The sequence below is a fragment of the Pieris rapae genome, chromosome 6 (assembly GCF_905147795.1).
Source record: "Pieris rapae chromosome 6, ilPieRapa1.1, whole genome shotgun sequence".
NCBI classification, from domain to species: Eukaryota; Metazoa; Arthropoda; class Insecta; order Lepidoptera; family Pieridae; genus Pieris; species Pieris rapae.
The window spans coordinates 8,714,510-8,786,598 of record NC_059514.1 but is presented as its reverse complement, the minus strand read 5'-3'; the positions used below and the strand labels follow the sequence as shown (position 1 = coordinate 8,786,598).

The 72,089-nt window shown below is 33.1% G+C and overlaps 1 protein-coding gene across 1 annotated transcript; it reads right to left on the bottom strand.

The window, feature by feature from the left end:
* Nucleotides 1-34,020: 34,020 nt before the first annotated feature.
* On the bottom strand, nt 34,021-68,251 carry LOC110992959 (B-cell lymphoma/leukemia 11A). The gene is made up of 5 exons (XM_022258984.2): nt 67,887-68,251; nt 47,181-47,357; nt 46,406-46,603; nt 45,757-45,945; nt 34,021-37,068 (listed from the first exon to the last, which is right to left on the bottom strand). Exons 1-5 carry the CDS (start codon nt 67,921-67,923, stop codon nt 35,072-35,074), a joined length of 2,598 nt encoding a protein of 865 aa, XP_022114676.2. The 5' UTR covers nt 67,924-68,251; the 3' UTR covers nt 34,021-35,071.
* Between the last annotated feature and the right edge of the window lie 3,838 nt (nt 68,252-72,089).

Sequence of the window (72,089 nt, the reverse complement as noted above, 5' to 3'; positions counted from 1 at the left end):
ATAGAAACAAAAGCGCAGTTTAATTGATATTCCGAAAATTCTCAACCAAATAGTTTGTACTCGGAATGTGAACAAAACAATTTCTAGCTAGAATTATGAGACGCAATGACCACGCGACGACAAAATTTGTTCAGACAGGGGGCACCCACCCCCACGTGGTATGCCCCCTTGGGTATGTGCAAATTAGGAACAGGAACAATGGTATAAAAATAAAAGAATTTGCCTTTTTAGTTACATTGTAGGTTTTATGGTGCTTTATTACAATGTCTTCAGAGACAATAGAGCTACATTCTCATAAAATAAACAGTTGTAATGGCGGTCTTGATTAAGTGACTCTGTTATCATAAATTTCTCTTTTATTCTTATTGCAGGTCAGTTTATATTATTATCTCGACTGTAACTATTTAAGATATTAACTTAATACAAAGGTATATTCGAGAGCTGGAGTAAAACAAAAGACGATACAAAATCTGCTTATTTCATTGGTCAATCTGTTGTTCAATCCCAAACATGCGATACGATTTCTGTTGACCAATCACAACTAAACGTAATGCGCCATGTTTCACAATTCACTGGACAATATCAGCTCTTAGTTACTTTGAGTAGTTGAATTTTCTATAAAAAAGAAGATACACAACGCATTTCAGACTGAGAAAATAATTAAAATTGCTTAAAAGTAAAAAAATTATTGTGCATGGTTTTCTTTTATTTAAATGCATGCAAATTTCTTGTATTTCGTTCACGTTTAGAGTTCGGACCCATTCTTTAAAAACATATATTAATGTGTAATACATAACTACTAATAAGAATAATCTAAAAATAATACATACGAAATTCAGAAAAAAAATTGTTAGACTATACACATACGTACACAACTTTTTAGTACATTAAATTATGGTCAAATTTCTCAAATAGTTGTCCAATTAACTGTCCCTTGTTTATTTCATTTTGAATGTTAAATAAAACAAAACATTAAATGCTTGCTCAGACAATACTATAAGCACTGTCCAGTATAGTGAATACATAACGTAGACACCCCTCTCCCCAAACCGCACTGGTAAGGACAGAGCATGAATATGCGCTTTAACCCTTCACGTCCATGCGGCAATTATTCAAACAGAATAGTTTAACAGAAAGGATTGTGAGCACGACAAACTTATTTAAAACATTCTAACTCAATATCCACGCCATACGATACGCCACTTTAATAGTTTAGCATAAAGTCGTTATTTGCATGTACACAATGCGAGTACTTGAGGCAAATAAATGCGGTGTTAAAAGGGTACAAAATTTTGCATTTAGAATATTTATACATTTGTGTTGTGAACACGGACAGTGCGAATGAGTATATAGGTGTGTATGGTGATTTAGTACGGTGCGGTATAGGCAAAGATTTTACCGGAATTAGCTAGCTACCGCCATTTTGTTTGCGGATGCTGTCAGGTATGGGGTTGAGAGGAGCGATTAAGAATATTTATTATAGCATGTTGAAATAATATAATTATATCTGTGCTTGAATTGCGATAGGTTTTTTTTAAATGATACTCAAGCGGTTCTTCTCTATCCAAACACCAAAATATTTTATCGTTTTTTTACATTTACGTTTATGTATTTCAAAGATAGTATTTTATTTTAATTTATTTGTATATTGAGTAGCATTTAAGTAAACATTTATTTAACCTAGGATACATTATTTGTATTTTCAATTCGGTTAATTCTACTAAATACATATGTATTTGTTAATGTTATGTAATCTGTACTTAGTTCAAATTCAAATAAAAACCGGACCAGCACAATTGATGCTGTAGGTAGGGATCACGACACATACGGGTTAATGTCAAATGTCAAATGACCAGAGATTATAGGGATGCTGTGTGATCTCTATGGGTCAAACGAGGTTAAATAGAGATATCATTTTTATTGAAGTACCAAAAGGTTAACCGTATGTAATGGTTTTCACATTTTACGGAGTTAGTGGTAACTTTGCCAAAATATTAATATTTTTATAAAAACTAAAATATTAAACAATACAGTTTTAAATGTAAGTACTTATAGAAACTTGTTAGAAAAAAATAACTTTTTTATAGATAGTACGAATAACGTAAAATAAAAGACGAATTAAGGGCGAATTTAATTGTGATTAATCAAACGTATGTCTGTGACTGAACTGAGAAGCTGTTAACCAATCACAAACAAAGGAGTGAGGCCATAGTTTTATCGTGTGTTTTTGGTGCGTATTCCGTTTCATAAGGATTGTTCAATAAAAAAAAAATATTATTTAATTTATTGAAAGATCAGATCAGTGTGGGACGGGGAATCCCCCGCGACAGCGCTTTCGTGGGAAACCCCAAATTCTACATAGAGCTGACCTAGAGCTAGTGGAGAAATCCGTGAAAAAGACATTTTTGTGATACCGATTTATTGGTGTCATGCCAAAATGGTGACACCCAGTGCAGACCGCCCTCTCCGCCCCCCCTTTGCTATGAAACTGCCATCACTTAAGAAAACATTCTCATTTCAGCATGTTAGGTATTTAACCATTTTACAATTATCTATTTTTATATTTTATTAAATTTATAGTCAATTTTAAATCCCTGATTGCCTATAAAATAAAACCGGCCGACTAATTAAAAGTGCAGCCAACAATCTCGGGTCATACTTGTAAGCACTACATAAAAATGGCCGATATTTACGTCTAACCGTTGCAAGAGACGGACTTGATTAACCCTTTGATAATAAAAGCGTTATTAATATTTGAATAAAATGGAAACTAAAAATAAAACTTTTTATTTTAGCTATATTTAGGCTTTTCCGGATATTTTATTTTGATTGTGCCTTCTGTATGATGATGTAATGTATAATGCCTTTAATTATTAAGTATTAACTAATAGTTCATTATTATCTCGAACGACAGGAAAAATGAAATTACAATATTTTATATTACAATTTCTCTCACAAAACTTATTATATCTTGATTTGTTTTTATTTTTGGTTTGTTGATCGACTGTCGTTGAATGGAGAGAAATTTGATATGATGAAAATTATCTGAATTTTATAGGAAAAACACTTTTTATATGGCAACCAAGGTCTATAACAATTTACCAAAAACATTAAAGATAGGTATTCTAGAGTTTTTGGAAATAAGTCTTATTATAATTTATTTATTAATTTTAAAACGTAATATAATATTTTAATAATTTGATGATTAAATAATATAAAAATTAACTATCAATAATTTAATTGTAACTTCTATTTAAAATTATAACTTGGAAGAAAAATTTGCACGCCATTATATGTGTTAATGCCACATGGCAGAATATAGGTACGAACTTCAGATTATATCATATTTTTGAAAACCAATTATTATTAGTCAGTTTAAAAAAAAACAAATTTATTCTAAGATTCAACGATTAATTGCTCAACCCAAAAATATACACTTCAATATTATTAAACACAACTTACACAAAAAAAAAACAAAACAAGACGTATTAAATTTAAAAATGAAACCGAATTAACACAATAATGTGCCATATCCAGTGAAACAAACGTATAGCAAAATTATAGCAACACGAGCCGAACAAAACCAGTAGAAGTTCGGCCCAGTCCCTCCCACCACCCTAGTTCCGAATTAATTGCAATCAAAAGGAAGGACACGAGACCAACCCCAACTTGTGCCATGTTGAAATTTTGTATGTGTGCGTACTGTGTCTAGCTCATTCTAGTTCTGTAGTCCGATCGAATGCTATCAGAATTATCTGTACTTTTTCTTGGACTTAATATTATGACATATTGTGTGGTCTCTGAAGTTATGGAAATAGTTTACAATTGTCTTTGAAAAGTCAATTTAAGCTATCACAATATATTTTGTATACAACTAGGGGCAAACAGACAGGAGGGTCATCTGATGTTAAGTAATACCGCCGCCCATGGATACACTCAATGCCAGAGGGCTCGCGAGTTCGTCGCCTGCCTTTTAAGAATTGGTACGCTCTTTTCTTGAAGGATAGGGTCTTTCCTGATAGCTTCGAATGGATTCGGAATTACTTCAGTGGGCAGCTGGTTCTAGTGCCCACTGAAGTATTTCCAAACCAATTATATAATATTTATATTATATATAAACCAAACAAACAATTATATATATTATATTATATATAAACCCTTCCTAACTTCACAGACTACAACATAGTGGTGGTGCGGGGAAAAACATCACAGAAATCTTAAAAACGCTAAGTAATATTACGCTCGCTTTTATATTTTGAATATTAATCAGCAAAATAACTACATAATATTTCTGAGATAATATTATATTTTGAGAGTTGATAACATTTTATCTTTATTTTTACGGCATCCAAATGTTTCAATTTATTGAATTCTTGAGAGAATTGTCAAATAAATATTTATAACGAAATATACTTTTGACACAGTCATTCAGATTCAGATACCTCCGTTCTGAGTGTGGCCTAGTTCCTAGGTACATTTTGATAGATAAAAAGGTTTAAAGCAAATTAAACTAAATAACTTTTATTTTTTTCCTAAGTGAAATTATTTTAAAAGTTTTGCCTACACAAATCAGAAATCAAGTAAAACCCAATGATGTGAGTGAAGCCCGCTTTACACCCCTAGTAACTGGTCTTCCTATTAAATATTTACGACGTTAGTGAGTGTACAAATGATTAAAAAAAATATTTAATTTGATTACACCACTATTCACGAACTCAGTATTTTTCGAATTTCCAGTAAAATATTAAAATCAATAAACACATTTCTATCGATAAGATTCCTACCGCTCATATACGATTCTCTGAAACTACATTAATATTTCACAATCGGCAAGTTCCGGTCCTTTCTAAACAGCCCATGGTCTTCCAAAGTTATTCTAACTTCGGAGTTGGGAAGGTTACGCCGGGGAGCGTGCAAAGATTACTTCGAGGGGTGCCTTATCTCGAACTTACGAATTTTGATAACACTAAAACGTATTGTTTAATACTCTGTAGTAGATAGATGTTATGTGCGAACTGTTTTTCTATGCGTGAATAATTCTATTGTTGCTCAATAGGGGGTAATTTCTTACCAACCTAGGCGCCAACTTCCCGCGATGCGCGTAACTTGACTTTTGACAGTTGACGCAATTGTTACATAGACATTAGACATGTCAAAATAACGAAAATATGTTTTAAATTATTAGAATATATGAATTTACGATTGATTAATTTGTACGGTATTATTCTCCCAAGAACTTTTAAATAAAAAAAAATTGAATTTAATAAATTTTATCTCTAATCTTAATTAACTCAATTATAAATATTACTATAGTGTATATTACAACACGATATTTAAAGCGTAGCGGAAGCGTTGATACAACTTACCAGTGACTTTAACGGGGTGACGCTAAATTGTAATTAATAAAACGACAAAAACAACATGTTGTTTTAAAAACGTTCGCGAATTTCTGTAATTCCTTAAATTTGTGTAATAAAACTTTTAAGCAAAAATACATCACTCTATTAAATTATTGTCTAAGTAATGCATAAGCTAACATTTAAAACTAAATACTAAGTAATTAACGATTGAATTTATTTAAGCAAAACAGAGGTATCTAAGGTATCTAACAACAGCCGCCCATAATAAAATAACACTTAATGTTTATAAAAATATGCGTCAAAGATAAAAGAGTATAAAGGCATTCAACGACTTTGACTACCTATAGTGTACTCGGAAATAAAGTTAAACTGTTTAACTGAACTGAAACTAATCATCTAATAATCCCAACGTGATGATCACGTGACTCAGGCCTGTCATCGGGCATGCAACTACCAAACTTCATTCTTCTTATGTCCCGTAATCAATAAAATACGTCTGTTACATGGATGACGCTCATTACGCCAAAGTTACCGCTGATGACCACTTGCAGACCTACAAGAATCATTTCATGGTGCAAAATTAAAACCAGGCTATTTGTAGATAAATTGTATCTTGTCATGACGAAAGTTAGTACGACTCTTAATGGCTAAATTAAAGCTTATAGATCCTCATAAAGCCTGGTTACCCTAGCACTTATGTATACGTATCAAGTCGGGAAGGCAACGAGATTTTGACCAATTTACAGCGTGCCAAGTGGAAAGATAAGCTAATACGGCTTAGGGGCTGTGTATTGGAAAACTAATTTTGCATAAATAGAACCGCACACATTGCCACTCGACGCCTGATTAACATAATCGAAGGTGATACGCCTAAATTATATTTAATGTTTATGTTAACACGTGGTAATATGAGAATAATATTGGTGCTTGACTAATATTGGTGCTACTGGATTCTAAAATTTGACTTTTTAATACTAATTAAACTTACTTGAAGTTGTAATCTTAATAATTTCAGATACTTTACATTTAAATACATTTATATGTCAATCATCTTTTTCTAGATACCTATGCCCGATTTTGGCAAAAGCTAAATCTTACTTGTAGGAATTTTTAAATGTTACACACGGTTAAATATATGTATGTAGCCTCTGTGTACATCAAGAAAAGTTTACGAAGACAAATAGCGAATAGTTTTAAGAAGTTTTATATCTATTATAAATATCTATTATATATATCTATTATAGATATCTATTATAGATATCTTACACTGCACTGCACTAGACAATATATATTCAAGTTACATAAATACAACGTATACCTTCGAATCTTTGGTGTATGTGGTTGATGACGTGTTCGAAAGTTGGTTGGAACCATTATGGATGTGAGGCCAATCTCCCGGTAGAACAATAATAAAACAAATGACTGCAGAATTGAGAACAATGTTCAAGTAAAAACAAAAACGTCCAGCATCCCATGAAACCAAGTTCAGTCTCCATTGTCATTCCAAATTCAAACTTTCGATATACCTATATAACGGACTAATGACTTAAAGGCACGCGCCTGGCCGAAGGGGTGACCAGTAAGGGACGAAAATTTCCTAAAGGGTTACCCTTAAACCGGGGACGACCGATAATTAATGCCTTAAACGACTGTTCGGACGCGGTGGCCGATTCGAAAATCAACCTTATTTACAATATTATAAAGCCGAATATCTGGTCAAACGTTCGGTCCAATTTTATAGTCAGGGGTGGCAAATAATAAGAGGTTTAGGTACATACGAAGTTGGGAGAGAGTTGTTGATGAATGACACTCCACGGACCCATTGCCCTTCGGATGTTTTAAGTGGGTTGGGATAAGAAATGTCGGATATCTAGTGAAATATTCGCTGGGTGTGTGTTTGTCTATGCAAAGTAATTAATATGTTGGAGTGTGTTTTGTTTTCTGTTTGAATAGACGGTATTGATTTGTAAAGTTAGACGAAGAGAATTGAAATGATGGCTTGATCTGAAATACAAATGGTAACCTCCATAGATTTATCTAAAACGGTTCTTCAGCTTAAGGATTGCAGGAAATTATTAAATACGTATAGAACGCGTTAATTGCCCGTTGAATAAAGACAAAATTAAACAAATTATTGTATCCACACTAAAAACTGTTGGGGCGAGAAGGGCATCTTCATTTGCTGACAGCATTTCATTTCATATTTGCTTGTCCGTATTAGTTTCATTAATATTTTAAAAGATAGATTTAAAGACACTTTCAAAGTATGTTTGCAGGTAGACATGATATATATGAAATAATGCGTGTAAAGTAGACGGAAAGATTGTGTTATCTTCTAAATAAATGTTTAGAAATTAATGATTTATTTCTAAATATAATTTATAATAAAATATATCACTTATCACACAATAGTGTTATGTTATTAGTACTTTTAAGATATGAAGACCGTATATATTTTAAAGCTACGCGTGGTAGGGTACACCATGAACACATAGTAAACATTCTCTAAATCAACATTTCTAAACTTGAATAAGAATCTACTTGCGTCATAACTTGTTTTTTTATTATTATACTATGAGCTAAAAAAAGCTTAAAAAAATAATACAATACAGTTTCTATATTTACAATAGCATTCGTAATTGTTACGAGCCGTAGGCCTAACTGGGAAATGTATACCATAATATATTTTCCGTTTACGGTTTTTTTTTCATTTATTTGATAATGTAAGTATGATTACAATCGTTCTCAAATATGCAGTGTTCTGCATTATCTTCTTACGGCTAATATGACTTAGGGTCCATCAATAAAAGAGCGTTCAAATTCTTAAAATGCCGATACATGCTTCTGGGTGTGAGTGTCCATGGGCGGCGGTATCACTTTATATCCTGTGATCCTGCTCGTTTGCTTCTGATACATAAAAAATGAGCACACGACAATTTTACATTGAAAGGTTCTTGGCTACACATCTGCCCAAAAAATTTAGCTATCCTACTTGTTTACATTTTTCCTCAAGACCTGTGGTGGCAATCATTAAAAATACGAAACGATGACTCAATCCGTTCAATTGATATCCCAACGGCATCTCTAGTCCAAACACAGATATACTACACGTCACGCCCTCGCCCTATCTACGATTTTATGATCACTGTGTGGCCGCTACAGTTACTGTTAACCACATACATGCAGTAATATGGTCGATTAAAGTTGTATAAATTTATTCAGGGCATTTCTTTTCATTACTATACCCTATGAAATTCATTATCATAATCATTGAGCTGTAAGATGGAAAAATGTTCAAATACATTTTTAAATGTAATTAGCACCATTGCAGTATGTCCTCGTAGGTTCAATCCCCGCACAGCCGGGGATTGAACCTACGAGGACATATGGACTTTATTTTTATGAGCGCATTTAATTCGCTCGAACGGTGAACTAAAACATCGTGAGGAAACCCGCTTGTCCTAGAATCAAAAAATAGTCGCCAGGCGCACAGGAGACGGATCACCTACTGCATCCTACACCTACTACTATTAGATTAAGAAATGTTTATTAAACAGATACAGAAATCTGAGGCGCAGAGCTAAAAAGGTTGAACCGCGACTGATGGTTTTTTAAACTATCATCTTAAACTATATTCGTTCTAATTAATAATGTATTTCAAGTTTTCTTACAAAATGTTTATATTATAAGCCTTATATATGGCTACTAATTTATTTATTAAAGTTTATTTTTTTATTTATTCCACTACAACTTAACCACGTCATACATAGTACTAAATCTACGGTAAGTATATCTCACAAACTCTTTAATATAAAATGTATTATTATTAAGGGAAAATATAATAAATGCTACAAAAAACAATTGTAATAAAAATAAATATAAGTTTAAATAATATACCATATACATTTTTTTTTGAATTAGGTTCGAGACAGGCAGTTTATAACCGAATTCTTTAAAACCGTAACTACTAATGTGGCTACTTGTACAAGTAAACAAATAAAAATATACACAAAAAAACATACATATAGATCTTTATTTTCGATAATTCTAAAACATATTAAAGAAACATGTAAAGTCCAAAACATCGTGACTCAAAGTTTTCTATACCACGTATTACATACATAAAAGATGATTAATAGCGAATACATAATCTTCAACAATGACTGGCATAATAGCATATGCCAGGGGTCTCCATCATCCCCGCTAATTATCACACTATGACAATACCCAACTCTTCTAATTGCTTGTTAGTTTTTGATGGCTTATTTTGAAGGGATCATGTACTCGCGTTTCCTATTCCCAGTAGGTACATAGAGTACGGAGTATTGTTCGTGTTTTACAGATTAGCATTGACAGCTATAGTTTAAAATTATTTTCACAAACTTCAAATCCCTCGACTTACTTCACTTAAAGTTCTATGTGCCCTAAGTAGGGTTAGGGGTTTCCAGCGTAGAAAACCTACCTCATCTCACAAAACCTCTTAATTTAAGTCCACGTCAAATCGGCTTCCTGTGCCTCTGCAATGATGCCTTCTTAACAGGTATCTTTTGGTAGACCATGATTCCTTTAGCCTTGAGGATTACAGTCGACGGCTAGCTTGGCAATATGACTTGGATCGCTTCCAAGCATATGTTCCATATCTTTTTTTTTCATGTTACAGCAGTAGGACGAGCAGGAGGCTCAACTGATGTTAAGTGACACCGCCGCCTATGGACACTCTCACTACCAGAAGGCTCGCAAGCGCGCTGCCGGCCTTTTAAGAACATTATAAAATAAACTTATATATTCATAACGAACATGAATTGGTATGATAAATTCATGGCATGAATTTATCATACCAATTAAATATACAAAAGAAAAGCAACAAATGAATAGTACTTACGCGTTACAAGTACATAAAAGTTATAAATTCATGCTGGAACATTATAAAATTACAATGACCTAAGATTTTGCCCTTTGCCGTGCAACCCTTTATTGCTACGCTGTAGACCGTAGCTTCGCTACCTATGAAAGGCCTTGTTGAACTTTAAACGAGAAATTCCTTGGACATTAGTGATTAAACAACTTTTCATAGGAAAATTAATAAATCCGTGCTTATAGTTTGTCTAAAACAAAACAAAACTTCTTAAACAAATCGTGTTTTCTAATTTTGCATACATTTATGGAGGGACAATGTGACAGTTTAGTACAAAATTGATATTAAGAATATAATGAATTAATATTACAATTTTTTTTCCAATAATATTTCTAACACACAAATATACAGTAATTATAATATTCTTAACCTGTGGCAGAGTACCTTCAACGCTGGCAGCATTACTTCGCTGTACTGTGATACTTATTTGTTAAACGAGAAAAGCACTAGCTCTGAGGTCATAGCTATTACCAGGCGCCAACTGAAATCTTTTATTAGCGCCTGTGAAACCCACGGCCTAAGAGTCTCTACTCCAAAGAGAACAAAGTCAAATAACTTATTTCAAACAAAACTAACGATCATACATAACTATCTAGACATAAATTAAGTAAATTATCACCATTCATAATTGCCAACGAAACTTGTTACAACTCGGTACGTAAATAAACACAAAACGCCACCCAAAGGCGCAGTAACATTAGAATTTTCACATTTGCTAATTCCAATCACGAAACCAAGTTTAGAGAGAGTGAGATGGGACATCAACCGTTGTACATAAGAAAGGGATGGGTACCTACATGCCTCTGACATAATGATATATTAATTTCTGTCGCGAGCTTCCATTGTTTTGGGAGGTATTTTACGATGTGAGGCATGGTCATTATGTTTTCATAGTTCTATAAAGGATTGCTTTTGAATGGCGGCTTTGTGCGTTTAATGATCGAGTTATATGATGAATTCGGCGTTTATTTACTTCGGTTTTTGTTTGGATTATGTCGTTTAAGACGTTTTGTTTATATATGAAGAACTATTTAGACAAGGCTTTTAATTGATGACTTGTATGAATGATTTGATGAAATATAAACTGTCTCTTTATTAAAATAGAATTTAATTTTTTAAAAAGCTTAAATATATTTAAAAGGCGAGAAGACCCGTTGAAAAATGCAACTGAATATAATAATTTTGGTAGATATCGCTTTATTATAATTAGTATTTTCTTTTACTTTGAAGACTTATGGCAATACATTATTCTTATTAAATTGCGATAGTTTGGAAACTAGGTGTAATATTTTTAAAAATTTATAACATGGCTCGACGTTGTAAGTAATTTTCACCAATAATAATTTGCCGATTAAATATGCACAAGACACCTGCACAATTCAACAAATTATCTTTATTTTGAAGGGATAATATTCGTTAGATACAGATATAGAGATAAAGCACATCGCTATATCTCTATCTCTGTATTTATTATTATTATTTAAGTAGATATACTAATGGGAAAAGATAAAAATAAATTGTCTTTTATTAACATAACTTTTACACATTTAAAGAAAAACGCCTCAGAGCGAGGTAACGCCGCATGCGTCAAGAGTGAGGTAACGCCCCATGCATCATTTTTTTTCATACGTGCAGCCGCCTCCATCGAATTATGTATAATAAGTTGTCACGTCAAAAGGTTACATATTAAGTTTTAATACTTACTAAAACAAATTGTATATCAATAGCCACCGAATGGATTCTTAAACAGGTAACTAAAGGTATATATAATATTTATAGATGTGATTTTATAATCAATTAAATAGCTTACCTATAATAACATTTTGCCAAAACATCTTGCTAAATTATCTTAACGACGTGCGGCTTTGACACGGATATGCTTATTCTTGATTCTCAATACGATACAGCTTTAACGATAATTTAATTATACTTCAAGGGAGGAACTATTATTAACTGACATATATTCATTGCAATATATACTATATTTAAATGCTTGAATATCAATTAATGATGATTTGGGCGCCAAGAAAAACAAATTCTCAAACTAATATTTTTATTAAACTCTGTGTCTTAGAGAGTACGACATACGTAATAAAAACAATTATTTAGATTATATACACATATTAATTAAACAACATTCACATTGAAATGAAAAGTGAAAACACACTGACTGAAACAAACAAAATAGCGTGGAGCACTGGCACAAATTAATAATAGTCTATACACTACAGGATCGGCTGCTGCGAACTATAGGGGCCGCCGTATTGCCTTTTGCTGCTATGACGAGCGCCTTACACTTTATCCCTACTCCGCGGCCGACCGTCACGCGACAAAACACACAGACGAAAAAGGTTGAGACGATGTAATAAAAGTGAAACTTTCGTCGTCGTCGTCATCGTTTCACTTTAAAATAAGTATATTCTCAATTAGAAAATATCAGTCGGTAGATTTTAATGCGTCGAAATTTATCGATATATATTATAAGTTCATTTTCGTTTCTCACGTCTAACCTCACCTATCATGATGGACTGTAGGTACGCTGCCAGCCAACAAAAAAATCAACAAATTCGCAATTGTCAAACACTACAATGCGATATGGCAACTACATCATTATATAATAATGTAGTTAAGCCCTGATTATTTACTAACATCAAAAATTACAGTTTTATATAGTTGTTGCTCTTTCAAAGAACTATCGGAAAGCATACATCAGAGATACAGCAGTAATTTGCTAATGCCAACTGTGAAAGCCGGGAAAAGAGGGCAGGGTACGCTTTGCGGCACTCTTCACATCAGAGGCTAATTTGCGAGAGACCGGCACAAAGAGAAATACGCTAATTAAAAAGTGACTCGACAAAGTGACAAGGCTCCGCTCCGTATTGATACAACTCGTTTGTAACTAGCTAACACATTGATGCTTTTAAATTGTACATCTAATAGTTAAATGGCTGTTGGTGTTATAATGTTCTGTAATTAACGGTTGTGATGTATTGGTTAGGTTATTTGAGATCCAACCCAGACAATTTTTGCTTTCCGTAGTAATATGTTTTGTGTGTACAAGTGAAGTCGACAACGATTTACATTATTAGATTTTTTTGTATGAAAGACATGTGACAAAATAATGTCTGTTGGATCCGATAGAATTATAATCGTTAATTTTTTAAATATATTAAGTGAGCGCCCATGGGGGCGGTATCACTTTTCAGTGAACACTCTCTCAATGCCAGAGGGCTCGTGCGTGCCTTTTGGAAAAAAGTGCGTGCGTACAAAGTAAACATGTCAGAAGTGTAACTTTGTAAATTAATTATTATTAAGGTAAAAGCCCCAATAGATCATTCCTGGTGACCATCATCACCACTCCCCACGCATTTATATCTCATCATACTGTATTCGTGTTAATGATACTATAAATTTAAAAAAAATCTGCGTTTACTGCACAAGACGTTATGTGACAGAACTGCCGAATAAACGAATACATCAACCAATAGCGTGTATTCTTTCTCGATCTCCCTTCTCACTCTCTCTCAATCGGTCTCAAACGCCCTCTCCCTTTTCTTAGACAAAAACGCTGCATATCTTTGTGACGTTTCATCCGTAAAATACCCTTATGCGCCTAAAGAAGTTTCAGTTAAAAATAGACTAACAAAATAATTTAAACCATAATGACCATTGAAATACTGTATTATTTAAAGATAATAAATAGAGATACTTACGTTTCAAATGTTTCTTTTACTAAGAATCTCGTGTCACTAAGAGCCCCTGTGAAGTTTCAAGATCTTGCTATCCGCTTATAAGTATGAAAGGGGTAGGAAAACGGTGGATTTATGAATGGTAAAATAATTGTTTGGGCGTCCGCCTGCACTAAGACTCTTTTGGAAAATCTCTTTAGTTCGCTAGACGAATGAATTGACAAAAACCTGTATACTCAAATTTCAGTTAATTTTGTGTATTTCCTTTAATTACGTTCTTTATTACATTTAGGTATAAATATAAATAAAAAGATAATAGTATAATCTGCAAGTAACTGTAAGTTGATCCCTATCTGTCATAAAATCAATTGAATAGTTACTAAATTCTAATAATAATAATAATAATAATACGATGTATTTTTTTTTTATTTGTTTTTGCTAATCAAGTATTCCTTAAACATGCTTTTATGGAGAGTGAAATTTTCACACATGTTTATTTTTAGTTATTTGTTTTCACTACATGTTTGCAATACATGCATATTTTCCATGAATTTTTTTGATGTTGGACCAGTGGTTTCGGCGTACTATCATCCTGAAGATTTAAACCCTGGCTGTGCACATAGGAAGTAGGTAAGTATATTACTTACCTACTTCCTATGTGCAACACTTGCTTGTACGGTAGACGGACCCAAATCGGCGTTTATTACATACGACTGATAAAATTATTTATAATGATAAAATTTACAATATCCACTAAATTGCAGAAATCTAATGGTTTTTGTTTTTTTATAATTTTTAATAATGCCAAAGCCTGAGTAATTTTTATCTTTATAGAACACGGGGCAAACGGTTACAAGGCCCCGGTGTTAACTAATACCACCGACCATTGTCAGACGGCTCGCGAGTGCGGTGCCGGGGTTTCAAGACTTTGACCGCTCTTTTCTTGAAGGACCCTGTCGCGCAATTGTGGTACGACGAACGTCAAAAAAGTCGCTATTGATACAGAGATTATTAGATTATACGTTATGTTGTAAAAAATAAGTTAAAGTAGTTAAATAGATTTTACGGAATTTGTTCCTTGCATTATCATAAGAAAAAGCAAATGTTACACATGTATTCAATTGCACATTAGGACCGGAGCTTATTATAACAAGGTATTGAAGATGCAGAAGGAAATGACGTGGAGGCAGTAATGAGCCTCCGATGTGTTGAATGCGTTGTATCAACAAAAGGCTTGCTTCATGATTTTCAAAGGAAAATGCGGGCCTAATACAACGCTGTGGAAACTTGATCGTAATGATGTTCCCTTGTTAGTCTGTTCGTATTGTAGTTCTAAGTCATTGTTGGGTTTTTAGTAAGTAAAATTGCGAGCTTTTATTAGGGGAATGTAAAGGAATTATGAAGGTAATTAAATGTACTTCTAGTACCTGAGTTCAACGTAAACATAGTATAATGTCGGTTATTCTGTAATAGACGGCTGTCTTATACCTACGTGTCAAAAAAACTTGTAATACAACTAACTGGAATCTGGTTAGACATGACGTTCTTCACAGTCATATTTATTTATTTAGTAATCCTACAGCTAACATAAATTATAAATAATTACAAACAAATACACTGAAAATATAGCCAAAGATGGAATACATGATACATTTTACTAGAAAAATATTTGGATTTTTTTTCTTTTACACAACGTTTGTATCTGCTGCAACCATAACATCAGGTTCCATATGGCATCTTAATTAATAAAGAATAATAAAATGAAATAAATATAATTAATACACCCCGGGTGTATCGTGTAAAGGGGCAAACGTAAAAGTAGTCGCGAAGTGACGCCCATGAACAATACAAAAATGTTCGTGTCCTTAGTAATTTTAAAATACTTAAAAAAAGGATTTTAAATAGTAACGTATGAGGTATGTTTAAAAGTATAAAAGTTTAAATATGATGTTGTATTTCAGAATCACGTATTGTGGCGAATGGGGAAAGCATCAAGAATTAAAAGCCTTTTAATGACAGCCCGCCTGGAGCCATCGGCTTTGGATGACGTCAACCACTACGGCAGAGTCAAGATTAAGAAATAAAATTATTTTTTGGTTACAGGAGAGGAGAACAAAATATATTTGCAATATTTTTAAAAGTTTTTAATATTTATAAAGTTTATTTTGTTGCATTAAAACAGGTGATTAGTAATAATAATTTTATTACGAAATTTAATTATGTAATTAGTATATCAATTATTTCGCATGTCGCACTGTCTTTTGTTTTAAATAATTTACCAAAAAAAATAAGCTAAACATTTTCTGTGTGTCGATTTGTAAGACATTTTGTCGCATCTTCTTGGTTCCGTCTCGCATAATACCATCCCCCTGAGTGCTGCAAGCTTCTTAAACTGTAGCTGTTTTATCGGCACACGCCATAGCTGGCAATCGATTGTACACGATTATTCTTTAGAGCCATTGTAATATTTTGTATGAAACGGTCGAGTTCACTTTATATTTGCTCTGAAAAGATCGAATGGAGGCTTTTAGTATAGAAAAATAGAAATCATTACAATTGTATAGAAATAATTATTAAACTGCACTTCTGTATAGGTTCAGTAGAAAAATCTTTCGTGATAGTGAAAAATATTTCACTATTTTAATAAAAATCGGTTGATTTTTGTCTCCACAATTTTTTTTTTGAGCCCGTAGAATATTTTAAAAGAACTTTACACATACAGATCAATATGAATGTAGAAATACTATGTATGTATATCCATGAAAGATTTTTACAATACCTTCATAATATACGCTCTAATCTAAGAGGTCGTAGGTTCGATCCCTGGCTGTATACCAATATACTTTCTATCTATGCGCATTTAACATTCTCTAGAAAGGTGATTGAAGATTTCTAAGGAAACTGGTTTGCCTTAGACATAAAAAGTTGACAGCATGTGCCAGGCACAGGAGGCTGATCACCTATTAGCCTATTAGATTGATAAATGATCATAATACAGATACAGAAATCAGAGGCTTAGATCTAAGAAGGTTGTAACCATTTATTTCTATTCAGTTTAATACTCAATTAAACTTTGTACTAATCGAATACCTATGTCCCCCAAGTCAGGCAGAGGGCAATAGCGAAACAGCTTGTTGAAAACCAAGCTTATCACCGATTTTGTAACTACAGCAGAACCATAAATTTCATCATTAGGTTTCCAGACAGAATGCAAAGTTCGTTTTTCCTTGAAATCTGACATTCAACGACAATACGCTTATTAAGACATTTCTTCTACTGCTTGGAACCAGCTGCAAATCAATTTTTCCGAACTGTTACGATTTAGAGATATTAAAAAGAAGAGCGTAATACTTTTAGACCTCCAACGTACTAGCAAACCTCCCGGTTTTAAAGACCTATCCCACAGAAAACCCTATGTAAGAAAACAATACTATTTAATTAACATATTGATCATAGAGTTCAGAGTATCAGGAAGATCACACACGGCATCCCACGATCTAGTAAACTAGGGAAGCCCATATAGAAATATTTCATCTGTATTTGCTACCATAGATTAAGACAGATATTGATCTAATATTAATTGGCATGACACCCCACGTGACACAAAAGCAAAGTCACATTTACAATCGGGAAAAAGTGGCAATTCCACGACCACTCGGTGTTGCTTCGCTAATTAAGGTACCACAATATCAATGCAAAACTGATTTGGGATTCCGTATTGCCATAGTGAAACGTTCTATCCAGACCTATCTTATATCAGGAAACTATTTGATAGCCAGTTATGTATAAACTATACTTATTAACTGTTTTTTAACTTTAATATATTAATAAAAAATCAACTGCACCTAATTAACTAAAAATGCATATTATAAATACAGTCGCAATGCATTAATTAAGTCAGTAATGTTGGTTGATTGCTTAACCTCTTTTTTCGTATACACTTACTGTAACTTAAGCCGTCTGTCTCTTTCTTGTGAAAGGAGAAGAAAGAGACAATAACTTAGTTTAATAAGAGCAATTATAACTTTTAAATGTTGTTTGATCAGAGAGCAAATTATTTTTTTTTTATTATTAATAACCTTTTTAGTTGCTGGCCACCAGAAAAAGTATATACAGAACCGTTCGAAATTCAAACGCAATAACAACGATTGCTTTTTTTGTTAGCACTACTATCAAAGGCTTCTAATTGGTAATTTACACTGCACGTATAAGGTTGCACTCACAAAATCATTCAGTGTTGCCATTTTTAAATTTCTATAGCAGACACACGTACGAATGAGTGACTTTTTCATTATTTCATTAAAACAAGGCGTGATTTTTCACATGCTTCTCAATAGTCGAGGAGGCTTCGACGCGGTTTTAATTATAATTTTCTCTACCAATTTGACGGGAACAATGGATTGTCTATTTTTTATTGGAGGGCCGTTGAAACTGCACTAATAGATAGGCAGACAAGTTTAATTAATAGATCTAGTGGACTTTATAGATTTGAGGAAATAATTTCGTAAAAATATTTAATAATTTTACGATTTGTTTATTTAAATTCTGAAGGGATTAAAAGGGTGTTTTGATTCTTAGTATAGCTTAATAAGGATCCATAATCGATAGATTTAAATTATTTGAATTGTTAATAAAACGTAAATCACCTTAATCGCGTTATAATAATATTATTCTGGTAAAACCAATTTTTGATAAATTAAAAAATAAGGAATACGAATTTAGTTAAGTTATTTAGAATTGAAACAGATGAAAAAATACGCAAACCTAATTATGAACTTGACAAATCATTGTAAATTTCACACTACAGATATATAATTTGAGAAATCTCCGCGTTATATAGACATCGCGTTATATACACGGGTTATAGGCGTACGTAATTTTTGGAGGTCATGATTACTGTATTAGCATTTTTGCCTGTTGTCATTGATCACATTGAATGTCATAGTTACTTAATCTTGAGTAACTTAAAAACGTCTTCTATAATTAAGACTACTTGGATCACTTATTGGATCTAACCTTTTTTTATTCGCGCGTAAAAACTTTTTTAATAATATAAATTAATTTGCAAGAATATGGTACAAAAATGTTTTGGTGATACAATATCGTATGTTCAATATTGTATAGTCACAAAAGTTGGTAAACTATCTATACAACAGACAATGAATGATTGAACGACGAAAATATGTATAAAACTGTTCATAAATCAAGCACATTTAGCATTAGACTAGTGTACCTACATAAGAAGAAACAACCCTTTGCCATCTCATGAATTTGTATGTAACTGCATCAAAGGAATTGAATCTGTAATAGATTAGTGATTGGCCTCAGCTGGACTCAGCAGAGCAGATGGAGCTTATTAATTTGCGTATTGCGGGTAACAAGCCTAGGAAACTAGCGAACGACCAACGAGATCCTCTATTACGTATACATTTTCTAATATTTATTAGTTACGATGACTTTATACTTCAACAGGCATATTTTTTACACGTTTTGTGTTTGTGAAATAACTTGTTTATCAAAAAAGGAAAAATAACATTTTGAAAATAGAAATAAGGTACATTTTAATTGTGTTATATATGGGAACAACATGGGGTAGAGTGGCCATAGAACGGCCAGAATGGAGAAGATTGGAGGAGGCCTTTGTCACCAGGCAAACGGACATGCAAAAGTGGTAGAAAAAACACATTCTAAGAAAAAAAAGAATAATAATTATATTTATTATAATAATAATGTTATGTCCGATAAAAAGGCTATTATATGTGTGTTTGGCCGTAACTGGCCCTGGCTCAGCGTTATGCTGTGGAGCATACGTATATCAACGCTGGTCAGAATGACCACAACAATAACTTGGCGCATCAGATGCAAAAAAACAATAGAATGTTTTTTAAAATAATTAAAAAGCTATTTGATATGTTATAAACATGTTATAATATGTACGGTTTTAATTACTTTATTTGGTTTATATTTATTATCAAATATGAGTGTAAAGAGCGAAGAGATTGCATTCTATCCGTCGCCAGAAATGGATTGTTTTCGTATGGTTTGGTTATTGGGATGCAGATAAGAGATGGATCGACTGTCACGGTCGGATCTGAGATTGTGGATTAATTATTGGGTTCGGGCGTAAGACACAGGTAAACCTAAAGGATCCACTACTAGGTTAATTCTTTCTTTCAATTTATCTTAGAGCAAAATAATAATAACGATATATTTTCATAATAAACCGGTCATGATACCAATGATCGATGTTATACATTTATTATTTTCCATAATTTGTCAAGTAACCCTCATGGCTGTTGACAAAACTGAATTACCGACAATTTGACAATATTACATCAATATTTTTTGTGCGTGCCCACCGCCGGTCAAAAGAATGATCTAGTTTTAACCCTAACATGAATGCGTACAATGGAACGTGTTATTCCGGTTTTTGGGATTATTGGGCTCACGTTAATTTCATTATTGTCAAACGTTTATAAAAGACTTGATATGTTTGTAATGAATTTGGACATTTTTTATTTGGAACATAATTTAAAAGTTTTATCAACACTAAAGTAATAAAAATCAGTGGCGCTAAAACCTTGTTAGTTTTGTGCCTCAGATTTCTGTATCTGTTTTATGATCATTAGTCAATCTAATAGACAAGTAAGACAAGATTCCTTTGCCGCACACACACCGTCAACTTTTTGGGTCTATGTCAATCCTCACGATGTTTTTCTTCTCCGTTGCTAATGTAAAGAGTTTTCATAAAAAGAAAGTCGACGACCTCTCTTCCACTCTTCAAAATTTAATTGTAGGTATTATTTCTTTGTCCATCCATCATGTTTTTTAGAGTATGTAGGTACCTAATTGTAACTGTACTATATGCATCACATATGATAAATAATATCCAAATCAAGGTTTATTAATGCCTGCAATTTATACGCTCCACGACAGCACTGTAAAAGCACTACGAGAGTTAAAAACAATAAGCAAAACATTAAAATCTTGAAAACAACGGCCTTTTTGTTTTTTATAAAAAGCATACTGGGAGCACTCAACTATCGACACACGGAACGATATTAAAAATTCAAAATTAGAATACGGTAAAACAATGGCCGACATTCGTTCACTTTGCAGACACAGTCCGTCTAGAACAATGGTGACCCATTGTTAGCACGTCCATTTTGAATGAACAATATGGCGGGCGTTCTGAATTCGAAACAAACACGAAGCTTTGAAACAATACTCTAATCTTTGAAAGGGTTAAATGCACACTATTGGTCAAGGCTCCCTTCGAAATTTGAAATGTCCGATTGAATTAAAATGGCGGATTGCATAAATTGCAGTTCGTTGCACTTTTATAGCTTATATTGAAGGGTGGCCGGTACTCATAAAGTAACTGATTACGAAGAATGATTATAAAAAGGGAAAAGTACTGAATAAATTTAACGATATTATTGGGGCTAAGTAGATACATAGCGGAAAACTCATTAAATTTTCCAAATAAATGTGTTTTAATTACATTATCAGGTGAGCACACGCGACCCTTCTCAAGGGGAGACATTCAAATAATAGAGTTTGGAGAAAAGTAGATATCCCAGTCACCGTGTCTTCATTCACTGAATTTATTATAATTATTAAAGTAAATGTTACCTACTTCGACGACGCTGTTTTTTTAAACACATATTTTTAAATTTCTCTATGGTTTATTAAGACTAAAAAGAGTTTGTAAGCCGTATAAAAATAAACAAATTCTATAAAAATAAATTCAACTGAATTTAGCGCTCTGTAATGATAAAAACGTTAAAATCTTGGGTCAGATTTAGAGGTCTAGATACCTCGGGACAACAAAGTTTTTCCAGTTGAATTCGTGAATCAATATAAACAATCATGACAAAAGAAAAGTGCTATACTAGTCAGTGTTCTAAACATTTTGGTTTTCCGAAGTCTCTAATTTGGAGGCCCCGGGACTATAGCCCCGGTTGCCGTTAAGTATTAAGTAGATATTGGCCTAGTGCTTTAAGAGTCTCAACCCTTAGATCGTTACTTGAAATCCCAGCAGTGCGTAAAGTAATTTTTCCTTCTCATTGCTCATATAACACGTCATGTTCTATACTGTCGATTGGAAGAGATCTTACAATAGACAAGTATGCCTACTTGTCTTAAAAAACCCCTCTACTTAGCTATTTATTAAATGGTTTTACGGTTATGTGATATTTAAACCCATTTTTTATTTTTTCACATTTCTTATATTTTTACGTTTATGGGGAAAAGATGCCTGTATCTTGCTTTTTGATAAATTTTTAAAAGGCTGCCTTTATTTATTTTTTAATAATGGTAATATCACCACTTCAAGAATTGGTACGCTTTTCTTGAAGGTCCCGAACATCGAATTAGCACGAAAATATATAATATAGTGATATACGCTAAATACATTTAAAAAAAATAACCCTTATTTGCCGCATGACGAACGTCGAGGTGATGCAACAGTTACGGAATAAAGTATTCACTTTATTCTACCTAAAATTATGAAAAATATTAAAAAAAACAACTATGGCTGAGAAGTATCATATTGCTGATTTGTGCTTTTTTAAGCTTTTGGATAATGTATTACTAATCGATTGAAATAGCTATTAAGCTTGTACTTTAACTTTTACGTGAATATAATATTAATAACGACTGTTTTTGTCTTAAATTTCATGGTTACATTATATCCTTACATTAGGGCTAAGTGATAGCGTCACATTTGTTGGATTAATTCATCATCCGAATCGGCCAGACTGATGGCCCGTAACCCCCACCCCACCCTCTAATCTAACAACCCCCCCCAAGGGGCTACTTTTGGCCCATTTTATACATAATATTTGACAAAAGGAAATAATTGTTATTGTAAGCATTTTAAGTCTTTATGTATTTGTATAAATTGTTTTTTACTAATACCTATTATAATGCGAAAAGTATTGTTTGTTTTTTAAAACTACAGGAATGATATACTATCTATGTATGATAAGTTATCTATGTTTATAAGAAGATATCAATAACTATAAAAAACCCTAAACATATGTCTATCAAAAAATATTTTGCAGTGAAAAGGCTGTTTAAAAACCTTAAGGCTATATCATCGTGCTACGATGGAATGAATGCGGGTAGAACCGTAGAAGCTAGTTCTTAATAATTTTAATTGTATATTTATAATTACATATTATTGTACATAGCAATCAAACACATTAATTTTCTTAAATAAACTCTAAGCCAGGAATTGTCATTCGTAACATTTTGGATCGCAAAGTATAATATTTAAAAGAATGTACAGTTCAACAATTCACAAACTAATTAGTTATTACAAGAAACGTATGAAACGAAATTCTGAAATCACAAGTCAGAATATAATTACCAACTTTGAATATCAATTTTATCCAAACTTCACATTTATGCTCGTGTGGAGTTATTTGTGCCAAAAACTTCGCTTCTAAAACATAAAACTTATTCAAAGGGCGAATCAACGCTTAGTTGCGCTAGCGCCCATTGCCCTTTGCCACCCCCACCCTTCCCCCTCAGGACACCGAGTGTAAGGATAAATGGGAGGGCTGGCTCTTCTGGTTAAGTGTAGATTTTCCGAATGCGGTGTTGATGATGGTTGCCTAGTGATTGACGAAAAAGTATCGATACTTCAATTTTATTTATTTTTTATTTATTACAGTGTAAAATCATAGAAAGAAATATTACGTAGTATTGGTAAACAAATCAATCAAAGTATATTCGATGTTTTAGGGAATCGACGGTATAACATACACATTAAATGCATTAAAACAGATCTCAGTAGGTTTCTAAAATATACATTTTGGCACTACAGTAATTATTTTAGATTTTTTAAGACAAATACGGGCATTATCGTTGTCAATAATTTAATATTTTGAGTGTTAAGTTAGAATTAGATGTATATTAAAATTAAAAAAACTATGTATCAAATGAAGTTATTTATACCTGGGAGTAAAAATTACGAATGTAGTAACGCAAAAGATAATGTGTGACATTGACTAAATCCAGTTGATAATACAGTTGTCATCTATATTTCTTTGATATACTTGATTATTAATTAAGTATACATATGAGAGGAATATTTTATAGACTATATTTATATACACACAAATCTACCAAAACCTTTTGCTATCCTATAATCCTCCCTAAGTATTCCCTTAAAGATTATAATACCCCCAAACGCTTCACAAGTAGGTCGCTCACCGGCGAATGGGAGCTTATTAACGCATATGTTGTTGTATTAACAGCAAAAAGATACTTCCAGCAGTGGTGATAATTGTTCGGAACGTAGGTACAGTCTCATAATCGCTCACAGCTCGAATGCGCTTTCCGTTTCCAACCTAATCCGATTAAAGCTAAATACCAATGAAGTTCTAGTGAAGCATACCCTAAAACCCTCGTACAGAACCTTACCCGTTAACCGTAAGGGTAGAGGTAAGGAAACAGGTAATTGCAATATTATGCCTTACTATAACGAATAGAAGTTACAAATAATACTTATCGAGCGCTGACAAACAGTGTTGAGACATTTAAGTAATTTAAAATTTCATCGATAAATCGGCTCAGCACTAGCCTCACAATTTCCCTAGACCGTTGGACAGCGAGGTTGTAAATACTCGTGTAAAATTGTCCACGTTCCACCCCGGGAGCCTTTTGTTACATATTTCTTTGTTATTTACCTCGCAACCTTCCTGAATTGCCCATTTATACCGGTCTAACACTTGTATATTATAGAGTACATAATTGTTTGAAAGGAAATGTTAATTATATTTGAATGATATTTGTTATATAGCAGATTTAATTTAAGTACCTATACTTTATTAGTAAAACATTTATTGAATTGCTTAATATCGAAATGGGATATATCTGAGTATGTTTTTTGATATTTTTAGGAAAGTTAATGTGCTGTGTTTATCAGAGGCAGTTTTTGTTTCAAGAATTGTATCAACTTATTTATTTATTTATTAAATAAATAAATAAATAAATAAACTATACACCATACTAACCCAAAAAAGCCGTAAGCCGTAAGCGAGGAAAAGGCGGAAATATTCTCAAAATTGTCAATTAAATAAATATCATTAAAAAGTCGCTTTAAAACACTTAACAAAATATTATAAAACGAACCTTCAGAATCATGTTTAATTACTGCATGACAATTTTAAAATTAACTTAAATGAAAAAGAAATTTGATAAATCTAGTAGCATTCTATACATTGTCTTCTAAGGGCCAGTTTTTTGATTCGTAGTTAACTAAACTATGGGTTAAAAATCGTAACTATTAGTTAATATTCAGCAAAATGCGTTTTTTAAATGGCCGTTCTTAATATCTTTCTACGTAATATTTATCTATACAAAATGTAATAACACGTGATGACGGAACGTAGGGAACTATTTCACGTAGGTGTTCGAATCACGATTCCTGCGGGTTAATTGCGAGGCACAAATGAGCGTTGCGTTGGTTATGGCGAGCCGACCGACACCTGACGTAAGGCTGGGGTTACACTGGGAGTAAAGCGCCATTAGAGTGACAGTTAACCGCTGTCTCGAAGGTACGTGTGGAAATCTGACAGCTGTATAATATTTCGTGATCATTTATGAATCAAGTAGGTGATCAGCCTTCTGTATGGATGCACGCCCTTGATTTTTTGGGTCTAAGGCAAGTCGGTTTCCTCACGATATTTTCCTTTCCGGTTCAAGCGAATGTTAATTGCGCACATAGAAAGAAAGTCCATTGGTGTACAGCCGGGGATCGAACCTACGATCTCAGGGATGAGAGTCACGCTGTAGCCACTAGGCCAATACTGCTGTCGCTCTCAAGACGCAAGACTATACTCGACATAATTAGTGAGTTCTTGCAATAAATCCGAAAATATAGTAAATCCTTCTCATATATTTTTAATACTTTGTAGTACTTATAGTCATTCGCAACAATATTTACATGTTTTTATACCAAAGTACAAGTAAAATTTACTGAAGGTATTGGTCGCGCGTCACCCAATACAGCTTCAAATTTAATGTAGATTAGATAAGTATATGACCGTTTGTATAGTGGGTACTAAAGAGCCCTGTATTCTAGCGATATTTTCAAGTGTCCACTAGGTTCGATTCCCGGTCGGGGCGCAAGTTTAGTTTTGTTTCTATCAATGTAAATTTGTTGTTTGCCTGGAAGGTTGTGCGGGTTAGTGCCGTATCGGCACCGTCATTTCTAAGGTATTTAGAGGGCATCGCACCTTAGAAAGGAGAGTGTGAGGTTTACAATGTATGGTAAGACTTAATACACATAACAAAAATTTTAAATAAATTCAATCTTAAAGAGCTCTCTGCGCCACAAACTTTATATCAAAATGTCTCCCTTTCACCTTCTACTTTCGCTTGGATAATCTTATTTTTGTTCCCCACTTCAGTTCTAATCCCTTTATCTCACGGAATAAGGTTCAAATTTCTCCAGCATTACACAAGGAGTTAAAATGTATTACCTTTTATTGTGATCCTCAGCGCGGATTAAGAGAGCGCGCGGTTTTGAATTTTGATTCGGATTGTAGGTTGGCCATTGAAATTAGACCTCTGTAGGATTATTTGTTGGTCGTTTTCTAATCTGATTCCAGGTGGTGTTGGGAGCGGGGGAGGTCTAGCTAAGCTGGTCGTCTATGCACACCTATTTTGTCTACGGTCGCGGTTACGTTCTATGAAACGGTCCTGAAATGAAGATCTTGAACGTAATGCTTGGGTTGTTTTTAGTTGTAAATGTTTGAGATGTAAAGTGTGTCAATTCGAAAGGCATTTTTGTCATTATGTAGCCCCTTCTTGTTTAGGAAAAGTATGTTAAATCTTTGCTGAAAACGTATTGTATAACATTTTATAAAATTCTGTATGAAATACCGTATAAACCGGACAACGACTATCTACAATTTTCCCAGGCCTCAAAGAAAAAAGTAGTGAACACAAAATGAAAATAAATATAATTGTATTATTTTAATAAATAAAAATTAATCGCTAAATATGTTGTATTTTTTTACTTATTCCTTGATATGTATTTTTTTATAGAACAGGGGGCAAACGGGCAGGAGGCTCACCTATGCTAGGTTTTTATAAAGAGAACATTTATGATTAAAAAAAAAATCCGTAGGTTTTTATGAAAGCAAACATTCTCTATGGCGTAGCATAGCAAAATGTTCCATGTTGTGTTCAATGTTATTGTTTATTAAAAAAAATATACAATCTTATTTTATTAATTCAAAACAAATAACATAATACATAAAAATATATCTAATAACTAACCTTAAAATTTAATTATTAAAAGGAGTCCCTTTAGGCTAGGTTCCGAAGATACTAGCAGCGTTCCCCTTTGAATAACTAGACTAAGAATCTGTAATTATATACAATTATATAATATGTATTATATAATTGTATATAATACAGATTCTTACTTCTAGTTTTTAGTCACATGTTAGGTTTCCTGCAACCTTTGCTTGGGATTGCTGGTGGCTTGCTCCATGTTCTGCCAGCCATGCCAGCACCAGGTGTGGCCATGCCATGCGTGTTCTCGCGCTCTCGTTCCGTCATAGCTTAGTACATAGCTTGTCTTTAGCTCTTGCAATGTGGCTGGCCCAGCTCCATTTTAGCCTAAATTCTTCAGCAACGGTTACATAATTTTTCTGATATCGGCCTTACGTCTTATTATTCGTTTCGTTATATTATTGCGCTTGATATTTATCTCTGTAGCTCTTTAGTAAATATTTATTTTATTTCGTTCACTACGTGTCTTGGTTAATGTCCAGGCGTACATTAGATTGAATTACAGTCCAATCCTCTTTGTTTAGGATGGCAGACAAGGTTTAAATATAGTTTTTAGCCATGCCTTCTTAATCACTAAAAAGGCCAAGTCAAAAATATATTAAGGTAAAACGCAGTTTGTGGAGGCAGCTATTTACATATAAAATATACAGTATTTATCAAAACAAATTAATTAATTAATTTATTAACACTTCATTACATTACAATATAAAAATTGAACATAATTAAATGAGAAGGAGTCAACTGGCGGCCTTATCGCTTTCGAGAGATTTCTTTCAGGCAACCACTGTGAGTAAAGGAAAAAAAATGTATTAAATTACACAATATATTAAATAAATTAATTTTCGAGACTAGTAACTAACATTACCACCTTTTTGTATATAAAACGAAAACTGGTTTTAATATTACGCCCGTGGCCAGTTAGGGCTATTTCAACCCTTCCATAATCACAATCCCAACTGACCTTTTCGACCCATTCTCTACCTTTGTAATGCCCTACGCGTGCTATTTTTCTGTAATAATTTATATTTCAAAAGTTGTTGATTGATTGTGGTATGTAATTCGTCGAATGATTTATTCCTTTTTTTAGTCGAACTGTTTTTTAGTGCTTACTAAAATATTATTTACTTGTAGGGATCAATTTTGTTGATGGTGGCAGGAGGAAAATTATTATAAATTTAATTATTAAATATTATTTACATATATGAATTATTGTATCATATATTGTGAAAGAAAAATATAAATCTTACAATTTTATTTTAAGTAATTAAAAAAAAAAGTTACGATATGGCAATTGTTTCAGTCGAATTTAATGTGTGACCTAAAATTACACTGGCAAATAATGTTTTTAGAATTAATCAGAGAGGTATTTATAGTTAAAAATTCGACTTAGGGTCCAATTCTTAAAAGGCCGGCAACGCACTCGCGAGCTCTCTGGCATTGAGAGTGTCCATGGGCGGCGGGTATCACTTTACATCAGATGAGCCTCCTGCCCGTTTGCCCCCTGTTCTATATAAAAAAAAGTTATTTATTCTAATCAACGTGTATTTAGAAAATATGACAACACAAATTTTACACACATACACAATAATTATACTATAACAGAAGCATATAGTAAGGGACAAATTAAACAAGGAACCGCAAAATAAAAAGTTATAATAATTAAAACTAAATAGATACTTAAATTTCATCAATATTAGTAATAGAGTTAATAACATTGATGGATTTTAAGTCAGATAGCTGGACATTTAAAAGTAGCAGATAAGCGAGCCGTCGGTGGGTTCTTATAGAAGACTGTTATATTGTCAAATAATGTTAATACAATGTTTTTATTTCTCCTTGTAAAATTCCAAATTACTAATATTTCAATAAACCTCTACATAAATATATCCTTTTTTTATTAACCATAACACACTTAACTTTTATATTTTAGTGAAATAATAAAAATATTTCTAAAACCAGTTTCAGTATAGACCAGTTGGCAATATGCATTCGCAAAAAATCCATTGTTAAAATGGCAGATGGTCATACAGTAACGGATAATTTAGCACTTATATAATATGAAATAGTTTTATTATTATATTTAAAAAATGTGTATATAGTTCCAATAACTAACGATTGAAATAACAAAATGGATTAATACTATAAATAAATATATAAGTCGACAAAAAAGGTGAACGGATGACGTTAGAGAACTTTAAGACAGACACTAAAAAAACAAAGAAACCTAACTTATTTTTTTATAAATTATACCAACACAACTAATACTCATAATTTTTGTTTTATTAATAAACCCTTAATAATAATAAAAAGTAACTTTAATAATAAATTAAATTAAAACCTAAACTTTATGGCGAATTTTGTTTAAGTAAATATGACTGTTGCTGTAAAGAGGACTTGGGTCCAAGGGCTAGAGATTGCAAAGCTATAAAAAAACGTGGATGCTCCCACGGATCCGAGTGGGAAGCACCGCTACCATGACTCCGCTCCACTTGGATTCGAGAAAAGTACACTTAATGTGTTAAGAGATTTGTCACGTAGTCTATACTCTATACTAATATTATAAAGAGGAAAGGTTTGATTTTTTGTTTGTTTGTTTGTTTGTATGAATTGAATAGGCTCCGAAACTACTTGGCAGATTTGAAAAATTCTTTCACTGTTGGAAAGCTACATTATTCCTGAGTGACATAGGCTATATTTCATTTTCAAAAAAAAATAGGCATCCTTACTAAAATTACGATAACATTAACATTTGTTTATTATTTGATACAATTCTAACAGATGGCGCTGAGTTAAAGGTAGTTTTAGTTTAGTTTCTCCTACGGTTTCCCTTGATTAATTTACTACTATGTAATATAACAAAAACCTTAGCCACAGCAACGCTTGGCCGAGTCTGCTATATTTATTAAAATAATATTATGTATAACTAAAATTTATATAACCGCCATTTCTTCTGGGGGTATTACTTTCAATCCGGCGAACCAAAAATTGTATCGGTACACACTATCAAAACATTGTTATAATGAAATTTTACATTCTCACTATTCACTTACACTGGCCGCGTTCTCTATAGTTATACTTATATGAATAAATATATAAAATTTTTAAAGTAGGTAGAAAAAAGTAAAGTCTGGCCTATAATAATTTTACAATAATTCAGGCTATAGTTAATTAAAATAAATAAAAACATCGATACACATTACACACCACTATTAGGGGTGTGGCTACGTTGCCCATTGGTCACTACTGACCCTTCAAATTCCACTTGGAATCAATACTACACTGTCCGTATTATTAGAATTTACCCATGGGTTAGTCAGACTAGTTTCCTCTTAGAAAAAGAAAACACAGCTTTATGTCAACAAACGAGGTTCGAAATGCATTTACATATATGTATGTATATTTATGATACAACTATCAAAAGAAACGTATTGAATTTACATACAGGAAACTTACATACTTAACGCTCTTGTCTTCTTCTGAGTATTACAGCCACCAAGCAAGGAAGAAATAATAAAAACGGAATTAGATGTTAATTTTGACATGTGTTTGTCCTAATTTTGTTGTCCAAATAAAAAAATTAAAAAAAAGATAATAATAATAACAAAGTCCATTTATTTCCAACAACCTTAAATAACATATCTATCTTATAATTGTATCTAAAACTATGTTATTGGAACCCCATGTAGGGCAAAGGCCTCCTCTAGGTCACTCCATGCTTTTCTATTTTTTGCTTTTCTGCTCCAGTATTTACCAGCTACTTAAATTATCTCGTCGATCCATCCGAGTAGTGGAAGATATTAACTTACAATCCTGTAATTTGGATTATACCTATTCCTATAAACTTATATTGACATAAATAAATATTCTTAAAGGACATTGGCGTGAAGCATACATCGCCTGTTTTTAATTTTGACGGGATGCAATAATCCAGTTATTGCATGCTGACTACTTCATCTGGTCGTTATTTCCATTGTGGTGCTTGGAGGCGGCGGACGTCTAATAAATCCTCGATTGTTTTGTAAAGTAAATGGCCTTCTGATCGTCAATAATATATCTATTTATAAACGTCAATAAAGAAATACTTATTAAATACTTCTAATTATACATTTACTGCCAGTTCTCAAATCAAGGGCGTACAAAGGACGAGAGGAACTGGCAATCAACTCTCCGCCACTCTTTTTAATCGCTAGGTTTTTTAACAAAATATTTGTAAGGAGCTGCGACCATTACACCATGTTCTCATTCTTATTCATACACAAAAACAAATAAAAGTTTTTTTATTGGCTACCCGTACTAAAATTTATATAGTATAAAAAAATGATTGTGCTGAGACTCGACTGGATCTTTTCCTTGAATTTTGTTGACTAGCGACATCTTTAATTTGCTTTGATTTGTAAAAATTGCTTATATTGCCACCTAATGTAACCGATTGGAAGCTGCGAGTGATTTCCAATAAGAATCAATAACTCCTATAAGCGACATTTCATTTCAATCTGTCTATTGCCAATAGGCAAATATGTAAAATGCGCATATATGTACGCATAAATCAACATATTTATGCGTACATATATGCGCAAAAATACTTTAGAGAAATTTTAAAACAGTATACACATTAATTAGACATATACGAATCACAAGAATTTCAATTATTTGAAAAGTAAAAGGTTTCAAGTTGTTATAAAATGTGTCTTTAAAAGATAGGGCTAAAACAAATATCTTCCGGATTTTGATATTTTTTTAAATTTTTATATCTAACAAGTAGCATTCAAGTTAGAATATCTTATACTTATCAGAAAATGTTACAAATTAAGACATATAAAATTAAATAATATTTTCGATTAAAAAAAATGAAATGAAAAAATATACTTATATTTAGTAAGAGTAAAATAATATTTTATAAAAATTTAAAATAAAGAATAACACAAAGTTGAATGAATTATTCCGCTACTCAACCCTAGATGGCGCCACTAGTCTAAATATTAAGCACGAAGTATAGAGAATTCGGCAAACCTGTATAGTATCGTTTGGAGTTATTTTTCATTACGCATTTCTATCTATTAGTCATATGTGAAATTTATTTATTTTAATTATCTCTATCAATCGATATCTAAGACAATGTTTTATTTACAATTGAAATCTATATTTAGCAGTTAAAATCTTCTAACCAGGTCAATATAGTAAGCAAGAACAGGAAAGTCCAATCCCAGTCATTTGCAATAAAAACTAAAAATATCCTACTGCTATTTTGATTTTAAGTTGTAATTGCTTACAAGAGAAGAATTTATCTATATCAAATATACTTTTTTGTTCTATAGTTTCTTAACATTACATGTGAACTTTTTGAACCATATCATCATAGTATTACACTATTTGGACAAGAACATCTCTTACTGTTCAGTTGTGTTTACGATATGTTAAATAGAGACCTATAATCCCACTGTCAGTCCCTTTAATGAAATCGTATTTTTTTCTATCATATAATTTTTTTTATAAATAAATATTTTGTAAGGTAAATAATTGCCTTAAAAATTTATTTATGTATATTTTTTTCTAGTATTTATTGTATTAGACACTTCGTTCGTAGCTTATCAATCAACATAGGGTGTCTATCATTTTACGCCCAGCTTTAAAAAGTAAGTTAGGTTTTTGTTTGATGTTAAAGTTAAAGATGATCATTACTGATTATTACACATTTTTATTAATGTGTCATAATTAAAAATGTCATAAGTAATACCTAATCGTCAGTAGTATAAATAAATAGTGACTCGTAATAATCGCAATGAAACTATGTACCATGATTTCGAATCCATCGTCAGATTAAAATATGTATTTGTATAGTATTCTCGTATTTTGGCCGCAAATCTCCCGCTGATAACGAGCAAGGGGGTTAGCGCTAACAATCTAATATAGATACTTTATTAATAATTACAGTCAAAACCATTCACGACGACATCGTTAAGAACAACATACCGGTTATATTGAAAAAAAATCAAAGGACCCGGCTGAATTCTATGTATAAGGTACTTAATAACAACGTCATCGGCTGTTACGACTATCGGTTTTTACGACCAAATATGATTAGGTACCTACTGCCTTCAATTTTAATTTCGTCATAATGTGATTTTGGCTGTATTTTCGAACTCTATTATAGCTAGACTATATTTTGTCACCGCTTGTATTGATAAGTCAAAAAATTCGTCAAAATGTGACAATAGTAATAGTGAATATAATAATTATTATATTTTATCGGGCGCATACTGCATTTATATTTTCTCGTGAGACAAAACGCCATTTTCGCGTGTTGCGCACCCTGAATATATTAAATGTGATACGAATATATTTATTTGCAAACTGACTTAACAGATGGACACCGTTTAGTAGCACTTTGAACCTGACCCTATAGTATTATAGTTCTGAGTTTGTTTTATTTATTATTTTAATATTAGCCTTCCGTTTCAACCAGTACGAAATTATTTTCTTTCTAAAGTGTGGTATAATTTTAGATGTAGAATCATCTATTTCATTTCTGACGAATCTTTCTTTTGAAGAACTCGAACTATACCGGTTCCAGATATTAGGTTTTGTTAGACGCAAGTGTGCAACATAGGTGCTAGATTTTAATAAAACTAGGTAACGAAGTTTTGTATAAACTCTTCAAAGATATCCCACTAAATGGTAGGGTAAATTAAACAAGACATCTGATTAACAAATCATTGATATTTATTGAAATAAAAATAATAAAAATGAAAAATAATAAAAACAGTTCATCTTTCACAGTTACACAATAAAATTTGTCTTAGTTTTTATTTGTTATTTATTTTGTCTCCTCAACAATCCGTTTTTGACTAATTTGTACAACTGAAAAGTACCAAAGAATTATTAAATGGAACACATAAAATAATTCTTTGGTAAGAACAATGTTTTGTCTGAATGGCATTAAGATAACACCATTGAGAGAAAACTAAAGGGATTTTTTAATTGGAGACATAATCTATTATAATTTACTTAAATTATATAAAATCTATATATTACATTAAGTACGTATACCGAATCACGCTAACTCTAAAGGTACCAGTGATAACGATCACAAAGAAAAGCTGGAATATTTTCAGTCTTAAATAAACTGGCTTTTCAAACGAATTAGATTATACACCTCACAAGATTAAAATTTACTTCTAAATTACCTGTACTAATCCTAATTTAATTTTGTCCTAATTAAGATACAGGAAACTCACCGTCTTTCCAACTTTTTAAATTGCCAAATATTTATAAATATGAACATCAATACCATTTACACATTAATATTTACAAGATTTATCTAGGATAGGAAACATTTTCTTATTGTTGTATATAATCCTAAAAACAAACATCTATCTCTATCTTAAACGTAGCGAAAATTAATTGACGCTATTCTAAAACTAAATGTATAAATCAACGTAGCTAACTTTGGCATTAGTTTTCTTTTACAATTAAAAAAACACATCAAAAACGAAGTTCAAAATGTAACGCAAAGAACATACAGCCTCCAAAGAAAATAACTAAACAGTAACATCAACAACTGGAATTCTTAACACTGGCTCAAAAGATATGTCAATAATTTTAAGGAAAATGCCCCTCCATTAGGATAAGAGCTATTGCAATTACAATTTTGCTACTTCAATGATTTCTTAAGACTAGAAATTGAATTTCTATAGCGAATAAGCAAATAATTGTTCGAGAAATTGATTTTTCTAGAAAATCTGGCTGGGCGGCGCTGGTGGTGGGAAACGTAGGCCGCCCCAGGGGTAGAGTCACGATGCCTCATCCCGGCACGCATTAGAGTCGTCAGACAGAGCGAGAGAGCCTCCATTGCTTTGGTTCACAACACATTTTCGCATGTGCTTTTCAAGTGTCGATGGAACTGAGAAGGGCATCTCGCAAAACCGGCAGCGGTAGACGTCCTTACCTAATCGACCATGCGTCTTCATATGCCTCGTCAGCTTTGAACTCTGTGCGCATGCGTAGGAGCACAACTCGCATTTATATGGTTTCTCTCCAGTATGTGATCGACGGTGAACAGTCAGATTTGAGCAGTTTTTAAATACCTTCCCACAAAATTCACATGTGTCGTTACGTCTGCTCTCTTTTGTTTTCAACAGTGGGTTTTGGAGAAGACCGTTGCTACTATTTTTTAGGCCATCAAATATATTTTCTGGAGGCCTCTGAGCATGTAAAGTGGGTAACCACCAACCTTCACCTCTATCCATCTCTAGTTTCATTCGTTTCGATGCTTCAAACGGGCTCTCAAAAGGATTGAATAGGGGATGTGGTTGTGGGGGCATTTTAGCAAATTCTTCTTTCAATCGTAATGCCGCAGATGGGGGCATTCCATTTGGTTTATCTGATGGAGGCCCGTTGTTATTGTCTCGGTCTTTAGCTAATTGCCATTTTAACGAATTACCAGATTCTTGTAGAGCTTGTTTAAAAGCTTCACTGTATTGGGCAATGTTGGAGAGACCAAATTTATCCATAAGTTCACCAACAACAGATGCAGTAGGCGGGTGGGCTGGTAACACAGGTGTTTGTTTTCTGGTTGGGGCGGAAGGAACACTGCTATTTGATACAGTTAGATCCTCGGCCTCTTCCACCTCTTCCCCATCTTCATTTTCCTCCTCCTCTTCACCATCAAGCTCTTCATCCTCCAACTCATCTTCCGTATCATCTTCACCAGTATCCCCAGCTGATTCACCCCCCTCTTCTGTATTGCTTTCAGGACGATGAACTTTCATATGGCGTTTTAATTTAGAGCTTTTCTCGAAAGCTTCGTCACATTCAGTGCATTTAAAAGGTTTTTCTCTGGTATGAATGCGCCGATGAAACATTAAACTGTTTTCATGCCGGAATTTCTTTCCACAGAATTCACAAGTATGGTTAGCTTCATCGGTCCGTTTGTTTGGAGGAGAAGATAAAGATCGATCTGCTGGTGGAGCGTCAGCTGTTTGGGGTTCATTGCGACGTTCAGGTGATATGGAACTATGCGCCCGTGTTGCTTCACGTGGCGCGTCCACCGTTCCGGGTCCGGCGCCCACCGGTGGAGTTTGTCCTACTCGGGAAGGCGACGGGGAAGCGAACGGAGGAGAATGCTTCCTGGGGCTAGGAGAGCTGGAATTGCCTGTGGCCGCCCCTGGACTGGTTGTACCGGCCAGTTGCCGCAAGCGCTGCGAGTAAAAATCCAGCTGGGGTTCCAATGAAAGAGGCTGAGATACTGGAGGCTGTCTTTCACGAGCTGATAGCGAGGTGGGTATTACAGGTGGCCGATCAGCCGGTGAAGGAAAAGCTTGATGTGGAGGGAGAGAGTTCGCTGCAACGGCCGCAGCAGCAGCAGCTAAATTTAGGCCATGGTGGCGGAATTGTTCCGAAACAAGTTGTTCCATTCTAAATCGATGGTCATGGTGGTTGGGGCGAGCAAATAGCGGCGCTGGAGGTACTGATGGATGAGCGAGAGGTGGTAAGCTACCAGGAAGCGGCATTCTCAACAGTCCACCAACTCCAAAAGGGGAATGCATATCTGGTGGAGGTAGCAAAGGATGGTGACGTAATGACGGTGGTGGTAACGGGGCGCTAGACGACGAGCAGCCAGAGCTGCTTGAAGATGTGCTTGAATTTGAGTGATTCTGTTTGTTGAGCAGCTGTTGCGGCATGCTCTCCACATATATCTTCACGCCGTGTACATGCTGGACATGTTGCACCAGCCGCCAAGCCGAATGCACGCGTGCCTTGCAGGTGGAGCACACGTAGTTACTTGGCTCTGTGGACAAACAAAAATGATGTTAGTAAACACGATATTTGACGGATTCACACCGATATTAATAGCAAAGCGTCTAGTAATAGCTTTCACATATCGCGGAGTAGGCCTAGGGTGGCACGTGGCACGCATGCTAAGAAGGTCCGAGGGACGGCGGGCGTGACGGATAGCCCCTTCGTGTTCCGCGTGATTCATGCACCTCTAAAATCTTATGAAATATTCGCGGACCGGAATCACGTACGGATACGCGGTAACGACTGTTGATATTGAAATCTATACTGTTACATATCTACGAAAGGGAAATGAATTGCTATCTAACGCTCTATAAATTCAAGCAACAGAGAGCATACTTTTTTTTTATAGAACAGGGGGCAAACGGGCAGGAGGCTCACCTGATGTTGAGTGATACTGTACAGAGTTGATGGATACTCTCAATGCCAGAGGGCTCGCGAGTGCGTTGCCGGCCTTTTAAGAATTGGTACGCTCTATTCTTGAAAGACCCTAAGTCGAATTGGTTCGGAAATACATCAGTCGGCAGCTGGTTAACTTTAAACTTAACAAGTATATTGATATGATAATCTGTATTTCAGAAACATCTTTAAAATCCTCGATAAACACTTATAATCTACTAACATAAACATATCCACTAAAGCTAACCCAATCTAAATATCTCATGCATTCCTGCATACAATTGTGGCACAAAAAATATCGATAAAAATAAGAGCATCACTAATATAAGAATGGAAGGCGCGGCCAGATAAGCAATCTTGTTAAGACGATTATTGAAATGTAACGGTCAGACTGTGACCGGGATACAGGATGTATCGATGGACAAGCCTTTTTATACGTCAAAACCATAAATCGTGAAATCGTACTGTTCATACAATCAAGAGTATTTCAATCATATGTACAAAAGAACCTATTAAATCAAATATCATCATCAATAAGGTAGGTTCGGAATGTGCACCTATGGAATATCTTTGTATGTGCATGTAACATTCGCTCGAAAAATGAAGAAAAACATCACAAGGAAACATCATGAAACAGATACTGAAATCTGAGGCCCACACCTAAAAAAGATTGTACATTTTGGAATGAATTAATAAAATGAAATTACGATATGATATTGAATTTCTTTGTAAATAAATGCGTATTAGCATACTATATCGCAAATAAATACGCCCTATATACTGACGTATTATTAACATCGATATAATTTTAACTTTTTTATAATGTCCATTGTGTTTTGGTCACTACTACGTATTTATTATTAATATATTTTACGATTAAATGATATTAAAGGAAATAAACATACAATTCTAATATGCAATTCAGTGCAAACCCAGATCTATATACCATTACCTATACATAGCGGATGACACAGCTTCGATAATACAAAAAGAATAGTTCCTATACCTACGAGTCGCTTAGTACATCTGTAATTATTTTTATTTAAGGTGCATATTATGCGGAATGGCGAAATTCGGAAACTGCGGATCTAACACAAGGTATTTTTTGAACAGTCTGTTAACATTAAACAAATATGAAACTGTACGTACCGGAAATAAATGATGGCTACATCTCTATATCCTGAGCTCAAAGTGCTTCTGTTTTTAAATAAAATTTTAGTAGATCAATCTGTAATTGACTCATGGCGATTTTTATCTACGAGGTACGTCAGATTTTTGCACGAAATCTGCATCCATTGTAAGTGCGAATGTAAAAAGAAAATTTCATAGATGCACAGCCGTGCTTAAAAAGAACAACTTGAGAGACTCTTAAGATAGGCCACAACGCTTATAAATATTGTATAAAGCCTTACCGAGTATTAAGGCTTATAGGATTATAAGAGATTAGATTGATAAAATCTATTGCTCGTGTTATAATACCGATAATTAAACAATAACGTGTGGGTGAGCCGATATATCTTAAACTGTAATTGTTAGTCAATCAAATCTAAAGTCTACTAAAGTGTATACTCAAATAAAAAATATAATATAATATTGGTTACGATTTACATACTCCTAGGCTATATGTGAACTAACAATACAGTTTTTCATTACATATTAAATACAACTCTACCGAAAATGTATTACTTTTATTAAACATTTAATCCAAAAACATATTACATTTTATTTCATATTAAATACAGTATATAATGTCAATAAATAACAGACAAATATTTTTACCAACGTACTTGCAAACTGAACTAATAAAGTAGGATAAATACTCCGTAAACAAATGAATGTAACGATAATTTAAATCAATTATGACACAACCTCACTAATAGCGATAGGTGCATACTTTATTCTTTGTATTTGTTATATACAGGAGGTACTAGAAATCCCTTCTTTCAATTTAAAAGTACTCTTAATCGACTAGAATGGTGAATGTCATGAAAGCGGATAAAGCAAGAGGGATATCTCAGGATCATAGCAAGTAGAGATGCGTGCTAACCGCTTCGGGAAAAAGGTGTGATGATTTAAAAAAAAAATTAAATGCATTACATTATCGTAGTCGCCGGCTGCTAAATACAAAGAGCGGTTAATCTGTCACACAAACTTCCTTGCCAACTCACTACAGTATGAGAGACGAGTAAAACGTCATTTTCTAAAACTAAAAGACTGACAGATGATGCTACCAATGAGAAGCCAATTCTCATGAGAGCACCACGGCACAGGCCTCAGGGCTGCTGCAGCAGAAGAAAAAATGTAATTGCCACTAACTATATCGATTACAGCATTTTGTGATTCGTCCTATCCAGTTAATTCGGATGAGTAAAGTTATTGTCCAAGATGTGTCCACCCCACGCGATTATGTACCAGACGGGGGGCGTTTAAAAATTTCACCCCCACTGCCTCACAATGACAATCAACGATTGCCTTTTGAAATCGAAACGGTTGTTAGACATTTTTAACTGAGCGTTGTCCGATTCCTTAATTCCTTGTAGACAATCATAGACATCCTTTAAGTTATCTGTAAATATAATCATAGAGCACCGGTCTGGTACCTAATCGGCGTTAGGTGAATTAAATAATTATTAAAAAAAACTGAAATTTACAGTTGCATATTTCTTTGTTTTGAGAGTGTAATATTTTATTATTTTTTGTAAATTGTATATGTGCCGTAATTGTCATATATTTTTTGATTTTGTAACGCATACTCTAGACATATTGTATTTTAATAAATAAATAAACAACTAGACGAATCGCGGAAAAAATGATTCTCTTGTCCTTAATCTAACATCGACGTTCTGTCAAATATATAAAATTTCATAAAATCAGTGTCAGTTTTAATCCATTTTCAGTTAATTTTACTGCAGCTTTGTTTCAACACCTATTTGCCTAAACAGTATAGAGAATCTCAGTAGATTTAAATAATGAATAAAGAGAACTTCCTTCGATACGTCCGACAGATGTTATTTAAATTTTTATTTAATTAATTTACTATTAAACGTGTTTACTTAATCTTCAGAAAGATCATACGACATCCGATTCGGATCTAAATGTACAAGACGTGAGTTTCGACTGTATCTTTGCAGTTTCTCATCCTATTTAAATAAGCAGAAGTAATTTTTTACGTATTTAGATCTGCGAAGCATTTTCCTCATTACATATGTTTTTAGCACAAGATACAAAATAAAAATGATTTTCATACATTTTAAAATTCGAAATTTGAAAAATAACATGTATTCTATCATTTTATTCATTGACTATTTTGGTAGCCGCTCGAGCTTCAAAAAAATGAGCTCTTAAAGTAAAATATAAAAAGGTGTGAAACTGAAAAAACTTGAGTTTGAAAATGGAAAATGCAGCATATAGAACATTCTACCGGAAGCCGTCGGCGCTACTTCCTGTCAACAGTTGTTCACTAGCGCCTCTCGTGGACACCTCGAGAAACTGTCTAAGTTATGAACTTAGGTAGAACTTTATTTATATGGTTAAAGTAATACTTCAAAGACATATTAACTGTTAAAGATTACATCATTTCTGTATCCATGTCTTGTATACTATATTAATATAATTATTAAATAAATCGTACAATCGTTCTTACTATTATATGAAATATAGAGTATATATGCTACTGTTTAAAAAGGCTCAGTATAGGCGTTAGTTAAAAATTCTGTATGTCCGTACACGCATTGAAAATGTGAATGAGTTCTTTTGGAGGCTTTCACGCGTGAGAAAATGAGCGCACCTTCTATATTTTATTAAAATCTAATATAGAAAAGTTAGGTAAAATATTTAATTATAACTGAATCGTCGACTTGGTAACTCTATCTCTTTCCGTCAATAGTGCTGCCGCTTCGATGAAAAGAGATAAAACAGTTCAATGGCACAAATTTCATTTGTTCTTGATGAATAAGGAATTGTGTATAGTACAAGTAGTGTAGGGTAACATTTATTATTACTTAGCTTGTTAAAAACCAAAAAAAAACGTATAAGGAGTATCCATTTGTGTCTTACCACAGACAATATTGAAAATTTGAAAAAAGAACGTCACGACATTTATAACGCGAGAGCGCTTAGACCATCGACTTGTTATGCGGCGGATGTCCGTCGCGCCGCTGCGCTGAATGACCGTCTTCCCTTTCCGACCCCCAACCCCCCATCCCCCAAACTACCCTTTCAACCCCCCAGTGCAAATTGTGACCCGTTGATATGTTACGGTTAGTATAAAAAGAGTCAAAATCCTCTTACTTCGTATATGTTGAAGTATGTTTTAGCAATTTGATATCATTAAGATATATTTATTTAAAAGAAGTATGGACGAAGAAAATATAACATATATGTATATCATTTATAAAAAGTAGTAAGAAAATTTGGGTAAATAATGTTTTGAAAATATTCGATGATTTAAATATTACTTGATCAAAACTTTGATTACTATAAAGGAAATTTGGGAATATCCAATAAATTCGATTGAACCGAAATGTTATTGATAACTTAGATGTTAAAACTTGATTTCAATTTTGTACCCCAAGAGATCTAAACTACAAGTTTCGGCGTAAACTTTAAGTTAAAATTAAACTAACATTTAATCGATTGCCTTTATGTGCGACCCTATATAAGACATCTACAAACAATAATAAAACATTTAAACGTGGTTTTAAAAAAAGCAATAGATTTATGTAACAAATTAACCAGAAACTCATTTTATTGACGATAAATCTAACATACAAGGTTATATTATGTCAATCGCTGTACCCAAACAAAACCCTTATCTCGGAGATGTGATCTCCAAAATTGGTCCGCTTCTGGCCAGATGTTGGCGGCTATTTTAAACTCGTAATAACCGTTGTCGACACGTGTGGAACGGCCATTACCACATATTACAAAAAATTGAAGAAAAACAATAAAATTGTTAGAGGGGTGGGGGATATGATCGCTTTAAATTTATGCCGAGGACAAAACATTGGAATGTATTGTATATTTATAAAAATCATCAATTATTGAATCAATGGGAATAATTGGATCAATAGATACACGAGATTTAATTAACAATCAAACAAATAACCCTCATGTCCATACCACAAGCTTTTCAATGCTCTCAAATCAATGACCAACAATCCTTTAAAATCTGACCTAGGGGACAAATGTCAGTATCTACTCGAAGTCCATTGTTAATATTCAATTCAAAAAACGCTCTCGAAGCGATCTATCATAGAATAAATCTATGATATATTTACACACACAGAATGCATTATCACCAATCCTAAATCAGCTATCAACGAACTCTTTTCACTAAAAGGGTGAGCTCTCTATAGAAAAGGTTGACCCTTCATAAAGACTTATCACCTCATATACAAAATAAGGTTCCACTAATCCTAGATACTGCAGGCGATATCAGATTTTAAAGCCGAGTTATAAAGATCAAATTGCCTAAGCTGCAATTCAAGGGCTTCAGTTAAAGTTAGCGGTAGTTTTTTCTCAACAATCTACTCGGACTTAACTTACGTTATCTCGCCCACGAACGTCACGAGGAATAGAACCCGCACATATATAATAGAGACGATATTTCTAAAGAAATTTAAATTTGCCCGCAAAGGTCCCGAGATAGGATTAAAGATTGGAAGAGATGGCCCTTTGTGGACGACCCTTAAGAAAACGCGTCTTGATATGAAAATATTGCGGTCGGTTATCAGGAAGCATTCAATACTCCGTTAATTATATCTATTTTAAATAAATTTCCTTTATAACTATATAAACTTTTTAACGTCAAAAATTAAAAATTAAATTACTACTAGTTCCCAAATCAAAAAGCAAAAAAACTCCGCCATATCATTTATATATATATATATCTAAATGCGATATAATAGCAACTACTTCATATCAAATGCTTTGACCATATTGTATTTTAAAGTGATAAACGAATACCATTCTGATCCAACAATCCCTCATTAATTTGTAAGCCAAATAATATGAACAAACACTGGACGCAACGTACACTTGATTAAATATTGACTCTGATACAAATAACTGACGACCATCGGTTCTCCAATTGTGATGGTAATGTTTCAGACTTGTGGACACAGCCATCAAAAGATGTTCTTTTGTTATACGTAAAGTATGACTAATATATAAATAAATAGCTAACAGTATCCCTACATTACAACATACGGTATATAAACTTATGATTTGAAAGTTAAAATTTAGTAGCTCACGATAGGAACAAAGAAATTGTGTATCACGAATTGTTGAAATGAAAATGTCGTCATTCCTCGTACCCGTACGTTACTTCATCGGACCCAAATATATTCCAAATTTAACTTTCTCATAGGTAAAGGACACGCGATGAGCACGAGACAATCTTCCCCTCAGAAACACGTCAGATCTAAAATTAAAAGCCACTTATTCAAAACCCGCTACTTAGCTACCTTTATGTAAAACTAAAAATATCCTCGTCCATTGTGCCCTCGTCAAAGACGTTCCGTAGGTCACGGCGACACATGAACGTGTCAGGAGCACGCCAAACATTTTTTATCTTTGAAAAAATTATAAAAGACCGTCTCTGACAATGGAACCTCAGTAGCATCTTTGACAATTATAATATCATGCGCAACTTCAAATTTAAAATGTTCTAACGTTTCAAAATTATCCTTTGATATTGAACTCTAAACAAATAGGGTCAAGACTGAATATTCATTAGACGGTTCATATGCCTTCATACCTTTATGCTAAGTTTCGTCATGGTTAACGTAAGGGTCATCACAAAAGCCGGTGATAACAATGCGCGCACGTCAAATCGTGTGCTCATGCAAATAATTTTTTTCTCCAAAAACATCACCCTTATCTGTTCGTAAAATGATGGGGTTAATTAACATGTATAAAGTTATACAATTAAATTAAAATCCTTTTTTTCAATGGCACGTTCTTTACAAAGTTAGAATTATGATCTTATTTTGACAAAGAGCAGGAGATTTATAGATGGGTTTTGTTTTAGATGAATAAAATATATGATTTTGTTATTAACGGACCCCTATATTGAATGTAGCGTTTGACAGCTCACTCGAAGGGGTTAATATCACCGTTTAGGATAAACTCAATAAGCCCAAACAACTGGTGTTGAAGCGAAACCTGCAATTGACATTGGGATGATAGCGCAAACGTATTGTGGCAGCTAACGTTTCTTTAATGTCAGAATTTTAGATCGATTCATAATTTTTGATTACGTACAGTGACCGTTCAACAAAGCGGTTGACAGAATGCGGGTTGAAAATTTAAACGTTGTACAATTTTCGGGTTTAAGAAAGCTTTTGTTGTGCAACGGTTTAATACAAAAGTCTCAAATGACGGCACATCTGCTGGCACAAAGGGTTATGCTTGGATAGATTATTTTTCGAACCACCCCCGCGAGATTGCGCTTATACAGATGTTCCAAGTCTCCACGTGTTTTTGGGCTAAAGGATAACGATAAGAAGTTTAAAAATTGTAAACTGTACTCGATTAGTAAAGATTATATTTAAAGAGTGTTAATTTTTTTTTATAGAACAGGGGGCAAACGGGCAGAAGGCTCACCTGATGTTAAGTGATACCGCCGCCCATGGACGCTCTCAATGCCAGAGGGCTCGCGAGGGCGTTGCTGGCCTTTTAAGATTTGGTACGCTCTTAAAAAACTAAATCTTTAATCTTAAATTTATCAGTCTTTGACAGTTTGGAAAACGTTAGTGCGGTTAAATAAATTAAATGTGTATACCTTTACAAAATACTTATTTAATATGAAATATGACATTTAATATAACATAAGAAACCTACACTCTGTATAAGATTGACATAAATCCGCAATGTATGACCCAAGAATGACGCAGCATTTAACGAATTGTCCGGTATTGTTATTGCGCAACATGTCACACAATGTCTAAGCCGATAAACAACCAAATCCTTTCATTTCATCCTCCAAGCTGACAGCAAATTTAGACAATCATTAATAACAGCAACACATTCTTAACATTTCGAAAATAACTAAAATGTCGTTGTGGGAAACGCAATAATATTTGAAATTTTATTGAAAAAAATAATTACCGATTTAAATTGAAATTGAAGAATCTCGTATGAGATCATCTAAATAAAATAGACTGAATGTTGATTTGGCTTAAAAACCTTTTTAAGCGTCAACATTTTTTGGCCCAATCAGGACCTCAGTTCCGAAGATAACTAAACGATCTAATATTAAACAGTAAATTCTACATACCACTATGCATTGTGTTTGACTCGGCATCAGCTACGTCTATTCTGGATTTCTTTTGATCTTCAGGAGAGCCTGATGTGTCCATGATGTGTTCTTGTTTGATTTTCGGTTTGATGTCTTCATCAGGTGAGCTGGATGGCATTGGTGATGTTGACGCTCTTCTTTTCGGAGTTGACTGCTCTGCATCTGCATCTATAGAAAGAGTAAACTTATCAGTTTCTAAGATCTTTTAAATTTTCTATTAACTAAGTTTCAGTATTTGTGTTGAAGTGAATAACACTCTATTTTTTAAATTATTATACATAATATAATACACAAGTATATCGGAGTTTTTTTTAAATTAAAATCATGCACATACACAAAAGATTTATATAAAGATATACATAATTATTTGATGTATATATTACATATTTAACCATTGTTATTCTATCAAATAAAAATTCTAAGAATTTCATTATCATGGAATAACGCAATATAAGTATATATTTATATAAGATATTCACGTATAGTAAGTATTTGACTTATAAATAAATAATTTGTAGTTTAATGTGTTTGTATGATTGTCAGACTTAAAGAACTCTACGGGGTTTATTGTTTTTGATGATATCTGATATAGTTTCAAAACACTAAACAAAGCTATTTAATAATTTACCATCTAATAATCTTTTTGGTGTGCTGGAAGCGCCACCATCTTCCAATAAATCTGGCGGTGCTATTGAGGGACTGGCTAGTGGAGGGGTGTGAACCCGACTGTTGGGCGGCCTTCTTGCCGTCAAGAGTGATGGTCTCCTTCCACTGCCAGTGCTCAATTGTCCGGGTCTTGATCCATCTTCTGGATCGGAATTTGGACCTGGAAAAGTTCGATTATCAATATCCTGCGTTTAATTGTTTTGAATATATTTAACTGAAGGTCAGTTGGAAATTACTTTTGTTATCAGCTTATTTATTTCATTTCCTTTAATTAATGTTTTGTATAGAGGATATGTCCGCCGTTTTTTTTCAAATATATTCGAATGGAAATGAAAAGTGAAATACTTTTTAATGTAATTGCGTGTCGAAATTTTTGGTTTTATATTAAGGCCGGATGGCAATAATAATTTGTTAGATTAGAAGGAAGGTAGATACCACTCGAATGTAGGAATGTGTTAGTCTATTGCTCTGTATTCAGTTACGATAGTTACTTAAATTATATTTAAATTTGGAACTTTTTTAGAATTGAACAATTCTAGAGCTACTATAATCTGAAACAATTAAAAAACGTTTTGTCCCTGTCGTTCTCTGATAACTCCACACAAAAATAAACGTGACAAAACACTGCTCAACCAATTGGGGCTTAAATTTCGTTTAAGGTAAAAAAATCTCTCTGATATTATTTATAAATAAATGAATTCGTCAAATAGTCTTTCTTTCTTTCTTCCCATACTTACCAGCGCTAAAGCAATGGTAGGTGGTGAGATCCTTGTCGCAGGAAGAGACTTTGTGTTGTATGAACCGCACGATGTCTGATAGGGCGAAGGCCCGGCGGCAAGCTCCACACGTGAGGGTGTCTGCTGGCACCCCCGGTGTAGGAGAGCCACCACCCTCTGCCGCACTGTCCGCATCCGCTGGAATTAATAATAATATTAATATTTATATAAAGACAATCCGAGCTAATGCTATAATAATGAATTAATTGTTAAAATTACTAAATATGTCTGATTTAGCTAAGAACAATAGGTATTCAAACTGGATCTGAGCCTATTTAAATTTGAAGCTCCAAAGATCTCTATGTAATACGTTTTACTCTTAAGCCGGTTCGAAATTTAAACTGTTCGACTGTTTTGATTATTAAAAAATACCGTACAAAGTTGTTTAAAAATGCCAAAACATCACGCAACCATTATGGTCCAAGTGACATATGGACAATGATGCATTCAACCCTTCCAAATTGCATATAATTAAAGTCACGGTCTGAGGTGTCAGTTGCGAGATTGACCACTTATCTCACGGGACAAAGAGTAACTGTTTGCGGTTCCGGGTTCTTTACAGGTAAGTTAATTGTCAACAGATGGTACAACGCTGGTGTTTTGCAAATGACAGCGTATTGTCAATAGATTTTTATATGACTTGATTATAATTAGGGGTTCGTTTGGTCAATTAAATACGTCAAGTTTGGTGTATTAGAATTTTTTTTTTAGAACAGGGGGCAAACCTGATTTTAAGTTATACCGCCCATCGACAGTCACATTTTCAAGAAGGCTTGCAAGTGCGTTGCCGGCCTTTTTAGCACCGAAACTCGTCCACAATTACAGAAAAATAAAGTTGGTTTTCAGGTTTTGGCATGCAATTTTTCCAATTTTTCTCTCTATAAAAACTTTCTTTGAATAAATAAAAGATATACTCGCATTTGTCCAAGATTTTCATATATATAGTCTATAAATTCACCTCTCAAGGCCACCAAGAGAAATATTCAAGTATCTATTTTTTTTTAATTTAATTAGCAGTAGGTAAGTCAGTGCTTTATCAGGATCTAAATGAATGGAGGGTAGATACAATAACTATAAAAGTGTTAAAACTAGATGCTGACTTTCACGAAATTGTAACATATATTTCCCGTGGATTTTCGCCTTTGAACTCTTCCGACAAAACGCGTATGCAAAATTTGAAGTAGTCAAGGATTTGCAATACATAGGGCAAAGAATTTAATTGCCTAATAAATAAGCCGACAGCTCCGACGCTTGGGAATTATAAAGGCGCTTTCTCAAGGCACAATTGGTCGGCACATCAAAGACGCCGGAGCTAATTTTACATAAGTACTATGCAGACTCCCTTACATTCCTTACTGCTTTTATTATTATTTTTCCTTCAATCGCTTTGTGAGGAAAGTAGGCCGGTACTTTATGTACGGGGGTCGATTGTAACTCGAGCACTAAATTAATATGGCGTAAAAACTACCCGATTCGCGCTCTGTTTACAATGTTCAGGTTTGTTTAGGGGGTTTATTATGTAAATGTGTCGTGTAATTGATGTTTTAGGATTTATTTAGGCCTGGCTCGTGTCGGTGTAGATGGCTATTTTTTATTGCTTCCGTCGGAATGCTTCCGATGTGGCCGCGCCTTTATAGCAGTAAATTGTGTTTAATACATAAGTTGGCATCCTTCAAAAAACTAAAACTGTTTAAACTCAAATCCTTTGTTATTTGTAAATATTACTCAAATATTTCGAAGAATATGAACGCGAATTTGAACTTACACCTATTGAATTTAAAAATAGTACGTTCGTCAGTAAATTGCCATACCCAAAAAGCACGAAACTTTAATCAGGAATATAATTCTAAATTTGAAAAAAAAAAAACAAATGACTACAATATACTAACTTCAATCCCTAAATATCATCTCTCAATAATTAAAACTATTCAGAAGCCGTATTCCAAGCATACGTTTTATGTACTTACGTTAGCCCCTATCAAATCTCGTTTTTCGGGGAAATATGTGATTTTATAGTGATCAATCAGGTAGCCACACCCCCACGCGTGAATGGACAGTGGTCAAGTCGACACATGCGCACAATCACGACAAATCGAACCTGATTTATTGGTTTCTACCGACAAATGGGTATAGACTATACAAAGTACTGTGTCAATTGTCAAGTGTTTACATAATGTTCCATAAAAGTATTGTATCAGTACAATTAAAAAATATCAATTTAGAAATGATTAGTTCCTTTTTTAAAAATATTATAACATTTATTTATTACATTATTTTTAATAAGTGCCTATTCTATACGCAATGGACACTATTTTTATTCTATCTCGGATCTAGCTCCAAGTGTATATCTGTGATTTATTGGGTAGTGTCTAGGCAGCGCCGACCGCCTCAGGTGACGGGGGTGTCACCCTTCAAAAGGTCGCACCTAAAAGTTTAAATTAGCTCGTTACTACCAACGTGGCAGTTAAATCTGTTTTGTTTTTTCACCGCAGGAAAGGTCAATGGAAAACTTGTGTGTTAAACTTCGGAGTGTCACCTGAATTAATTATGTGCTAGAGTGCCAAGTATAGAATACGATTTTAAATATGTAGTCCCCGTATTTTCTCGTAATGAAGTTTTTACTTTGCTAGTACTTCATTAGACTCGATTAGTTATAGTTTAGTATGTTTCATACTAGTTCTGTTCATTAAAAATTCGTTGAAGGATTCAATAAATGTTTAGAGGATTTGTTCAGTCTAATACACGCAGCTGAGTTTCATTATCGCACGTTCAGACAGAATACAAAATATCATCATAATTTAGACGGTTGCCGCGTACCATCACTATGTGGAACCTGCTGCCCACTGAAGTATTTCCGAATTTGACTTAGGTACTAAAATAGAGCGTACAAATTCTTAAAAGGCCGGCGACGTACTTGCGAGCCTTCTGTTAATGTGAGTGTCCATGGACGGAATCAAAAACATCACTTGAACCTCCCCCATTTGCCTCATTTTATAATAAAAACATAGATTCCACATATGTTTAAATTATAGGTTATATTTATTTCATACAAAGATGGATCGGATGATCCATAACAAAAAATCTGTCTGATTTTGACGTATTTTTGACCGCCATGACCAATATTAATTGGCAGGGGTCTCAAACACCCTATTGTGTGGACATTTTATCGGTACAAGGTAAAAATAATCTGCGGGGGAGAACAATAAATCCGAATACATTTGGTAGACGATGAATCGAAAATAATTTTCATAGAAATTTGATATGATTTTGATATTGTATTTGAAACTTTGGCGTTCTCTTAGTCGCCTATTAACCTCTTGATTGAAAATACGTAATGTAATATGTACTGATAAGTGAGAGTGAAAGACTGTAATAACTTTACTGTGAATCCTTTCTAGGTGACAATGATTTGTATTAACCTTAAAGTGACTTCTTGTCGTAGTGAAGATATGTGGGGTCTATCTGTGTCTTCTACCGCATTTACTATAGATAGTGTTCAGAGGAGTTGTTCGGATGGATATAGAAGCTGAGTTTCATCAAATTCCACCCGTGTCGAGAGTTTTTTAAGGCAGTTATTGTAGCGCACCACCGATATTTGGAACCACCGACTTCCGATTTACGAATTTTACTTAGGAACAAGAAAAGAGCGTACCAATTCTTAAAAGGCCGTTAACGCACTCGTGTTTGGCATTGAGTATCCATGGGCCGTGGTATCATTTAACATCCGGTGAGCCTTCTGCCCGTTTGTTCTATAAAATCTTCTATTATAAATCTTACCTAATATTGTAAATAGCAATTATAATGTAAAGAGAATTTAATTCAAACTTAATAATAAAAACTTCTAAAACATTTTACGAGCTCACTTCGTATTTAACCACAGAGCTATGAAAACGATTATTATCCCTAAAATAATTTATTTTTAATGTATAGAATTAAAATTAATTCAACCTACATTTAAAATAATAAGCGACTTTTAAATGTTTAAAGTTAATTAAAATTGAACACATAATTAATTCACTATTAACATTATTGAGAATAAAATTGAATACATTTCGCTTTGCGGATCTAATATCTATTTTTTTACATTCCAAGCGATGATAGTCTTTGATAATATTTATTGAAAGGAACCAGTCGGAAATGGACATTGAGTTCAAAGGGCCAAATACAGCCTTATGTCGGCAAATTCAGGCTTTATGCTCTTTAATAGCTTGATAATACCTTGTTTTTGCTTTAAATGTTGCCTTTTTATTTATTCATTGATGTTGAATAGCTTGGATTCGTTGTAAATTGATCAATTCAAACAATTGTTCAAATTACGAAATTATTTCATAATTTTATGAGTTGCTTAAAAATTATTATTGTGTTATCTAATTATATTAAAGCATGTTAATTATGTACAGTATTTTTAATGCCTCCGCTTCAAAGTTTATGGAAAGTCTCTGGCTTGCTACGTGTTGACGCCAAAATGAATGATAATAATAATAAATCGTTCATTTGCAAAGAAAATGCCAGATAGAAATAGACATGCAAATGTCTTATCTCATAATACAGTTATGTTATTTATATTGTTGTCAAAAACTTATGGTCTAAATACTCCAATGTATCTTACACTTATAGAGAGCCTTTTAAACTTAGTGCGAGGAACACATACATAGTTATATACTGTATACACGATTTCATAGTTGGTTGGTAATATTTTTTATGAAACCGTTAAGGGTTTTCGAAAGTGTATATAAGTGCTCTTATTACTTATATAGAAAGTTAAAATTATGGTGGGACTAGTGCAAACACCACGCCCAGTACATTTGGCTATTCAGAGGCGGGTTACGTCAACAGCTAGTTAATGACGTCACTTTTACCCCATAATTACAACCTATGTGAAACTTTAAAGCTTTTACTATGTATAACAGACACGCCATTTTGAATTGAGAACTTGAAAACAAATAAAGTGCTTGTAAAAAATAACAATTGGTAACTTATGTGTCCAAGGATTTATTCTTTACAAAATGAGAGGGCCATTAACAAATTGTATTCTTTTAAACAGGTAATAGTGATTCGGTCTGTAGTTCTAGTATTCTAATGCGCAGAGGCGTTGAGAGCGTGGTGAAACTGATAGTGGTTGGTTACACAGAAAGCAAAAGATTATTAACTTTCTACGACATACTAAGATATATTTTGGTACACATTCCTATTCAATTGGTTTTTTCTACGCTCTACGAACTGCCCGTAGCTTAGTGTAGCCAGACCAATTTCGAATACTTTAACGCCCGAACTCAATAATTAATCCTCAATCTCAGATTGTTTTCAATCTGAGATTAGGATCGCTTTGACAGTCGATCGATCTTCTATCTGCATCCCAAAACCCAAATTCAAGAATGCAATCTCTTCGCTCTTTACACTCATATTTGATAATCAATTTATACCAAATATAAATAAAATCGTGAAATGTTTAAAACATATCAAATACCTATATGTATTGGCACAGTTGAGTCATTTTCATGCAAAGTTCTATCCTCATACACCGATTCGACCTACCATGGATAGCGATAGATGGCTATTACAATATTAAAAAATTTAGATTAAGATGTCTATCTCAGATGGTCAAAAATTTATTGAGATAGGTTATTGGGCTTGGGCGTAAGTAGACCGAAAGCTATAATCCCATCATCGTAAACGAATTAAGGCACTTTTTGTCGCAGGTAGTCGGAAAAAATTTCGCGACCACAACTGATCAAATTAGGCTGGGTCAGTAATTGTGTTACTGATACCTAATACCCGATATTGGGTAAAGAAAACAGGTCCCTCTTGTGTATTGGTCCTTCGTTAGTGAGATTATTTTTTTCTCTTTTTTCGCTTTAGGTGTAAGCTGATATAGACCCGGGGGCATAGACAACCCTTGAAATTTGTAAATTTATTTTACGTTTTGGTAATTTTCGGTAAGGCGATCTTTATTGAAATTGATTTTGGTCAGCTTATGAAATTTTTTGTTGTTAAATATTTTAGATGGGAGTTTTTTATTAACATTTTATCCAAATGGAATCCCATTTGGGTCATGGGTATTTGACTATGAATATGATTTTTTATAACATAGTAGCGGCCTTAAAATATTTTGGAAATAAATAGGGTAGGTAACACTAGGCTTTAGGATGCGACTCTCATCCCTGTGGTAGTAGGTTTGATTCCGGGCTATGCACAAATGGACTTTCTATGTGCGCATTTAACATTCGCTCAAACGGTGAAGGAAAACATCGTGATCAGACAGACTTAAAAGATTGTAGTGCTACAGGAACAATGTAGCATATAACGGTGTTTTTTTAATCGGTTCACTACTTTTAAAAATATAACGACATATTTTTAAAAATTCATTTGATGAATCTAATTATTAAAAAGAATACATATACAAAAGATACATGGAATTTTCGATTGTTATTACTTTTACTGATAGGTATACGGATCTTGAGGAAAGAATTGTAGGCTTTCGCAAGATATTTGTCACAGTACGAGTGTCAATAAAAACGACACGCCGGACTGTATGCCACTACACTACATAACGTAGTGTTGTGCTTACTTATTTATCGATACCTAAATTTGTTACAAAGAAACATATGTTAAACATTTATATTCACTTAGTTATTTGTTGGTGAATTATTTATTTGTATTAAAATATTTTTTGTATGAAATCAAGGTATCGTATACATTCGAATAATGCCGCATAAAAGTAATAAAATATCATAAACTCTTTACAAATAAATCTTATTTATTTTTGACTATAAAACTTCCTTCTTTTCTCTCAAGCCTTTAATACACTATGATGAAAAGAGATAAATCAATGTTAGTCGACAGTACTGAATTATATGACTCAAGTGTAGATTTATAACTATTGAGAATATCGATATCTTATCCCATCTCTATACCCGTTAAAGCGGACACTTAACCCCTAATCCCCAGCAGTTCCCGCCAGTTTATGGCAAAAATCTTAATTCTAGTCTGCCGTTAACTGTCCTCCACTAATTATTGCTTCCAATTGTTTCTATTATCTGTTTAACGATGGTATAATATTAATTAAATCTGTGAGCCGTAAATTATGTCGATAATCACATTCAAATTCGAAAGTAGATGTTCGAAATTCAAAATTCGAACTTAGGGATAAGACCTATTCCTAAGTTCTAGACCGTTCTGGATTTTTGAATTTTTGTAGAAAGATTTTCTAGGAATATTGGACAATCTGTATTTGAGTGTAGATATAAAAAATAGTCGAATTGTATAGTGAGTAAATATACCGTTCATAAAGTATGAGCAAACACAGCATGAAGGTTCTGTTGCCTTTATAATTGTCTCAACGGTAAATCATACCTACCAGTTTTAACATTTTTCAGTAAGATATAGTTTTCCCTGAGCAATAAAACTAGGGTCATAAAGCGACGTCCGGTCGGCCGGGTGCCAACCCTTATACTGAACCGGTATAAATAATATAAAAGTTGCAGATTTTCTTGGCTCGCTCCCGTTTTTAAGTTTTAACGGATCATTCTGGAGATTATAATGAGGTTTGAATGACTGAAATTGCTATTAAAGTGACGTAATTAGGGACGCATGTATTACTTTGAAGTTAATATTTATTGGAGTATTTTAAATCCCAAATTTTTGATTTTATAGTTTTTTATAATCTGCCGTTACTTTTGTACAGTTACTGTTGATGAAAAACAAAGTCAAATAATAAAATTGTGTTTTAATTAAACATGTAAACCTGTTTTATTACCCTATTAGCCTTAAAAATGTGAAAAGTATTGTTTGTTTGTATGTAGAAATAGTTATTGATTTTTCAAATACCTCATTTTTTTAAGTTATCTTTTGATAATAAAAAACTGCAAACCTACTTTATAAGCCTCAGAAATGAAGCGAAAATCAAACATTTATATAGAAATAATTATTGGTTATACTGTCGCCAAATTGAACCCAGGAAGTATGCGGAATAATTAAAAAAAAATTATTTAAAATTTGTTAAAATATAAAAAAATAATCTCAAACCTAAAGCCTACGTTAACAAGTTCCAGCTAAGCTTCTAGAACTGCCCATCTAACAAAGCATTGAATAAACCTCAGAATTTTATTTATATTCTGTATAATAGTCCTCCCAACCCTCCCATTACCAGAAGGTCATTATTTTGACAAACAGCCTTCTTCGTAGATTTGCGGTCAATGCGACCAAGGAATGCAGATCTGAAATACTTTTAAATATTCCTTTATGATATAGTGCTGAGGTTTCTTGGCATAAGTGCATGGCATTAAGATTTTGCATTCTCAGCAGAACCGATATTTTGTTTGGTTAAAGCTATGACAATTTTATAGCCATTGAGGCTTGGCTTGCAAAAAAAGCTTAGCGTGACAGTGTCGAGAGTTACCGTTCCTATTAATCCTGTATAAAGTACACGTTTTTGACATACGAGAGTTACACTTAGCGCTCAGTACCTTTGAATATAACACTTTGGTAGTACTCAGGTATATTCAAATTCAATTTCTAAATAGATAACACAACGTACACTTATGAACGTAAAAACAGAAATGTATATAAAATGCTTCTAATTTTACATTTACGGCCAGTTCTCAAAGAAAGGGTGTAGAACAGAAGAGACGAACTGGCAAGAAACTTTTCACTACTATTTTTAATCGCCATATTTTTGTTTCACACAGCGGTTGTAAGGAGCTGCAACAGTATCACGAAACATCTATGTTGTATTGTGGTTATATATTCGAATAAGATTATATATTATTTATAATATTTTGTATAGTCTAGCTATTGAACAAGTTTGCGATAGGCACTAATCTGAGATATCATGTTAATTTAATAAATTTAGAAAATGAAGTAAGAATTATATTAAATAAAAGGGTTTGAAAGTCAAGTAAAAAAGTAATTACGTAATTATAATTATGAGTGTAACCTAAAACATTTTAATGTTTGTCTATATGTGATTTTTTTAATATCTCCCTGAGAAATATGAGATCAAAACAACCTATTCGTCGGAGAAATTAAGATTTACTGCCTAATAAACCAAAACAATTTTATAGCTAAATATCTGATATAATACACAAGGCCACTAACTTAGTCATTTATATGTTAATGTGAATGGCATTCATAGATTCATACAGAGATATATTCGGGACCATTTTCACTGCCTTATTACTTTCCAATTTGTCTTCAGCATTGGTTATTACCTCCTTTATGACCCCTTATATTAAACCCACACATGTATCGACAAACTAATACAAAATATCTCAATAGCGAAAGTACCTTTTCTCCTTAAATCGATGCCAGAGTCGAAAAATCTTGACTTACTCCGTGAGGACAAATCCATAGTTATAGCACGATCAGACCACTGGGCACTATGAAACATGTGATCATCTTCGCAGACGATCACAGACTGGCTAACTTGTTAAAGTTTGAGACCCACATTTAAAAAAAGAACCCCCGAATTGCAGGTAAAAAAAAACCCGTATCAAAACCGTTTGCTAGTGACCCGATCTCCCATCCCTTTGTTCGGCGTATATTTATAATAGCGCATTTTTTTCACACACTGCACCCCTAATGTGAGCGAAAATATGCGTAATCGACGCACCCAGAGAAAGTTTATATTGAAAAAACACAACTGTCCCCATTTGAATAGCAAAAACTGCATGTCACTTCGAAAATGGTATTAGTGAATGAATATGATTTCGGATCTAAATGGATGGATGACTTATAATTGTATCGCGTTTTATTAAGCATGAATTATTGGTTCGACGTGGTTTGTGACGGCTAACAAAGTATGTGTAATCTGGATATTGTGAGAGCGAACCAAAGCTTCTCTTAGTCTCTTTCAATATTACTTTTCTAAATAAGTTTATTAATAAAGTAAGAGAATATTTTTGATCAAAGTAATCAATTCAAAAATCTTTCTTCTTATCCCAAATAAATAATAACTTATTTTTTTTATAATTACTTCACGTAAAACGAAAAACGATCGACATCCAATATCAATTATTTCGCCAAAAATCATGGAAATAATTGTATGATTTAGCTCCGAATTGGAAATATAACAAAATTATGACAATCGAATTGCAGAATGACCCCGTGTTTGTTATTCTTAGGTAAATAAGATTGACGTTGAGTGTACATCTGGCCCAAATATTAGGGGATGTGATAAACAATGCAGTAATTCGATTTTTCGGCCGACAAATTGTGCGTGATGTATTACGTAACGAATTCTACTTTTTTCCCCAAAATGTATGTGGTAGCGAATTTCGTGTTTAAAAATGGAACATTAAATTAAATAACGCAATCATTGAATGTTCTTAGTTCATTTTTGAAAATGGAACTTTTCAAGTTTGTTTTTCTTTTCAATATCACATTCGATTTTTAAATGATTTCTTTAACTTTATTCTAATGTTAGGGGATATTTTTTGTGATTAAATTATTTGAAAATGGAATAAATATTGTAAATAAAGCTTTATTTGTGCTTATTGGAAAAGATTATTAAAATTGATCTTTCACCTTTCTTAAGTGACGTTAAAAATAAATTTCCCCACAAAATTACATCACACCAACTAATTTCCAAATTTTCTTTGGAATAAAAACACTTATCAATTTTCCTACGCTATCAATAAGCGTGATTTTCCGCGAATTAAAGAGATTTAAACAAAAAGTATACAGTTATAGGACTTTACCTGAGCGTGTGAATTCATAACAGGTGGGTATAGTTCCGGCAACCACTCGCAACCTGATAACTATTTGACGGACAATGGGCTCGCGGTTTTTCTGATAGAACTCTGATTTGAAAAAGGACTACATCATGAATAGAACCTTCAATCTAAACGATATTGACATTTCATATGAAATATATAAGATTTTAAGGAGGTACTTTTAAGTCTCGTACAGTTGTAATTGTAATACCTCTTTACATTACATAATTATTAAAAAAAAATCATTATCACTGTTTTAAGCTGCTTTGTATCTTTCTCTTTAATGGTGTTTACACTATGACAGATAGAGACAAATGCTTAAAACAGTCTTAGGACTCGAGCTTTTTTTATGAATAAGTAATAACACACTCGATTAAAATTTACATGGTACGTTATTTTAGAAGTAGAAGATATGCATCTACCTTCTTTTTTCATCTTCGAAATATATAAAAATAATTTTACTTAGGTATCAAATGTAGCACAAATCACAAAACTACTTGCAAAATCATGATTATGGCTTTTGCACATCTTCAACGAAACGGAAGGTATGCAAAAAAAACACACATGTTCAAATTCGGTCAAGGAATCCTTTGTGGGCAGCATTGTCGTATGATAGATTGAAATGGGAAGGGTTGAATTACACCTGGAACAATACTGACAGCGTGGGAGAGGTTTGAGTTGACCGCGACTCCATAAAAATTAATTTAGATTTCTATAAATTAAATTCGGTTTTCCTTTTGTAAATTATTGTAAAACCTATTATTTTTACAATACATTGATCTATACAGATGCTATATCATTAGGTCCAGGGTTCGATTCCTGAAGAATAAGCTAAGCTCTAAAATAATTATTATTTTCACCGATCGATCTCCTTCGTGCCTTCTCAATTGGCACATATATATATAGCCTGAAGGCTCAGGCACTGATAAGGCAGTTATATAATCCTATACAATTTTTATACACAAAACAGGTTGCATTCAGCACCTGAGGCTTAAATATTTTCCCATGGTCAAACAAAATTGACAAACAAATGGTCAAAGGGATTTTTTGCACTGTCGCGCCCACATTGTCAAAGAATAAAGTCGGCCGTAGGCAAAATAACTATTGTTGATACCTTTCAACAGTTTGGTAAAGGGTAAGGATATTCACCTGTTTTTATTTTCTTTTATAAATAATATCCTTTATTCATGATAAAATTAACCTATATATTTAATGATATCATATTTATTTCCAAAACACAAATATACATTTACAATTCAATGTAAATTATAATAATAATTAATAAATAGAAAATTAAAACAAATTTTAAAAAGTTTGCTCCCTCTGGCAGTAGCTAGTACTTCCTCTTTGCCAGTTGGTACTTCTAATTAGTAAATGTTTATTTTAAAAGCCTTCAATAATATATTTAACGAATGACTTAGTCTATAATAAACAAATGAAATTATGACTAATGTGTTCATGGTATTTTAATAATCGCAACCAAAACCTACGTACTTATAAAATATCAAAAAACATCTTAATAAAAAATATATCTAACATCTGATTGACACGACCGCGGTATCTACCTGAGCAATATGAACCATTATTCAAAACCCGTGACCATTGTCCAACAGCCTTTGAATCGGCTGAATTTATTTTTTTAACCATCCGTTTTAGCTACACGTCAAGTCGCTTAATAGAGCGGCTATAGAATTACAACCAGTTTTAATATTTTTTGCGACGGCAATCCTAGTTTGAATTAAAGATTTGAAATAAATTAAGCAGATTTTTTTGCTATCCAAGAAGTTTATTTCAAAATTCGTGATATGGAAATGCATTCACAAATTTGAATTTGGAACTTAATGCTCCAAATTTGAATTCTAGTCGACTTCGTAATAATATTTAATTTAAGTATTTATGACACATAACGCCATTTTCAGTTTATTTACTAACACTTACATGCTACAAAATTATCTAGAATTCAAATTTAGAAATGTTTATTTGATAAGCAACTATTTCGCGTGACTGGCGTAACAAAAAAAAAACTTTCAGCGTATCATACTACTTAGTTTAAAAAAATATTTTTCGTAAAACTATTTCATTTTTAATTTCCTAACAATTTAGAGCATGCTCTAAACAAATGTTCTACATTGTTTTTATGATTTAGTGGGTGTTAAAAATCATAGCCAAAGTGAGAGACTGTCTCGTTTATGATTTATATTGTGTCGTTGTGTGTGTTTGTGTATTGTTAGCTTGTAGTGTAGGCGTTCTTAGATTTATAGTGGTTCGCCCTTTCCTTTAACTAAATACAATATTTAGAGTTCAATAAGCTTCGTATTAACCGGACAGGCGTGGTATCAAAAGTTTATTGTAGAGATTTTAGAATTATTTTTGCAACTTTTTCAATCGTGGTGAACCAATGAACTACATATTTAAAACTTCTTCTAGAATTCTTTACAAAAAAACGCTATCTAGATTCTAGTGACAACTGTACAAAAATCCGTTCGTTGAGTTGATTTGGACCTACTTATAAGAACAAAGTGTTTATCTAGTATAACTCTGCTATAACTTAAATATAGTACGTACGTGTTTAAAATTAATAAAAATATAAATTCATCAAAATACTTATGTTTTAAATATTAATTTGTCTACTTATCTGAACTTATTGAAGCTAATTTCAATTAAAACGTTAAAGGTTTTTAAGTATTTAAAAAGCTTTACTTTCATTAAAAAGTAGCAATGTTTGCGTATCGGCAGCATCAAAGGTCAGTCCTAATCTCAGTAGACTCCCGCGCACACAATGGGCCGTGTACTGCGGGTCACTCATCGGTTATCTGTCGATCGTCAAATTTATAGTACGATCCGACTTTACTGTTAGTCTGTGGTCGTATGTGAGTCTATGGTCATATTGTCTAGAAATATTTCGGAATCTATATTACGAAATAGAATTTCCGGGCAGGCATTTTGCGCATTGTTTTTTTCATTGTGATACCAATGTACTCACTGTTAGTACATTCTCAAGTGCTTTGTCTGTCTTTAAAAAATTGTATGTTACGAATGAACCGAAAACTGGACGAATATCACATAATATACCATAAGAATGCAATAGCCGCGAAATGACGCCAAATTATAATTTACTTGATTGACATGGATTTGAAAACAAATGCAATCGATTAGTAATACATATAATGAATTCAATCAATTTCATAAATATGAAATACTTTTTACATACCTACAGTCAATACTTAAACTCAAACAATAGTATAGACTAATTAATCTCTCTGTTTATAGTGGATCGGGAAAAAAGGCTTTCACATGGCCTCAATGAAGTAGTCATCGCGGATGTGAGCATAATCTGTAGCCAGGTCATCTAGAGCGGTCACGAGTGGCCGGCATGAGAAAGCTCCCATCGTTGTGTGATGTACTAAGGTGACATTTGATGGGAACGGCTAATACCAGCAGGTATTCTTTGTATGTGAGAATGTTAATAGCTTAATTTTGTCATTACAATGTCATGTTAGTTATGTATTAGCTTTATAGTTACTTAGTAACTTTTTATTTAAAAAAATAATAAAAAGTCTTTTAGGTCTCAAATTTATGTACCCGTTTCATGATGTGTGTGTGAGTCGGTGATTCTTACCAATTCTCAAAAGGCCGGCAACGCACTCGCGAGCCCTCTGGCACTGAGAGTGTCCATGGGCGGCGGTGTCACTTAGCATTAGGTGAGCCCGTTTGCCCCCTGTTCTATAAAAAAAACCTTCTGTGCCTGACACACGCCGTCGAGTTTTTGGATCTTACGCAAGCCGGTTTCCTTACGATGTTTTCTTTTCCCGTTGGAGCTAATGTTAAATGCGCACAAAGTCCATTGGTGCACGGCCGGGGATCGAACCTACCGACCTCAGGGATGTGAGTCGCACGCAGACGGTTTTTTTTAAATTTTACAATTTATAATAAAAGAAACGCTGTTATAGGTAAAATAGGTAGTTTAGGTAAATTAAGATATACTTTCGATTCGGATAATAAGAATTAAATACCATACCTACATATTTATCTAAAGACATAAGAAAACTTTATTATATAATCGTACCTAATAATACACCATACTTTATTTTCTGCAGAACAAAACACTTATTGCTGTGTTTCACAGCGTTGGAAAATAGTAGAGAATATGAGAGACAAATGGATTTTGGAATACTTCACTCAGTCGGCTGTACTAATATTATCCTATATAATAACACATAATTATAAATAGTACTCGAATATCAAAAGACTAAAAATAGTTTATTATGATAAAAATGGTATTTTTGTTTTTGTAACGACTGTTACATTTGAAATATGTCAGTTAAGATTGTACTAAAGTTTAAATAGGCTGTCGTTCGTCGACACTTACAAATTAGTATCAAATCCTGACAAAGGTGGACTCTTCAATCTGTCCACCCACTCCCATCCAATCCAATTGTATCAAAATTAATTCATCTTATTAACATTATTTATACTAAATGGGCATTGGTCAAAGAATTCGTGAACAAAGCCTTCAATGCTTTGAATGAATTCACACATCTACTTAACAACCATGGCTTAGTGATGGAAACTCCAGAGCATTTTTTTTATATGTAGAACAGGGGACAAACGGGCAGGAGGCTCACCTGATGTTAAGTGATATATGCTAGTCTGCGAAACAAATTTATACGCTGTGTATGTACTGAATAATAGTAAAAATAACTGATAATAGATTTTAGTCGTTATTTGTTCGTGGGTTTGGAGTTACTTGAAGATTACTAGAAATAGATACGTTTCTTTAAATAATCGATGATCACATGAAAGGTGTTTAGCTTCTGTTTTTGTTTGTCTATTGTCAAAAATAATCCTTTTCTAGAAAGGATTACAATGACCCGATAATATGAAGAATGCGAAAGATGGCGCTAGCAAATACAATAGAATTGTATTAAACTATTACATATCAAATATAAGTTTACAATGCAGAATAATACATTTCAAGAATGTATATTCTAATTCTAATTACGAAACAGTTCAAGAATTGTATTATTTTTAATATTTTATTAATTAAATTGTTTTTTTTTTACAAAAAAAACATCTAATAGTTGAGACATCACAGCCTCCAACGTCGCATATTGTTTGAACGAACTAATAAATCCATTTTAATAGCATGGACCTCCGCGATATTACATATGTAAATTCATACATCTTGAATCGAAATGAAATTCTAAAAAACGTCCAGTTGAGTCGGGTGGCCGCCGAACCCTTAATACTAAATTAACTGAATTCCCATAATTTAAATATCGAATGGTCCATATAACGGACGACGAAGCGTTCTATGCCATTCGGTCGTTACCTACGAATTATATAGCTTTCATTATAGAAACGCGTTTTTTTAAGTATAGAAAAATTTATGAACTAAAAAAAATAAACAAAAAAAATCTTGTATGTATTGGATGTACCAGGAATTCATAAGTCATATGGTAGATGTAAGGAAATAGCGCAAGCGTATATTAATTGGTTCTTAATTAAAATAGTATAACTGCTGTCAAATTCGCCTATATTTAGAACTACTTGTGTACTTTCCAAACGAATTGATTTCTCTAGAATGAAACTAGTTTTAAAATTAAAAACTACAAACGCTAAAGAAGATTACGTGACAAAGTCCGTCAAAACAAAAATAAATTGTTAATTATTACAATAATTAAGATCATGCTATGCAAATTCAAGCGAATCGTGAATATTTATGCAGGGCGTGTCCTAAACTATTTCAGGGGTAAAACAATTGTTGCTCACCTCTGCAATCAATATAAAAATGATCCGAAATTAATTTACATCCAAATATGACTTACGAAGAGTGTGAAATTATACCGTTAGTTAATGTTTTCATATTATACTAAAAAACAAATACAAATATATGTGTATATTATACTAATAGTATAAAGAGGAAAGATTTGTATGTAAGCATGTTTGTAACGAATTGGCTCATAAAGTACTGGACCAATTTTTAAAATTCTTTCAAGATTTGAATGCTATATTAACACTGCTTAATATAGGATATTTTTATTGTAAGCAAATCAAAGATATATATTCTATACCTCAGTGAAATGTTTAAAAAAACCCGTTGATGATTCTGTTATCATTTTGTTTTCATAAAGTCCCGTATCCAAAGGGAGCCAGCGATACTACCTATTGCTAAATACATTATTATTTAGGTAGGCTGTACGTTTATGGAAAATTTTTTGAAAAATAAATATGCACCCGTGCGTTGCAGAACGGAGCTAGTATTAAATATTTGACTGAACTTCTCAAAAACTGTCACTGTCTGAAAGGTCGTAAACTATTTGCCAAAATCTTAGGTTAATTTTGACCACCAATTCCTATTATGAGTGTTATTAGGACTGTAATTGTATCAAAACAATGTTTTCCGGATGAGCATTTCTACACAAAGGAATACAATAAATGTACAAAAGATAGGTCAGTGTTTAAAATATTGCATAGAACAGGACGCGTATTACCGGCCATTACAAGACAAAGACGAAACTAGACGGATTACGAGCGGTCTTGAAACAATAATTCCTGGACAAGGATCAAGATTGAAAGTTCCGCTTGTGAATAAAATGTTCCGATATTCTCTTAATGAAGACATATTGAATCGCCAACCAACGAAGACGCGATGTTTCAAATTGACAAGCGCTCTCATTATGTTCGGAAAATAAAATTTCGATCTAATACACTTTGCATTTGAAAACTAATGAGTTAAACAAGCTTTTTACGGTATTTTTATGTTATTATTATAATTATAGCTGATACTTTAGCTGTAGGTTCTAGACATTATAACTTTTTGATGCAGATTTTTTTGTCTTTTTTTTCGATAACGTTACATTAAAAGTTTGTTCCTTATTTATTGTTATTATAATTTCAGATGTAAAAACATGACTTAAGGGCCAGCAACGCACTTGCGAGCGCTCTCACGGCGGTGTCATAACTAACTAACTTAACATCAGGCGAGTTTCCTGCCAGTTTGCCCCCTGTTATATTAAAAAAAATTATTAAATTTCCTCATTATCGACTGAAAGAGTGACGAAGTAATGTATTTTTTTTATTGGCATCATCAGTATACCTACTAATACTACTACATTGTCTATGAATAAAATATAATTTAATTTGATTTATCAATCATTTCCTAATCACTAGTTATCGAAATTTAATTTAAAAAAAATAGTCTATTATACTTAATATATAATAAATTATAACGAAAAGACACTGCTAAAGTGTAACCCATAGACTTTTTTCGACGCAGATTAAAAACAATTAGACATGTCAAAAGAGTTTTCATCCCGCGTCAATTAGTCGACAAGCAAATAGACGGGTTAAATATTTAAGTAACATTTTTAAACTTTCCGAGTCTCACCCGCAGCCTCGCGATAAAATTTACGATTCTCTAATTCGTACTTCTGAGGAGGGTTTTAAAATGGGGATACCCTTCGTGTATTTTTAACTTTTGTGACGAGAAGGTTTGGTACTAAGTAAAAAGCGAAAGTTGTATCATTTTGGTCAATCGTCAATTTGCTCTAAGCGTAATGAGCTTCTCTCAATAAAATAACTTCAAAAGCCAATTGCAGTTTCTGAGATTAACCAAACGCTTTAAGATGTTTGTTTTAGGGGTACAAGCGCAAGAGGCGCATCTAATGATTGTTGGATGTTGGATGGCTGACGTGTGATTAAGGCTTTCACACTTAATCGCAGATTATTTCTAACTATACGATTAAAGGGCAGATTTCACATAGTAGTAGCCCTAATATGCATAGGTTTAATAAAGAAATATTAGTATAGATATTTAACGCACATATATTATACTTAGGTATAAAAGATCAGTGACGCAATAACCTTTATTTAGGGCTGGGCCTTAGATTTCTGTATCTTTTTTATTAGCATTTGGCAAAGTAATAGGCAAGTAGATGCTCATCCTCCTGTGCTTGAGACACGTCATCGACTTTAAGAAAAGAAAGTCGATTAAAGCCGGGCACTAACCTACGATCTCAGGGATGAATGTCGCACTCTGAAGCCACTAGGCCAACATTACTCATATTACTATATATGTCATATATAATAATCTAACATATAAAAGCAATAGCAATAAAACTTCGCAGTATTTGTTGTAAATCGGTATTTCATAAAAAATGCGGCGCAAAAACACGACAAGCCGTCATAACAATTTTGAGAGGGACTGCACAAAAGAGTACCTCTTAAGGTTGAAATAAGAACAAATGTGATCGACGAAATGTCGCGTGTCAGCCAATCAGGCGTGACGGCCACAGCCGTTGATGACGTCACGTAACCACTGGCCAATCAGGCCGCCGTGTCGCCTTCGGTCAACTTGGACTAATTGCCCATGTGTGCGATAACGTTTTAAGAACTGCGCTCGCGCATGTATCGCACCGCTGCACCGTGTGATTTAATTTTATTACGGCATATAGAAAGATAGGCTATTAGACAATACTTATATAATGATTTTTTATTACTAAAATAAAAGGTTATTCTAGCTATTGGATAGAATAAACTTTCAGGTAATTATGTATGTAAACACCACAATATAATATAGAAATATTAGTATTCAGAAAGACTTGTATCCGTGTAATTTATTTATAAAAAACATGTGCAGACCAAAAAAAAATAACTATTCTTTTTTAACTAGAGTTTGGAAGTCTGCAGTTTATGAAATAGATTTTGAAAGTTTGAAAATAGAATTTTTCACTTATATAGAATTTAATTGCCAGTTGAATTTATTATACCTTTTATAATTGTAGTGTTTACTAAGAAGCGTCATTATTTCAACAACATACTTAAGTTTTTTGTACATTTCTTGATAAAGATATAATTAACGTCGAAAATTTTATCCAAATATTCCAAAAAGTTTATCTTATTATTATTGTTACTAAGATGTTATTCAATTAAAATTTTGGTCACTTTGAAAGTAAATCATGGGAATTTTGAATAATAACATTACAAGATGGCTAGTGGGAACGGTATTTAACAATAGCTGCTTAATTAATAATTTTAACAATGTTTCTGATGGATAACTTTTGATAAAGTTTAGCCGACTTTCTCTAAATTAAAAAAAATGTTTTGTTTTAGCTGTTTATAAAAAATTTAAAGAATTTTTATGCTACTTAAATTTGTTGATTTATCCTTTTATTAAATTAATAAATATTGCACAGGAGAATGGATTTGCCTAATACAATTTTTAATAGAGAGAATGTTAGTATAACTATATACTTAATATAGATTTAAAAAATGTTTCAAAATCATTTGTAAAAAAATAATGTATGATTTTATGTAAATGAGATCTAAAATTCTTTTATTAAAATATAATAAGTTAACGGACATTTACTATAGAAGCGTGACTAACATAAAATAATTAATATGTTTCATAAAAGTATTGACGTAAATGAATATTCATTTATGGTCATCTTTTGACGTATTTTACAATCAAAACTAATTTCCCCGAGGAGTCTAGTTCTGATTTAAAAAAATAAAAAAATATCGTATTTTATAGAAACATAAGTTTAAACAATTATATTTCAAATTTTAACAAATAAAAATTTAAAAGATAATATTACTTATATGCATTGCATTTTCATTTAAAAACTTCGTTTTTCTGTTTTCGTTCATTTCTTCTACTGACCGTAGATGACCACAAAACAAATATTGACATAGGCTACGCTATTAACTTCCTCATTTTCTTCTATAAAGCCTTTTAACATCAGTGAATAAACGGCGCAATTTTATTTTTTTATTCCCACGTTGAATATAAAACTTTATTATAATGTTAGTTGTTTTAATTTTAATAAATTAACCTGAAATATTCAGTTTTTAAAGACATTTAAAATGCTATTATTTTAAGACATTTTACTGGTTTGGCTTACTTATAGGAATTAATTTAGTAATTTAGAGTAAATATATTTAATAAACATACCTTGCGCGATGCGTACAGCAGGCATCTTGATTCTCATTTTGATTTGGTCACCTATTTTTAGATCGTCTTTATCCTTAATCTTTATCTAAATCTCGCTATCATGCGACAGTTTGTTCACTTCACTTGTGCCGCCGTCGGTCAGAATTATCTCAAAAGCTAAACGGACCCGGGTGTACAGTCCGTTCCATAACAAAAATAAAGCCTCAAGCCTTTTTTCTTTTCATAACTAACACTTGGATGTCCTATCTATTTTACACTTCCACATCACAATGATTTTCGAATTAAACTAAATATTTGAATTGGCGCGATGTATATCGCGTGCGAAGCGGTGTGGCAGGTGCGGCCGGACGCCCGCTCTGGCCCGATGTCCGAACGCGTCTATCCCGTGTCCCTTCGCGCGAGGGCTACGCTGTCTCGTGTCCAACTAGCGCCGTCTCGCTCGACTGGCCGACGCCGGCGCGTGCGGACTATGTCACGCCTATATCGTAACTTTTCAGACGCGAACACATTTTCCAACTTTTCCAACTGCAGTTGCGGCCGAATTTTCCGCAACTAATACTTTAGAAAGACAAATTGTATTAATTTTACAATCAATTTATATAATTTTGACTTTGACATGCATTATTAATTTTAAAAATTCACTATTTGTAAAGTAACTAAAATAAGGTTTTAATTTACGTTGTATTTTGAAATTTTGTAGCATATAATATAATAAACAATTAAACTATATTTGACTATTTTGGTATCTTGTGATCGATTAAAAATTATTTTTAACTTTATTATTCTATTTTAATAGGTCTAAAAAAATTTCGAAATTATACATCAATCGAAGGCCTCGAAACTCTATTGTTTTTATGGCAAACAAGTAAAAAGTAGCAATTAAAAGATTCGCACCACGGGAATAGTAGCCAGGGGTTACTCGCGGTCGCGTTTTCGTCGGCGGTTAGAGAGGGACCGCTGTCCACACATTTCATCTCCAATGCGTGGGTGGAAAAGAGATAGATTGATTTCACAAGTGCCGTGCGTCGGTGTGCGTGCGGGTGGGGCAAGATGCAGCCGACAAAAGAAAGGGATAATATTTGCTTGCATATTTCATGACTCGATTAGGAGATGGAATTTTTAATTAAATGGACTTTTGTCGCGCGGTCACTACTGCTCGTTAACAAAAAATGCCGTTAAAGTTTACAAATTATTTTTTTGTGAAACTGTTTCAAAGTTTGGATGAAAACAATGTTTCTCGGGGTTAATGTTACGTATAAAGCCAGCTAAATATTTCTCCTAATATTAGTTATAAATTAATTCTATATTTCTTACATAATTTACTCAGCTTTAGTTACATATTAATTAATTACATAACTATAAATAAAATGTATAGCTTATCCACCTTAAACTTAAAGTTAATGTAAGTATAAGGAATTTTTTAACGTGATTTTAGAAGCGTATCTTTTCCGTAGCACTGCTACGACGTAGCATCTAATAAACGTTAATTGGACGATAAGCATCCTGCACTATGAGTGCAATTTATTACATATTTTATAAAGACGTTTATAATAAAAATATAGGTCAACAAGGTATTTGGTACATCAGATAAATAAAATAAATGTCTGTAACGCAACACGTAGACGAGTCGTTCAGAAACTCGACATCGTTCACTCTCACTCTTTTGCGAACTTTCTGCATTTTTTCAACGTTATTTTACTTAAGACGCCACGAACTTATCTCGGTCGGTCCTTGACTTTAATAAGTTTTATGAGTGTCAGTCGAGTCTTAACTGGCGCGCGAACGGCGAACAACTTTTTCATAATTGTTTCTGAACTGACTTTGCGAAGTTTGCGTGTTCGATTATTGAAATTTTAAAGTTAACTTTGCGTTCTTTTCGAATCGGTCACCTATCGTTTAGTTTAAATACCTTATTGGAGGCAAAGTATTTATATAATATCTTGTGATTGTTGTATCACAAGTGATATTTTAGAGGTACTGAGAGACATCATATATAGGTAGACGGAATTTTGACTCTCAGATATACGCAGGCAATATCAATTGAATATTATCAATTTTTATCCAATCACTTCAGCAAAAATAAACGATTCGTGGTCATCTAATGTCCACTTTGAACGGTCTGTCTCTTTCTAAACTAGCCATTAACGGGGTGAAAATAGAGACGGATAGGGTTGGTAGATTTCCCCGAGGAAAATTCTGGATATGACCAGTGATATGTTTATCTCGTTCATGTGTAGGTGTGTGGGGGTGTTTTGAGAGGGATGCATAGAGATGAAAGCGTATATGTAGTTTGCTACTCGACGCCAGGCGGCGTGAAAGTTGGGAAAAGGGTTGTTTTCCGAGTTAAGTCTTCGTGAGCTTTAATTCTCATTGATAGCTTTTATCTTATTAAAATGTCTTTATTGGAGGATATTCTATTCTTCAAATTACAATCTACCTCGATGATTTTTGTCTCATTAAGTTTTAGTAAAGAATATGTTACGTTTAAAACACATTGAACGTAAAATATTCTTTACACAATATTCTTAAATCTTTCCAGTTTTTTCACTGTTTAGTTATACAAGTTCATCTATTGCGTAATGTATTTGCAAAATGTTAATGAAGTATTTAAGTATGTATCCCTATTCTATCTACTTTAAAAACCTGGAGGTTTTCTGTAAGATTTATTCTTAAAAGTCGATAACGCACCGAGTCTTGTAAGGCACATGTGATGTCAATTTGGGCCAACCTCTTAAAAAAACTAAATTTCGTATTGAACCGAAGATCTCAAATCTATGTCAATATAAATGGTATGTCACCATAAAAATCCGATACTTTCACAAATATAACGTTACAAGTTTCAAATTGAGCAATTTTGTGTATCCTGTCACACATCTGGCGAACACAAAAAAGGTATTCGTTGAGTTGTAGTAATTACGAGAGTTGGTTTGGTTATTCAGTCATAATCTGCATAAACTAACAAAGAATATTACTCTATACTTAGATTTTTATGGTTATTTATTCTCTAATTATTCTGAGAAGACGCGGCAGGACATATAGTAAGTTATAATTGATATTTTCTACCCCAAGAAGAGAGATATGAAGAAGTACCTGGAGAAGCGGGAAGACTCCGATTTTTTTAAGTAGCAGTTTTTTTTAAGTAGTAGATATTAATAAATTATTAGTATAATTAGTTGCTTTTTTTTAATTTTGCAGTTTTTAATTTTATTCTTTTGTTTTTCTTTTAAATGACACTTTGTCTTTTAATGCTTGTTTTCTGTTTTTTATTTAATCTGTGTAATCTGTTTTGGCTTTGTGTTTTGTATAATAATATGTGTTAAGTAGCTGTTGATTACTTATTATTAAATAAATAAATAAAACCTCATTACGTCTTTGTCATTTTACAACGTCCAAGTCATATGACCAATTTAAATTTAGAACAACCCCAATACTTTCTATTTCGGTGTCCATCGACAATAAAATATGGTTAAGGGAGAGATTTATTTCTATTTACATTTCTATATTGCTTATAAAATAGCGTTCGATGTTTGTTTTTAAATAGAGAAATAAGCAATTAGATATTCTTAAATATTTTGGCCATAGCTGTAAATGTTTTGGTTAGACGAAACCACATTTTTAGATAAATTTTGCCAGTATTTTTAGCCGTGTTTTATATATAGTAAGTATATAGTAGTATACTAGGCTAATATAGGCTGCCAACGATCACCTGAGCCTCTAACACAGCCTTGTAGGAATGGGTTTTATAGGGTACTGATCAGCCAGTTTCTGAATAGCAGAGACTTCAGTGTAGATCGGGTCCCACTTACCCCTGCTATTAAAAGCGAGGTATTTCCACCTTCCTTCTACACAAATAGATTATTTAATTTACATTTACAATTAATTGAAAATGCTAGGTCCAATTTGACAGGTAGACAGACAGACAGACACATGCATAGATTTTCACAACAATAGCTCAATTATAGGTGTTTTGAACTCTGTAAATATTTTGAAACAAATGAAACCTTAATATTCTGACTGTATTACTATAGTTGCATATAAGTTTATATATTTATTTTTTGTGAATTAGTGAGACCTATCAGCCGTTGATATGTGGACATCTGGAAGACATCTCACAGGAAATATTTCTCATATAAAAAAATGTGTTTATATAAAGTTTATTAAAACATTTCTTCCATACGTTTGCAATCTATATGGCCCATGTTC

Bases quoted from the DNA above. Each gene is read 5' to 3' on its own strand.
- LOC110992959 (XM_022258984.2), bottom strand. From the start codon at position 67,923: ATGAGAATCAAGATGCCTGCTGTACGCATCGCGCAAG. The intron at 47,358-67,886 runs GTATGTTTATTA...TATTAATTCCAG, and splicing joins TGCTGTACGCATCGCGCAAG to CGGATGCGGACAGTGCGGCA. The intron at 37,069-45,756 runs GTATGTAGAATT...GTTTGTCCACAG, and splicing joins GTCAAACACAATGCATAGTG to AGCCAAGTAACTACGTGTGC.